The sequence below is a fragment of the Triticum urartu genome, chromosome 3, assembly GCF_003073215.2.
Source record: "Triticum urartu cultivar G1812 chromosome 3, Tu2.1, whole genome shotgun sequence".
Lineage (NCBI taxonomy): Eukaryota > Viridiplantae > Streptophyta > Magnoliopsida > Poales > Poaceae > Triticum > Triticum urartu.
Window position 1 is genome coordinate 452,058,947 of NC_053024.1, and position 72,089 is coordinate 452,131,035.

General features: G+C 42.8%; 1 protein-coding gene across 1 annotated transcript; it reads right to left on the minus strand.

The window, feature by feature from the left end:
• Window positions 1–25,283: 25,283 nt before the first annotated feature.
• On the minus strand, window positions 25,284–55,398 carry LOC125546863. The gene is made up of 9 exons (XM_048710972.1): window positions 55,282–55,398; window positions 55,171–55,189; window positions 54,912–55,036; window positions 28,049–28,375; window positions 27,881–27,923; window positions 27,250–27,335; window positions 27,047–27,170; window positions 26,378–26,446; window positions 25,284–25,671 (listed from the first exon to the last, which is right to left on the minus strand). Exons 1-9 carry the CDS (start codon window positions 55,396–55,398, stop codon window positions 25,574–25,576), a joined length of 1,008 nt encoding a protein of 335 aa, XP_048566929.1. The 3' UTR covers window positions 25,284–25,573.
• Window positions 55,399–72,089: the final 16,691 nt, after the last annotated feature.

A 72,089-nucleotide genomic window follows, 5' to 3' on the forward strand; every position in this document is an offset into this window, starting at 1 on the left:
GTTGAAAATCATCGTAACAAGAAAATAAAGTTTCTACGATCTGATCGTGGAGGAGAATATTTGAGTTACGAGTTTGGTGTACATTTGCAAAATTGTGGAATAGTTTCGCAACTCACGCCACCCGGAACACCACAACGTAATGGTGTGTCCGAACGTCGTAATCGTACTTTACTAGATATGGTGCGATCTATGATGTCTCTTACTGATTTACCGCTATCGTTTTGGGGATATGCTCTAGAGACGGCTGCATTCACGTTAAATAGGGCACCATCAAAATCCGTTGAGACGACGCCTTATGAACTATGGTTTGGCAAGAAACCAAAGTTGTCGTTTCTGAAAGTTTGGGGCTGCGATGCTTATGTGAAAAAGCTTCAACCTGATAAGCTCGAACCCAAATTGGAGAAATGGGTCTTCATAGGATATCCAAAGGAGACTATTGGATACACCTTCTATCACAGATCCAAAGGCAAGACTTTTGTTGCTAAATTCGAAAACTTTCTGGAGAAGGAGTTTCTCTCGAAAGAAGTGAGTGGGAGGAAAGTAGAACTTGACGGGGTAACTGTACCTGCTCCCTTATTGGAAAGTAGCACATCATAGAAAACTGTTTCTGTGACACCTACATCGGTTAGTGAGGAAGCTAATGATGATGATCATGAAACTTCAGAACAAGATACTACTGAACCTCGTAGATCAACCAGAGTAAGATCCGCACCACGGTGGTATGGTAATCCCGTTCTGGAAGTCATGCTACTAGATCATGATGAACCTACGAACTATGAAGAAGCGATGGTGAGCCCAGATTCCGCAAAGTGGCTTGAAGCCATGAAATCTGAGATGGGATCCATGTATGAGAACAAAGTATGGACTTTGGTTGACTTGCCCGATGATCGGCAAGCAATTGAGAATAAATGGATCTTCAAGAAGAAGACTGACGCTGACGGTAATATTACTGTCTACAAAGCTCGACTTGTCGCAAAAGGTTTTCGGCAAGTTCAAGGGATTGACTACGATGAGACCTTCTCACCCGTAGCGATGCTTAAGTCTGTCCGAATCATGTTAGCAATTGCCGCATTTTATGATTATGAAATTTGGCAGATGGATGTCAAAACTGCATTCCTGAATGGATTTCTGGAAGAAGAGTTGTATATGATGCAACCAGAAGGTTTTGTCGATCCAAAGGGAGCTAACAAAGTGTGCAAGCTCCAGCGATCCATTTATGGACTGGTGCAAGCCTCTCGGAGTTGGAATAAACGTTTTGATAGTGTGATCAAAGCATTTGGTTTTATACAGACTTTTGGAGAAGCCTGTATTTACAAGAAAGTGAGTGGGAGCTCTGTAGCATTTCTGATATTATATGTGGATGACATATTACTAATTGGAAATAATGTAGAATTTCTGGATAGCATAAAGGGATACTTGAATAAGAGTTTTTCAATGAAAGACCTCGGTGAAGCTGCTTACATATTAGGCATTAAGATCTATAGAGATAGATCAAGACGCTTAATTGGACTTTCACAAACCACATACCTTGACAAAGTTTTGAAGAAGTTCAAAATGGATCAAGCAAAGAAAGGGTTCTTGCCTGTGTTACAAGGTGTGAAGTTGAGTAAGACTCAATGCCCGACCACTGCAGAAGATAGAGAGAATATGAAAGATGTTCCCTATGCATCAGCCATAGGATCTATCATGTATGCAATGCTGTGTACTAGACCTGATGTGTGCCTTGCTATAAGTCTAGCAGGGAGGTACCAAAGTAATCCAGGAGTGGATCACTGGACAGCGGTCAAGAACATCCTGAAATACCTGAAAAGTACTAAGGATATGCTTCTCATATATGGAGGTGACAAAGAGCTCATCATAAAAGGTTACGTTGATGCAAGCTTTGACACTGATCCGGACGATTCTAAATCGCAAACCGGATACGTGTTTACATTAAACGGCGGAGCTGTCAGTTGGTGCAGTTCTAAACAAAGCGTTGTAGCGGGATCTACATGTGAAGCGGAGTACATAGCTGCTTCAGAAGCGGCAAATGAAGGAGTCTGGATGAAGGAGTTCATATCCGATCTAGGTGTCATACCTAGTGCATCGGGTCCAATGAAAATCTTTTGTGACAATACTTGTGCAATTGCCTTGGCAAAGGAATCCAGATTTCACAAGAGAACCAAGCACATCAAGAGATGCTTCAATTCCATCCGGGATCTAGTCCAGGTGGGAGACATAGAGATTTGCAAGATACATACGGATCTGAATGTTGCAGACCCGTTGACTAAGCCTCTTCCACGAGCAAAACATGATCAGCACCAAGGCTCCATGGGTGTTAGAATCATTACTGTGTAATTATTGACTCTTGTGCAAGTGGGAGACTGAAGAAAATATGCCCTAGAGGCAATAATAAAGTTATTATTTATTTCCTTAAATGTTTATTATTCATGCTAGAATTGTATTAACCGGAAACATAATACATGTGTGAATACATAGACAAACAAAGTGTCACTAGTATGCCTCTACTTGACTAGCTCGTTAATCAAAGATGGTTATGTTTCCTAACCATGAACAAGTAGTTGTTATTTGATTAACGGGATCACATCATTAAGTGAATGATCTGATTGACATGACCCATTCCACTAGCTTAGCACCCGATCGTTTAGTATGTTGCTATTGCTTTCTTCATGACTTATACATGTTCCTATGACTATGAGATTATGCAACTCCCGTTTACCAGAGGAACACTTTGTGTGCTACCAAACGTCACAACGTAACTGGGTGATTATAAAGGAGCTCTACAGGTGTCTCCAAAGGTACATGTTGGGTTGGCGTATTTCGAGATTAGGATTTGTCACTCCGATTGTCGGAGAGGTATCTCTGGGCCCTCTCGGTAATGCACATCACTTAAGCCTTGCAAGCATTGCAACTAATGAGTTAGTTGTGGGATGATGTATTACAGAACGAGTAAAGAGACTTGCCGGTAACGAGATTGAACTAGGTATTTGGAATACCGACGATCGAATCTCGGGCAAGTAACATACCGATGACAAAGGGAACAACGTATGTTGTTATGCGGTCTGACCGATAAAGATCTTCGTAGAATATGTAGGAGCCAATATGAGCATCCAGGTTCCGCTATTGGTTATTGACCGGAGACATGTCTCGGTCATGTCTACATTGTTCTCGAACCCGTAGGGTCCGCACGCTTAAGGTTACGATGACAGTTATATTATGAGTTTATGCATTTTGATGTACCGAAGTTTGTTCGGAGTCCCGAATGTGATCACGGACATGACGAGGAGTCTCGAAATGGTCGAGACATAAAGATTGATATATTGGAAGCCTATGTTTGGATATCGGAAGTGTTCCGAATGAAATCGGGATTTTACCGGAGTACCGGGAGGTTACCGGAACCCCCCGGGAGCTATATGGGCCATGATGGGCCTTAGTAGAAAAGAGAAGAGGCAGCCCTACATGGGCCGCGCGCCCCTCCCCTCCCTTGGTCCGAATAGGACAAGGAGAGGGGGCCGGCCCCTCTCTCTCTTTTCCCCCCTCCGCGAATCCTATTCCAACTAGGATTGGGGGGGGGGGATCCTACTCCCAGAGGGAGTAGGACTCTCCTGGCGCGCCCTCCTTGGCCGGCCGCAACCCCCCCCCCCCTTAGTCCTTTATATACGGAGGCAGGGGCACCCCAGAGAAACACAAGTTGATCCACGTGATCTTTTCCTTAGCCGTGTGCGGCGCCCCCAGCCACCATAGTCCTCGATAATATTGTAGCGGTGCTTAGGCGAAGCCCTGCAGCAGTATTACATCAAGATCATCACCACGCCGTCGTGCTGACGGAACTCTTCCCCGACACTTTGCTGGATCGGAGTCCGGGGATCGTCATCGAGCTGAACGTGTGCTAAAACTCGGAGGTGCCGTAGTTTCGGTGCTTGATCGGTCGGGCCGTGAAGACGTACGACTACATCAACCAAATGCTTCCGTTGTCGATCTACAAAGATTACGTAGATCACACTCTCCCCTCATTGCTATGCATCACCATGATCTTGCGTGTGCGTAGGGAAATTTTTGAAATTATTACATTCCCCAACACTAGACACCACCTCAAATGTTGGATTCAGACTATGCACGAATCGCCTAAACCTATCATATTCCACTATGGAGAATGGCAATTCATGAATGACAATCATCCTCATCAACTCCCAATGTGCTCTGTCGGGGTCATATTTCCATTTTTCTACACTGTTTGGATCAGGTTGTGGCATGGCTGATTTAATCGAGTCGAGAAACTCATTGACCTTCGCTCTTTCCTCACAAACTAACAAATGCCTGATGCATTGACTAGTACCAGCTATTCTTGTACAAATAAAAACTCTCTTGCAATATTTACAGTGTGCTTCCTTGATTTTGTTTCCATCATACACAGGATCATAATCATTCCAGATTTCAGATTTAAGTTTCCTTCTTTTTCTTTTATGTGAAAGACCTAAGGAATTTGAGATGAACAAATAACTTATGCCAAGACATTTGCGATATGCGCACAATTGACATTAAAACTTAACGTGTGTGCAGAATAGACATTAAAACTTACGAGGAATCTGAGGCAGTGTTGGCGATGATCGTTTCACACCTAATCTTGGAGATGCCTGAGATAACACGACATTAACCCCTGGGGATCCCACTATGGGCACCAGTAACGGTGACCTCAGCCTCTTCTTTGCGAGTCTTTGCTTTTCTCCTGAGTAACCTGTTTTCAATCATACAAATAATGCATAAGTAAGAGCACAATTTTCAATTAATTTGTATCTGGTTGCAAACAATACTGGGCCCAATTGCAAATAATATATAAGTTAACATTTGCATTTCCAATCTCTACATCTAGTAGTTCTTGAGCTCTCATGTATGTAAACATATGAACTATTCGAAAGAACTATCTCAGTTCACCCTCTCTCTGTCCAAGCTACTAATACAAACAGAGAGTAGATGACCCATCAAGATTAAAAGGCAAGGGAGCTACATGTACCTTGGTGAGGATCTTGGGTCATTGGGACAAGGGAACAAAGTGTTGCAGCTGCATCGACTTCATCAGTTGACACATGCCCTTTGTTCTTGGATTCATGCCCTTTGTTCTTGGAGGATGGGAAAGGGCGCGGCAAGGTTGCAGGAGCCCTTGCTGAAGCGGAAGGTGACGAAACAGCAGCTCCAATCAAGGAGGGAAGCGATGGAGAAACCACAGCTTCAGCATGTGAGGGAGGCAGTGGAGGGACAACATCTCCATCGAGGATTTCAGTAGGGCAGTCCCAATGTGGAGATGGCGCCGTCGACACCACCATGATTGCTCAATAAACAAGGAGTTCTTCTGACCGTATATCACAGGAACGCAAGGAACCTACACCCAGGCAAAACATACATGAGCACTGCATCATATACATCAACTTAATGAGAATACCAAAGATGATAACACTTTATATGGCTTGAAATTCTGTCAAGAAAGGGACAGCAGCCTACAAATCGACCGCTCCAAGATTCTCGCACATCTACGCCCACAAGCACAGCCTACCAGGCTAACAACACGAATAGCAGATCCGTGACATCAGGAAACCGCAGCAACGATGAATCCCCCGTAACTAATCAACCAGTGGACCAGTCGTTGGGCGAGGACGCAACCTTGAACCAGAGCAAGAAAGGGGAAGGGGAAGGGGGAGAAGCCCGTACCCGGCGAGGACGTCGAAGTTTCGCAGCAGGCCGTCGGGGCGTGCGCACAAATTGGGAGGGGACTTGGAGGTGGCGCCGGAGGCGAGGGTGGCCGGGAGGTGGAGGGCGTCAGCAGCGAGGAGCAGGCCGTCGTCGAGGAGGTGGCGAAGGAAAAGCGTCAGGTGGGCGAAGCAGCAGCCGCCGCCGCCATCGTGGGTAGGCACTAGGTTTTTTGTTTGAAGCTAGGTTAGGACTTATGCGGGATATGCGGGATTGCGACAAGCCCGCTGGACTCAGCAGCGTGACCGCTTGGGCCCGTTACACACGAGGCGGTCAGCCCAACGGCATTTTGTGGGCTATTTTTGTGGGGCGGCGTGGCGGCCGAGCGGGATGTCCCGCGCCGCTTGCACCCTGAGTTAACGTTAATTGCTATGTTCACATGGATGCCATTGTATTTTCTGATCCCTTTTGGCTCATGGTCAGTAAGGGACTTTTGTTGTATGCTTTGAGTAGCTTCATGCCATGCCTTACTTTGCCATGATATGTTCCTGTAGCATGTTGTTATCTTGCTCTAAACATTGCTTCCTGATATTAATTTCCTGACTTGTTAATTTCACTAAGTCTGAAACCTGATATCTTTTGCACTTTTGCCATGCTTGTTTGAACCTGCTATTGAGTGAATTAGCCATAGCTCAGTGTTCATCTTTTGTCAAGCATCTTGAGTGGATCCCTGCCATGTATTTTTTTGCTATGTTAGAGTGTTGTAGCATGTTGTTCTTGATGCATTTAGATGGCCTCGTGATGTTAATCACAGACCGGTGCCATATTTGTTTTGCTTGCCATTTCCAATCCGTGTATCCGATTCCGGTGATCTTTATATCGATTTTGACCAAAATCAACTCCCCTTTCCAGTGGCACTCTTGGATTTCCAAGTTGAGTTCAGGTTCAATCTTTCCCTTCCAAATCATGCATATGCATCGCATATCACACCCCGCATATCATGACATGTTTTGCATCATGTTGTTTGTGCATTGCACGTGGTTGATTGTGTCTTCCTTTGCTTGTTGTTCTTGCTTGGGTAGAGCCGGGAGACGAGTACGTGATCGAGGAGCCCGTTGAGTACGTTTACGAGGATCAGGCTAATGTCAACTCGGAGAACTTTGCAGGCAAGATGACCATACCCTCGAAATCACTTATATCTTTGCTTGCTAGATGCTCGCTCTATTGCTATGCCTATGCTACGATACCTACCACTTGTTTATCATGCCTCCTATATTGCCATGTCAAACCTCTAACCCACCTTGTCCTAGCAAACCGTTGTTTGGCTATGTTACCGCTTTGCCCAGCCCCTCTTATAGCGTTGCTAGTTGCAGGTGAAGATTGGAGTTTGTTCCTTGTTGGAACATGTTCATTGTTGGGATATCATTATTATATCTTCTTTTATATTTTAATGCACCTATATACTTGGTAAAGGGTGGAAGGCTCGGCCTTATGCCTGGTGTTTTGTTCCACTCTTGCCGCCCTAGTTTCCGTCATACCGGTGTTATGTTCCTTGATTTTGCGTTCCTTACATGGTTGGGTTATAATGGGAACCCCTTGACAGTTCGCCTTGAATAAAACTCCTCCAGCAAGGCCCAACCTTGGTTTTACCATTCACCACCTAGCCTCTTTTTCCCTTGGGTTTCCGGGGCCCGAGGGTCATCTTTATTTAAACCCCCCGGGCCAGTGCTCCTCTGAGTGTTGGTCCAAACTAGAGCCCTTTGCAGTGCCCCCCCGGGGAAACTCGAGGTTTGGTTTTAGTTGTACGGAGCGCTCATCTGAGTGTGCCCTGAGAACAAGATATGTGCAGCTCCTATCGGGATTTGTCGGCACATTCGGGCGGCTTTGCTGGACTTGTTTTACCATTGTCGAGATGTCTTGTAACCGGGATTCTGAGTCTGATCGGATTGTCTTGGGAGAAGGAATATCCTTCGTTGACCGTGAGAGCTTGTGATGGGCTAAGTTGGGACACCCCTGCAGGGATTTGAACTTTAGAAAGTCGTGCCCGCGGTTATGGGCAGATGGGAATTTGTTAATGTCCGGTTATAGATAACCTTAAACTTAACTTAATTAAAATGAATCAACTGAGTGTGTGACCGTGATGGTCTCTTTTCGGTGGAGTCCGGGAAGAGAACACGGTCTCGAGTTATGCTTGAACGTAGGTTGTTCTAGGATCACTTCTTGATCATAGTTCATCGACCGTGCCTTTGCCTTCTCTTCTCGCTCTCTTTTGCGTATGTTAGCCACCATATATGCTAGTCGCTTGCTGCAGCTCCACCTCATACTTTTACCCTTCCTATAAGCTTAAATAGTCTTGATCGCGAGGGTGTGAGATTGCTGAGTCCCCGTGACTCACAAATTACTTCCAAAACCAGATGCAGGGACCGATGATATCGCTCCAGGAGATTCAGCTGAGCTCAAGTGGGAGTTCGATGAGGACTCAGGACGATACTACGTTTCTTTTCCAGACGATCAGTAGTGGTGCCCAGTTGGGGCAATCGGGGACTTTGTCGCAGTTGGGGTTGTTCTTTATTTTGGTTCCGTAGTTGGACCTTGCGTGTAACTGGATGAATGTAATGATATTTATGCTATTGTGTGACGTGGCGATTGTAAGCCAACTATGTATCTTTTCCCTTAATCATTACATGGGTTGTTGTGAAGATTACCTCACTTGCGACATTTCTTACAATGCGGTTATGCTTCTAAGTCATGCTTCGACACGCGGGAGCTATAGCCGCATCGTGGGCATTACAATATTTCACCATGATGTTGGAGGGGACAACTCGAATTTGGTTAAAGAGCTTACCAGCTAACTCTGTCGGGTCATGGGCTGAGTTAAAACACCGGTTTATCCAGAATTTCAAATATACATGTAAGCAGCCTATGTCAATTGTGGACCTAGCTGCTTGTGTTCAAGAGGAGGGGGAGTCTACGACGCGTTGGGTAAAGTGAGTCTCAGCTATTTTGCATTCATCAGACCGCATCAATGTGGATACAACAGTTTTGACGTTGGAGGGCAACTGCCGGTTTACACCATTAAAATTGAAGCTAGGGAGGCTCAAACGTCACTGCAATGACATGTCAACCCTTATGGCTGCTCTGGTGAAATACGCTGATTCAGATAGTACCAAAGACCCTGAGTTTGAGGATGACAAACCGGGGAAAGGGAAAAAGAATGGCAATACCAAGGGGCAGCAGCACAATCCGGCAGGTCATGGGAATAACGGTAAGTGCAAGGCAGACAATAGTTTGGACTTCATGGCTAACACCAATGCGCTGGACAATGGTCAACATCGTAAGGGTAAACAGCCCCAGAGGGGCGGAGGGTCAGGCCCCAATCTGGAGTGCCTGTTAAATCAACCTTGTCCAAAGCACGGATCAAAAGAAAGACCCGCTTCACATCTTTGGAAGGATTGTTTCATTATGTGGGAGTTTAAGAATTCCAATATGTTTCAATATGACAATGGCCCGCCCGGCGGTTCAGGAGGCAGTTTTCATGGGACGAGTTACGGAGGTGGCAGCTCCGGTTCAGGATTCCAAGGTAATCAAACCGGACATGGCCATCAAGGGAACCAGGGCAATCAAGGAGGTTATAACCATCAGGGGAATCAGCAGCAGCAGCAGTCGGGTTATCAGAGAAATCCGAAGCAATTGAATAGTGGGCAGTATCATGTCTTTACCACTAGCTTGTGTAAATGCAATCAGAAGCTTCACAAGAGGGCAGTAAACTCTGTTGAACCGGCGGTGCCTCAGTATCTGTGCTGGTCCGAGCAGCCCATTTTATGGAGTAGAGAGGATCACCCACCTCGGGATGATAATCCGGGTCATGTGGCCTTAGTGGTGGCACCTCAGGTTGGGGGGTATAAGTTCACCAAGGTGCTTATGGATGGGGGAAGCAGTATAAATATTCTTTATTATGATACCTTCCGCCATATGGGGTTGACAGATAAGAATCTGAAACCGTCGAACACCGTTTTTCATGGTGTGGTGCCCGGTAAGTCTGCGTATCCAGTGGGCAAGATAGCCCTAGAGGTGGCATTTGGAGATGATCATGATTCAAGGTCAGAAAGATTGACTTTTGAGGTGGTGAAAATCAAGAGTCTGTATCATGCCCTGTTTGGGCGACCGGCTTATGCCAAGTTCATGGCGAGGCCGTGTTATGTTTATCTGCAGCTTAAGATGTCAGGTCATAAGGGGATCATCACAGTACATGGGAGCAGGAAGATTGCTTTGGAATGTGAGGAAGGTGATGCGGCTTACGCTGAGTCGGTTTGTGCCACAGAAGAGCTGAAGTTTTATAAAGACAAGGTTGATCTGGCAGACATGACTTATTTGAAAAAGCCAACTACGGAGCATGACCCGGCGTTGAAGTTTAAATCGGCCACAGACACTAAGATGGTTGATTTTGTTCCTAGCGATTCATCCAAGCAGTTTAGCATCAGCGCTAACCTGGATCCCAAATAGGAAAGTGCGCTCATCGAGTTCGTCCATGAGAATCGGGACATCTTTGCATGGAAGCCTTCTGACATGCCAGGTGTACCGAGGGAACTCGCTAAGCACACACTTAATATAGATCCTAAGTTTAAACCGGTCAGACAGTTTCTCCGCCGCTTCAACGAAGAAAGGTGTAAGGCTATCGGTGAGGAGGTAGCTCGGCTATTGGCCGCAGGATTTATCGTGGAGGTCTTTCACCCGGAGTGGTTGGCTAATCCGGTGCTGGTTCTTAAGAAAAACGACACTTGGCGTATGTGTGTGGACTATACAGGTTTGAACAAGGCTTGCCCAGCAGATCCCTTTGCCCTCCCTCGTATTGATCAGATTATTGACACTACGGCGGGTTGTGACCGTTTGTGTTTTTTGGATGCTTACTCTGGTTATCATTAGATCAAAATGGCAGTTAAGGACCAGGAGAAGACATCTTTTATAACTCCCTTTGGAGCCTTCTGCTATGTCTCCATGCCCTTTGGGCTCAAGAGCGCCCAGGCGACTTATCAGCGCTGTGTTCAGAATTGTCTTCATAAGCAGATTGGGCGCAATGTTCACGCATATGTGGATGATATTGTAGTAAAGTCTAGGAAGGAGGAAACATTGATAGATGACTTGAGAGAAACCTTTGACAATCTCCGGGTTTATAAGATGATGCTTAATCCGGACAAATGTGTCTTTGGTGTTCCGGCAGGCAAGCTCTTGGGTTTTATGGTGTCTAACAGGGGCATTGAGGCTAATCCGGAGAAGATCACGGCTATCACCTCTCTGGCTAAACTGGCATGTATCAATGAGGTTCAGTGTCTGGCGGGTCGGATTGCGGCTTTGAGCCGGTTTATCAGTCGTCTTGGGGAGAAGGCTATCCCTTTATATCAGATGCTAAAGAAAACGGATGACTTTGTCTGGAGCGATGCGGCTGATAAAGCGTTTGAGGATCCGAAGAGGCAGTTAGCTAAACCGCCTATGCTTGCGGCTCCGATCGATAAAGAGCCTTTACTGCTATATGTGGCTACTAATGCACGGGTTGTTAGTGTGGCTATAGTTGTGGAGCGCAAGGAGGCTGGAAAAGAGTATCCGGTTCAACGGCCGGTTTATTATATCAGTGAGGTGCTTATCGAATCAAAGCAGAGGTATCCGCATTGGCAGAAGCTGGTGTATGGAGTTTTTATGGCAAGCCGGAAGCTCAAACACTATTTTTAGGGTCATCCTATCACAGTGGTTAGTTAAGCCCCTTTGGGAGATATCATACAAAACAGAGAGGTGACTGCCGGATTGCCAAGTGGGCTATTGAGCTTGGACCTCACGAACTCAAGTATACACCTCGCACAGCGATTAAATCTCAAGCACTCGTGGACTTCATCAATGATTGGACAGAGTTGCAGGCACCAGAGGAAAAGCCAGACAACACTTATTGGACTATTCACTTTGATGGATCCAGGCAATTGGAGGGCTCGGGGGCTGGAGTCATATTAACTTCCCCACGAGGTGACAAGTTTTGTTATGTTCTTCGCTTAATGTTCCCTTGCACTAACAATGCAGCTGAGTGTGAGGCCTTACTCCATGGTCTTCAGATGGCTAAAGAGATGAACTTAAGCAGGGTTAAGTGCTTCGGTGACTCGGACCTGGTGGCTCAACAGGTATCTGGCACTTGGGATTCTAAGGACCCACTCATGGCTGCATATCGATGAGAGGTGGACATAGTGGCTGGTCATTCAAGGGTTATCAAGTTGACCATATAGACCGGCGAAAGAATGAAGCAGCGGACGCTTTAAGTCGTCTGGGCTCTCAGCGTAAACCGGTGCCACCTAATGTCTTCCTCGACGTACTGCATAATCCGTCGGTCAAGATACCCACAGAAGAGGAGTTGGCTATTCCTGACCCGGAGGCCCAGTTGGTGGCGGCTTTGCATGTTATACCGGATTGGACAGTCCCGTACTTGGCATACATGAACCGGGGCGAGTTACCGGAGGATGAAAACTTGGCCCGGCAGATAATCCGGCGATCCAAGTCAATGACCATTATCAATGGGGAGTTACATCGTTACAGCGTCGCAGGAGTAATTCAGCGTTGTGTGTCTCCTCAAGAGGGTTGTGAGATTTTGCGAGAAATCCACGAAGGAGATTGTGGTCACCACGCCGGTTCAAAATCCTTGGTGGCTAAGGCTTTTCGTCACGGCTTCTATTGGTTGACGGCTCATGCTGATGCTGAGGATTTAGTCAAAAGGTGTGACGGTTGTCAGAAATTTGCACGCGCGCTCATGTTCCGGCTCAGGAGTTGAGAATGATTCCAATCACTTGGCCGTTTGCAACTTGGGGGCTCGATATGGTTGGACCCTTTAAGAGATCCAAGGACAAAAGACCCACCTGTTGGTGGCGGTTGACAAGTTTACCAAGTGGGTAGATGCAGAGCTAGTCAATAAGTGTGATGTAGCCATGGCAGTTCAATTCATCAAGAAGGTGATCTTCCGGTTTGGCTTTCCACACAGCATTATCACGGATAACGGTACTAATCTATCTAAGGGTGAGATGGAGGAATTTTGTCAACGTGAGCACATCTGGCTTGATATAGCGTCAGTGGCTCACCCCCAGTCTAATGGTCAAGCTGAGAGGGCAAATCAAGAAATTTTGAGAGGTATCAAACCCCGGCTTATGGTTCCTTTAAAGCGGACACCGGGTTGTTGGGTGGAGGAGTTACCTTCTGTGTTATGGAGTATCAACACCACGCCAAACAGATCAACGGGTTATACACCTTTCTTCATGGTTTATGGAGCAGAGGCGGTTCTTCCTAGTGAAATCCGTCATGACTCGCCCCGTGTGGCGGCTTATGTTGAAGCTGACAATGAGAAGGCACGTCAGGACTCACTGGACCTGTTAGATGAGGAGCGTGATCTCGTAGCGGCACGTTCGGCGATTTATCAACAAGATCTCCGGCGTTATCACAGCCGCCGGGTTAAAACCAGAACTTGTCAAGAGGGTGATCTGGTGCTCCGGCTCATCCAGGATCAAACTGATGTGCACAAGTTATCCCCACCTTGGGAAGGACCTTTTGTGGTCAGCAAAAACCTACACAATGGGTCATACTACCTTATTGATATTCGAGAGCACAAAGACTCACGTAAATCGGAGGAGGAGACAAAGCGGTCATGGAATATAGCCCTTCTTCGGCCTTACTATACTTGAGCCACAGGCTCTTCTTATGTACATAGTTATGACAATGTATATATTATATAATAACCCAGAGCCTCGGCTAAAGCGGGGTCTCGATTCCTTTTTTACATCATGTGTGGTTTCACAGGGGTTTCTACTGACAAAGCGGAGTTTTATTAACCCGGCCCATAAGGCCACACAGATATAAAGTCACTAGGGGGCTTGGTCGTATTCGAACCATAGCTACACCTCTTGATCGGTTTAAAACCAAAAAGGGATATCACTAGGGGGCTTGGTTGTCTTCACACCATAGCTACACCTCTTGATAGGCTTAAAGCCAAAAGGAAATTATGTGGAACCAAAGAGAGTCTGTTGCACCAAGCACAACTCAAACATAGGTAACCACTGAGCACAACTCAAATATTACCTGGGGGCTCCTTGCTTCTCAAAGAACAACGAGCTTGCACCCTTGTAATAGGCTATCAAGCCAGGCTTGGAAGCCAGGTGTATTCACCTAAAACCCCAGGTTATCCCGCCTCTTTAAGTAAGCCACTCCGTCCAGGTAAACCTGGTATGACCCATCGAATGTTTGACAAGTCAATCTCATGGACCCTGAACTTGTCAAAGTTAAAACGGTGATTGGTTAAAGATTGAGGTCCATCTTAAAAGGCTTTGCAAAATGGTTTAACTCAGCGGCCTGGCAGCCCATGAAAAGCCTCGATTTAGGGCCTGGCAGCCCATGAAAAGCCTTGTATATTTCTTTTTTATTTGTTGTTTTTAATATCTTTTGATAAGGGACTTACGAATATTTCTGATAAACCGGTGTTTATTACAACCCGGCATGGCTTTCAACGCCCAGTTGTCAGTACATGATCAATTCTAAACCGGCAACAAATTGCTCCGGTCTGGTTTTGGCTACAAGTCACCGGCATTATATGAACAAACCGGTGTGGTCTTACATGAACCGGCAAGAGGGAAAGGAGTCATCAACCCTACACATGGGTATTTTCATTCCTATTATACCAACAGTTGGTCAACCAACGAAGGTATATCACAGGTATCATTTATTTTATATCTAGTTAATACAAATCTTGGTTATCCATCCAAGTTATGTATATATTTTGGGCATCATGACCCGTCCAGTGGTAAACCACTAGGACACTTTCAAGTTCTTATATGCAGGAACATAAATCATAATGGACTATGCATAAATAGATCCCACAGGCAGGACAAGTTTTCAGTATTAAGCAACACAAACATGCTCGATGGCATGGCAGATAAGGTGTTCATACTATCCTATTACAAGGTGCTTTCAATACCCCAAATTGAATAAGTGTTTTCAAGAGCGGAAGACTGCAACTGGTAAACCGGCCACCGGTTTAGGATTCCTCATCTGGACGGCTTGACGATTGAGGGTCATCTTGAGTGGGCGTGTTCTCTTCATCCCTCCCCAGTCGCTGGAAATTAGGCGTTGACCAGTCGATTCCAATTAAGGCTTGAAAAATAGCTTCTTCATGAATAAGGTTGGAAGGGTCAATATCAGGAGCGTAAGTATGCTTACGGATTGGTGGAACAAGCTCTTCTACACTATGAATCAGTGCGGGCTATCTTTTCCCTTCAGCATTGTAAACCAGTTGAAAATGTGACAGATCTGTGTCCTCCACCAGTTTGCTTGCTATAGGCCGCATCTCCTTTGTCAGCCTTCGGAGATCGTCATTATTGAAGTCTGAACCGTCTTCTTTTACACCAGGATACCCTTTGATGATATCTGCCGGTTCAAGATCCGGAATCCACGCCTTGGCCCGGATTAGTGCGGTCAGTGCACCTGACCTTGCGGCTGATTTCTTCAGTTCGTTGATCCGGGTGGGTAGCATGGCCAGCTTTTCGATAGTCTCTTTTATCAGCGATGGCGGGGGCTTGTTATAAGCTACAGTGCAAATGGCTCGCTGGGATCCAGAAAACAGTTGTTCTATCAAAGTGTAGGCCGCTTTAAGTTTCATCCGCATGTCGGAGCCTAGATGAGTAATGCGGATCCCTATCATGGTTAAACATCAGTGAACCAGTCATTGATAAGATATTACGAATTACAAAAACTTCATGAGAGAGTACTTACCAAACACAGCAGAAGTCATGGCATTAATTTGCCGCTTTAAACCGGTCAATTCTTCAACCACCGGCCTCAGGGCTGCCTCTGCGTCCTCGGCCTTCTTTGTTAAACCGGCCTTTTCCGTTTCCCAGTCTGCACGCTCTTTGTTAAAGGTCTCTTTCAGCCTTTCCATGGCTGCTAAGGCATTTGTCAACTCCTCCTTGGCCTTGGAAGCGTCTGCTTGCTGAGATTTGACGTTCTCCTGAAGGTCAGCGGTTTGAGCATCCCTTTTACTCAGCTCGGCCTGCAAAGGCAAGATATATCAACAATGAGATGTGTATTTTTGAAGTACCAAGCGTATAACAAGTTATGTACTTTGTACTTGGGGGGTAATGCCTATTTGTTCTATCATCAAACTTTTATTTGCAAGTCTCAAGTACAATGCAAGCATTATCCTTGACACTTGGGGGCTAATGTACACCTGTTCAAATGGATGCACAGATTAAAGACCCGGTTCACCTTGGAAAGATAAACCGGCCCTTGGGGACTACACAGGCAAAAACTACAGGAATACAATGATCACGTCTGGTTTACTTCAAAAGATCAGTTGGTATATGGAGGACAAGTTTGCAAGAGTGAAGGTATTATACAGTCCCGGTTTATGATTGACATCATAAACCGGCCCTTGGGGGCTACTTGGGTTGATGCTTGTACTTTGGATTCAAGAAAGGAAAGTGATGAAAATACCTCATAGCGCTCTTTCACCAGGTTCACCAAACCGGCTTCATAATCATGGTTTGAGTGCAGACGGTTTAGAAAACCAGAGTGGAGTTCTTCAGCGCTGAGATGGACATAGCTTGACAAGTCGGTGCTCCATTTGCCTTTTTCCATGGCAGCACGCTCTTCCTTGGCACTATGTTTGGCCAAGATTACAGGATGGCCAGGAGAGGTGTGACCAATGCCAGTAATGATAACCTTGCCTTCTTTGTCTCCAGCAGCCTTTTCTGGAGTTGATGGAGTGTTAGTAGCTCTCACCGGACTAGAAGACCTATCATCCGCCCGGATTGGATCTGCCGGTTCATCATCAGGCACAGCAGTGTCAACTTCTGGTTGTTCATCAATATTGTGATCTTGAGGGGGTGGTTCATCAAAAGTAGCTTCAGGATTTGGACCCTCCGGTTCAACCGTTTGCTCCGGTTCAAGAACCACCTGGTCTTCGGGCGGATTGTTCACCCGAGCCTTTTTGCTGGGTCTGGCTTTGGCTCTACAACAGAGAAAGATGCGAAAGTTAAGCATAGTATATAAAGTATGAAACATCAAAATAAAGGGTTGAAGTACTTACCCAGCTACAGTTTTGAGAGGAGGGAGTTGGGTCGTTGTTGACTCGCCAGAGGATGAAGGAGGTGTCACCTGATAATTCGAATCAGACGGATTAAGAGGTTGTCGGAAATAGTCCGCCTTGGGATAAGAAGTGTCAGAAGCGGGTGAGACCTCAGATCAGCGTTTCTGAACCGGAGTGTCGGTAAACCGGTCAAGTAACCTTTTGGCCGCTATGCCGGGTTGTGCGGCGATCCTCGTGCTGCTGCTTCTTCAAAATAAATGTTGGATCCAAATGAGCAAGAGGATGTGAAAAGCTTACTTTCCGGACCGCTTGACGGATTTTTTGTGTTGGCAGAGAGTCTGAACCGGAGGAAAGGATAATTACCTCTACATCGTCAGCTTGGCTGCCCTCGACGTCCTCCTGATAATTATGATTGTCAATGAGATGCATGAAAAGGGAACCAAGTTAATCAAGTTCTACCTCAACTTCTGGTTCATCCGGGTCGTCGTCCAAATCCATACTGATGCGTTCAGATGCCTTCCGCTTTGTGGTTTTCTTGATGGCTTTGGTTTTAGGGAGGGAAGGTTTTGCCGCTTTCTCTTGAGGTTTCTTCTTCCAAAACGGATCATCATCCTGTTTAAAGGTAAAAAGATGGATATTCAAGGATTGTACAGTGTAAGGATATTAAGTGTAAAGCGAAGGAACAATACTCACAGCAGGCGGTTTGTTTTGCGTATAAAAAGGGGCTAGTCTGGTTTGGCGACAGACAGCTTCCGATTCATTCAAAATCTTCTTGACGACCTCAGTGACCTCTTCATCTGTTAGCTGAATATTGATGTGACGTTGGGAGTCTTCTAATTCACCGGTATACTCACACATTAAGCGGGAGCGGCGATTTAGTGGCAAGATACTCCAGGATATCCAGTAACGGACAAAGTCTACACCTGTTGAACCGTTGGCCAAGAAGGCTCTTAGCTTGGCGAGTTGAGGTGCATATGAGGCCCGTTCCTAAGCACTTAGCCGCTGTGGAAGTGGGTGAGTGTTGGCAAGCCGGTGGGCACGGTAACCCGACAGAGGGTTCTCATCTTCAGGGGAGGTGTCTTTACAGTAGAACCAAGTTTGATTCCACTCTTTGGGGTGACTGTGCAGCTTGGCATGAGGAAATTCAACCTCTTTTCTTTTTTGAATGGAGATGCCACCAAGTTCAGTGCTGGGTCCGTCTACAAATTCAGTGTGCCGATTCAGATGGAAGAAATCTCGGAACAGCTCAACTGTTGGTTCTTCTTGTAAGTACACTTCACAGAAGACTTGGAAGTTGCATATATTGGATACCGAGTTGGGTCCAATATCTTGAGGGTGGAGCTGAAAACTGGCAAGCACATCTCGAAAAAACTGCGATCCGGGCGGTTTGAAGCCATGACCTATGTGGTCAACAAACACCACTGCTTCACCTTGCTTGGGAGTAGGAGGGTTCTCCGATCCAGGAACTCGCCACCGGATCTCATTCTTTTTTGGTAAAGTACCAATTTTGACCATTCCATTAAGTTGCTCCTCGGTAACCCGGGAGGGAGCCTAGTTGCAGGAATAAAACTGCTTGGCCATTGCAAGTGAAAAGCTGAAAAGAAATACCGGTTTACAATTTATTCATAGTGGTGCATAAGGTGCAACAAGGTAAATAAATCCAAGTATGTAAATTTCGTAAACTGGAGGCTGATACAATGATGAATGACAAAGCGATAAACGGAAGAAAGGTATATGCATACTATTAAACCGGAGTATGACAACAGAGATAAAGGGATTGCCGGTTTACAAGGGGACTAATGGTATGTGATAGATTGCTTTCTACAAAGGTAAACCGCCTATGTGATAAAGAAGATACAGATCTAAGGCAAGAACGGCTAAATAAGGTAAAAACAGGTTTCACAAGATTGCATGGAAATTTTGGATCTACCGTGAGACAGGAAAAGCAAAAGGATTTAGACCTAAAAAGGTTGGCCCCGAAGCGGTTCACAAAGGTCCAGATCGGTTTTTATGCGCATAAGGGTTTGTTGTGATAAGGAATGCTATAGCTATTACACGGAATATATCAAGCTTGAGGTTTTTATCCATGGACTAAGGAGGAACAGGGAAGAACAGTGCCGGAGCTTCGATGAACTTCGATGAACAATGAAACCCTAGGAAGATCTACAAAGGAGGAAGGGGAAGGACTTACAACGGCTGTTGAAGCAGCGGAGGTACGCCGCGGCTCTCTGGTGCAACCAGGTCGATGCAGCGGCCAACGGAGAGGCGGAAGCGAAGCTCGGCGACGGCGGCGGCGCTCGAGTGCAGAGGCGTTGTGAGGAGGAAGAAGAAGCGAAGAGACGGAGGGGGGAAAAGGAAATGACCCTTGGCCCTATTTATAAGGTAAAGGGGGAGGTGACAGGCGCGAGAATCGAGGAGTCGGAATATTGGATACCTAACAGGAGCGGTCGCCTCGATTGTCGGAGGCTCATTAACCGAAGGTGAGATATATCATTTTTTAAGTAACAAAGTGACGTCATGACGGTTTATCATGACCCTGGAGTATGACGTCACGGCGGTTTACAAGATCAAGGTGAAGATGCAAAGGAGGAATTTTTCTAAGTGTTGAAGATTGACATGAACAAGTTCAAACCAATCTGGGGCCTAATGTTGGGGATATTACTACTGGACGTAAACCGGCCAGGAGTAGCCGGATTAACTTTATGAAGATTAGAAGCCCATGAGGACCTAAGAATGATGACGCTTTACAAAGGCCCAAGGCCCAAAGGCGAGTTAAGGCCTGTAGATGTAAATCGACCTTATTATGTAACTTGCATTGTAAGATAGGAAGGATAGAGACCGAGCCAGACACGATTATGATCCGGCCTCGGGACTCTGTAAACCGGCAGGCGTCAACCTATGTATATAAAGGGACGACCCGGCAGCGGTTTAGGGACAAGACACAACAACTCGAGAGCCAGGCAAAGCGGATTCGCTCCCTGGTCATCGAAACCCTAGCAATACCAACACAACTAGACGTAGGCTTTTATCTTCATCGAAGGGGCCGGACTAGTATAAAAATCCCCGTGTCCCTTGTCCGGTTTAACCCTTTTAAGATAACCCGTAGCGATGGCTCCACGACTAAGTCCTTTCACGAGGACATCTGCCGTGACAACCCCACGACATCTGGCGAATAAAAAATATAGCTCCAAGTAAAGTTACCGATGGACGAAGACGAAAGAGGGATGCCTTCCGGGGCATCCCCAAGCTTAGGATTTTGGTTGTCCTTGGATTTTACCTTGGTGTGCCTTGATCATCCCCAATCTTAGACTCTTGCCACTCCTTGTTCCATAATCCATCAAATCTTTACCCAAAACTTGAAAATTTCACAACACAAAACTTAAAAGAAAAGCTCGTGAGCTCCGTTAGTAAAAGAAAATAAACCACCACTTAAAGGTATTGTAATGAACTTATTATTTATTTATAGTATTGAACCTACTGTATTCCAACTTTTCTATGGTTCATAAACTCTATTACTAGCCATAGATTCATCAAAATAAGCAAACAACACACGAAAAACAGAATCTGTCAAAAACAGAACAGTCTGTAGTGATCTGTAGGTTTTGAATCCTTATGGAACCCCAAAATTTTAAAATAAATTTCTGGACGTGAGGAATTTATCTATTAATCATCTGCAAAAAGAATTAACTAAATAGCACTCTCCAATAAAAAATGGCAGCAAATCTCGTAAGCGCTAAAGTTTCTGTTTTTTACAGCAAGATCGCAAAGACTTTCGTCAAGTCTTCCCAAAGGTTCTACTTGGCACAAACACTAATTAAAAGCATAAAACCACGTATAAACCTAGGCTATATGAATTATTTATTATTAAACAGAATCAAAAAATCAAGAAACAAAAATAAAATTGGGTTGCCTCCCAACAAGCGCTATCGTTTAACACCCCTAGCTAGGTATAAAAGCAAGGATAGATCTAGGTATTATCATCTTTGGTATGTAATTCATAAGTGGCTCTCATAATATATTAATAAGGTAATTTAATTTTCTTTCTAGGAAAGTTTTCCACACTCTTCCTTAACGGAGATTGGAATCTAATATTCCCTTCCTTCATATCAATAACTGCACCAATCGTTCTAAGGAAAAGTCTACCAAGAATAATAGGACATGTAGGATTGCAATATATATCAAGGAAAATGAAATCTACGGGCACATAATTCCTATTTGCAACAATAAGAACATCATTAATTCTTCCCATAGGTTTCTTAATGGTGGAATCCGCAAGATGCAAGTTTAAAGAACAATCATCAAATTCACGGAAACCTAGCCAACTCATCAATCTTAGACAAATTTTCTTCAATCAAAGCATTGAAACTCTTTTGTGAACTAATAAATTCTTTAATATTAGATTCAAAATCAGAGGGCATCTTATTATAATTTCCATAAGATTGTTGTAGGAATTACCATAATTATTAGAGGAATTACTAGGAAACGGCCTAGGATTAAAATTACCTCTATATGCGTTATTACCAAAATTGTTCCTACCAACAAAATTCAGATCCATAGATTCATTATTATTCTTAATCAAAGTAGACAAAGGTATATCATTAGGATCAGAAGAAACACTCTTATTAGCAAAGAATTCCATAAGTCCATCCATCTTTCCACTCAAAACATTGATTTCTTCTATAGCATGCACCTTTTTATTAGTAGATCTTTCAGTATGCCATTGAGAATAATTAACCATAATATTATCTAGGAGTTTAGTAGTTTCTCCTAAAGTGATTTCCATAAAAGTGCCTCCCGCGGCCGAATCTAAAAGATTTCTAGAAGAAAAGTTCAATCCGGCATAAAAAATTTGTATAATCATCCAAAGATTCAAACCATGTGTAGGGCAATTACGTATCATTAATTTTATCCTCTCCCAAGCTTGTGCAACATGTTCATGATCAAGTTATTTAAAATTCATAATATCATTTCTAAGAGTGATGATCTTAGCAGAAGGAAAATACTTAGAGATAAAAGCATCTTTGCACTTATTCCATAAATCGATACTATTTTGAGGCAAAGACGAAAACCGAGTTTTAGCACGATCTCTAAGGGAAAACGGGAATAGCTTCAGTTTAACAATATCATTATCCATATCTTTTTTTGCATATCACATAAATCAACAAAGTTGTTTAGATGGATAGCGGCATCTTCACTAGGAAGGCCGGAAAACGGATCTTTCATGACAAGATTCAGCAAGGCAGCATTAATTTCACAAGATTCAGCATCGGTAAGAGGAGCAATCGGAGTGCTAATAAAATCATTATTGTTGGTATTGGAAAAGTCACACAGTTTAGTATTATCTTGAGCCATCGTGACGAGCAAGCAATCCAACACACAAGCAAACAAGAAACAAGTAAAAAGAGGCAAACTGGAAAAGAGAAGGGGAATGGAAAAAAGGGGCGAATAAAACGGTAAGGGTGAAGTGGAGGAGAGGAAAACGAGAGGCAAATGGCAAATAATGTAATGTGAGGGATAAGAGTTTGTGATGGGTACTTGTTATGTCTTGACTTGTGCGTAGACTCCCCGGCAACGGCGCCAGAAATCCTTCTTGCTACCTCTTGAGCACTGCGTTGGTTTTCCCTTGAAGAGGAAAGGGTGATGTAGCAAAGTAGCGTAAGTATTTCCCTCAGTTTTTGAGAACCAATGTATCAATCCAGTAGGAGGCCACACGCAAGTCCCTCGTACCTACACAAACAAATAAGAACCTCGCAACCAATGCGATAAAGGGGTTGTCAATCCCTTCACGGTCACTTACGAGAGTGAGATCTGATAGAGATAATAATGATAAGATAAATATTTTTGGTATTTTTATGAAATAGATTGAAAGTAAAGATTGCAAAATAAAATAGATTGAAAACTTATATGATGGAAAATAGACCCGGGGGCCATATGTTTCACTAGTGGTTTCTCTTAAGATAGCATAAGTATTACGGCGGGTGGACGAATTACTGTCGAACAATTGATAGAAAAGCGAATAATTATGAGAATATCTAGGCATGATCATGTATATAGGCATCACGTCCGTGAAAAGTAGACCGACTCCTGCCTGCATCTACTACTATTACTCCACACATCAACCGCTATCCAGCATGCATCTAGAGTATTAAGTTCATAAGAACAGAGTAACGCCTTAGGTAAGATGACATGATGTAGAGGGATAAACTCAAGCAATATGATATAAACCTCATCTTTTTATCCTCGATGGCAACAATACAATACGTGTCGTTTCCCTTTCTGTCACTGGGATCGAGCGCCGCAAGATTGAACCCAAAGCTAAGCACTTCTCCCATTGCAAGAAAGATCAATCTAGCAGGCCAAACCAAACTGATAATTCAAAGAGACTTGCAAAGATAACCAATCATGCATAAAAGATTTCAGAGAAGAATCAAATATTGTTCATAGATAGACTTGATCATAAACCCACATTTCATCGGATCTCGACAAACACACCGCAAAAGAGTTACATCGAATAGATCTCCAAGAAGATCGAGGAGAACTTTGTATTGAGATCCAAAGAGAGAGAAGAAGCCATCTAGCTAATAACTATGGACCCGAAGGTCTGAAGTAAACTACTCACACATCATCGGAGGGGCCATGGAGTTGATGTAGAGGCCCTCCGTGATCAATGCCCCTCTGGTGGAGCTCCGAAAAAGGCCCTAAGATGGGATCTCTTGGGTACAGAAGGTTGTGGTAGTGGAAATAGGGTTTCTTGGTGCTCCTGGATGTTTTTGGGGGATGTGAACATATATAGGAGGAAGAAGTAGGTCGGTTGAGCCATGAGGGGCCCACGAGGGGGCAGGGCGCGCCCCCTGCCTCGTGGACTCCTCGTCCGTTTCTTGACGTCCACTCCAAGTCCGCTAGATCACGTTTGTTCCAAAAATCACGCTCCCGAAGGTTTCATTCCGTTTGGACTCCGTTTGATATTCCTTTTCTGCAAAACACTGAAATAGGCAAAAAAAACAACAATTTGCACTAGGCCTTGGGTTAATAGGTTAGTCCCAAAAATAATATAAAAGTGTAAAATAAAGTCTATTAACATCCAAAACAGATAATATAATAGCATGGAACAATCAAAAATTATAGATACGTTTGAGACGTATCACACCACGTGTCGCTGTGGCCCCGCCCACCGCTCCTATCGCTCCACCTTACTTCTCCCACAAAGCATATCCTCCACCCGATTCTTTTCCCTTTCCTTCTCTCGTTCGTCAAGCTGCGGAGGAAAAGCAAGCAGCAGCACAGAAGCGGAGGAGGTAACGTCGTCGGCCGTTGCCTGATTCATCCTCGCACCGCCGTGGATGCATTAAAACGCCACCGTAGCTGCATCGCATCATCCTCGTGCTACATGGCAGCTTCAGTCGTCGTCGTCATGCTTTTTGTCGCAGCTTTCGCCATGGCCGTCGCGTGCTGCGTCGCTGCATCAGCCGTCATCACCGGCGCTGCAATGGAGGGATGTTGGCGCTCCGCCGCGACTGCAATAGAGCACCGTCGGGGTGTTGGAGCTTTGTCCCGGTTGCAATGGAGCTTCGCCGCGACTGCAATGGAGCACCGTCGGGGACGTTGGAGCTGCGCCGCGGTTGCAATGGAGCTTTGCCGCGGCTGCAATGGAGTACCATCGGGGACGTTGGAGCTTTGCCGCGGCTGCAATGAAGCTCCCCTAGAGCTGCAATGGAGCGTCACTCGGATGCAATGGAGCAACCGGGCGTCGATGGTGCTTCCATGGAGTTGCAGTGGAGCTTCGCCGGGGTGTCATCGGTGCTGCGTTGAAGCTTTATTTGCAGTCCTCGGTGCTACCATGGTGCAGGACCCTGGTGAGTCTCGACACTGCAAGTCTGCGATATAGCGCGTCGGCGGCGGCTCTTTTTGGAGCGATGATGCAGCATCTCCGGCTGCTCTAGGGCTGCGAGGTCGCCGGCGCAGGTGCCATCCTTTGGTTTTTGTTGCACCATGGCTGTGTTCAGAGGAGCGCGTGGTGTGGATTAACGACGGGCTGATGCACCTTCACTGCAGAGCGGGACGCGGTGTGGATCGAAGGGCTGCTGGATCGAACATCCGGCTGATTCGTAGCAACCGCCATAGAATAATCATCTTGAAAACTTATTTCTCGACAAAGAAATTTGTGATTGTAGCTTTTTTTTTTCACAGGCAGGAGCATCTCCAACAGCAGCCCTACAATAGGACATAACCGCTTTCTAGGGCTTTTAGACACAAAAAAAACATCTCCAACAGCAACCCTAATTGCAAAAAAAGGGGCATCCCTTTCATAGTTTCATTGGTAATAGGATGGGTCAACGATGGCCTAGCTTACTTATGAAATTTAGTTAATTAGGAGGATCTTTACTAGCTTTAGTGATATTTTTGGGTTACACCACAAAAGAATGTGCTTCCACCTAACTTATGAAAGGTACCACATTGCAAAACAGAGCCTAGGAAGGCTCAAATATTTTGGCGACACCATAGATGATCATATATTTATGCCATTGCATCTTTATCTTAAAAAAAATCTATGCCATTGCATACATGGCACCTTCTACTGTATATATTCAGAAGATACAGACAAGTATTAGGGTGACCCAGATTCGTATCATCAGAGAAACGCATCGCCCAGAACAGATAGATCTCACCAAAGGTTAAGTGGAATTCACATCGGAAGTACTCATTTTGGAACGGCATGTACAATCATCGCAGACAATATAAAAGGGCATTTCTTGGCATCTACACATTAAAAGTTATCTGCTTGATCTCCCAAAGCTACTCCTGGGAAGTAGCCTTTTTCTTGCTCAAAAGGCCTTCTAGCTTGAGTTCATTGATCTTTGCAGCAAGGATGAAGTCATTATCTGTTAAACCTCCTGATACCACGATAAACAGATAATTATAAACAAACATCTTGGCGAGTCCTTTATTGTGCTTGTGTTTTTTAGCACTGTTTCACGATGAATGAACCAGTTTTTTATGGCTCGTTCTCTTCATTTTAAGTTGATCAAATTTCCCTATAAGAAATACGCAATTTTTTATCATGACAACGCCTAACTGCCAATAGGCAGCAAGCACCTAAGTATCTATGATTTTTGCATGCTCAAAAGACTTTGAACCCGATATCATCAATACATTCATAACATCTAAAGTACTTTATCATGATATTAATAAAATTAACAACCATGGGAATAATCTTTGAAGCATGAGCGGCAAATGTTTTGAACATGATCATTTGGCTTTCTGCTTAAAAATTAGGTCATACATCATACCAGTCAACCTACCAGTGTTCCTAAAAAAGCAAATGAATAGCTAGTAAACCGTTCCTGTTCAGAATAAAAATCCTACAGCACAAAATTTGGTTTACTAGGTCCCAGGGATTTAATAATCTACTATAACAATGCTGTTATGTTTTTCTCAGAAATCAACATAGGTAGTTATTGATAAGATTCATTGTGAAAAGTAGTGAGGCGAAGTACTCACATTTTTAAAGAGAGATTTGACTAAAAGACAGTCCGTGAAATCCTAGAGTAAATGTGAAGTCAAAATAAATTAGCCAAAATAACCATATGAAACACTTACTGACTGAATGAGTCCAGACATCGATTTTCACATTGTTCCAACTGACGAGATGAAGATCTGGGTGGTGACCTGGGAAAACATACCCATTTAAACATACTTTGCTCAGATTGTTACTGAAACGAACAAACAAGACATGGCAAGAAAATTGTTGGATTCTGAGTGAACTAAAAAAAATCATGACCAATTTCAGTAGCATTTTCCTTTAGAAATGTAAAATAAAATCTCTAATCATGCTAAATGGAACGGCAGCATGTAACTTGAACAAATGCAACACATACGTAGCACAGTTTGAACGAAAGTAGTTTGATTATCACAACCATGGATAAATGAGGGGAAATATATCTTCTGAAACCAGGTTTAGGAGGTCCCAGGTTTGGCGAGGGCTGTGTAGATATGATGTATATTTATGTGGAATTCAGTTAAGAACGCAAACAATTAATATCACTGTGAAGAACTGAAAATACTGGGGTACTGAGCATATAATTATTAGCAATACATCGACTTGCTGCGCTATGTATGTGCCAATGATATTCTTAAATTCCATTACAATGAGGATTGAGGTCTGTAGGACAGGAAGTCAGTTGGACATTAGAAACTTTCCAGCATTTTTTTAATTGAATTTGACAAATGGGACAATGTGAATACGTAGAACAGAGGAAAAGAAGAGACCTTCTTCCTCAGCAACAGCAGCAACAAGCTGAAAGAACTCAAGACCTTTTACAAAATTCTTCACCTTCCATGCTCTGTGTAATTTCAAAATGTCACCTTCATTTTTCAGTTCCCAACCAGTCACCTGTTTTTAAGGGGTCAATCAATGGAATAGCACTGGTCTTAATGAAGTTCTTCACTATAACAAAGTATGAGAAAGAAACCTGTTCAAGTGACTTTTTAGCAGAATCTTCTGACATGGCATGCAGATCCTTTGAATTGCATGGGATACAACTCTTCTTTGATAATTCTGAAACAATACAAATGCATACTTAATTTTTTACAGGACTGTGGAATTATTAGCGTCACATGCAGTCACAGCAGTATAGATTAACTAGACAAGCATTAATCAAGGGCAGGAAAAGGTAATCCTGACAGCTGATACAGATAGTTTTCCTACTGAGAATCACAAAGTAAGGTGTTAGGACCCCAAGTTAGTACAGCTTGATTGGGTTTTTTTTTTGCAAAAAGATAAGTTTTCGTTTGTAAAATTAAATAATTGAGCCTCTAATGAATACATGAAAATACGGGATTGTTTCCGGTTTGCCCTCAATGCACTCTACTGTGGTTCATCTGCTTACATAATTCGTCTGAGTTCATGTTGTTCTAAGTTGTGGAGTTCTGTCCTTCTGAATGCACACCTGGCCTCAAACTCAGAAGCGTGCATCAGGAGATGGCATAATATGGCAAAAAAGATATAAATAAGCAGAGATGTAAATTTAGGTTAATGCACACAATCAAGAGCCAGGAGATCTAGGTCGAAAGAGATTTAAAATGAACGGGGCTGCAGCTCACCAACTTCAGCAGCGGCCTGCTCCCCCCTCACCTCCAGGTGCGCCTGCAATCATGGGCCACGGTGAGGCATACAAAAACTTGGTTTTCTCCCCTCAGTTAGGGACGCCTCGAGATGGACGAAGCAAAGTGGAGGATAAATGGGGGCGAGTCTAGAGTTAGGTCTCGTACGACGGTGCGGGGCGACGAGGGACACGAGGCGTAGAAGGGCGCGGCTCCACCGGCGGCGCTCATCGGCGCCCGGGGCTGGATCCGGATGAATCTACGCAGCAGCAGACCTGCCATGTTGAGGCCTTTGAGGGTCAGTGGGGCTCGCGGTGAAGTGGCCGGAACTGACGGGAGCGGAGGAGGTGACAGGTCCGGCTCTTCACCGGCGCTGCGCTGCTTGCGGCGTCCAGTCGGCTGCGGCTGCGACCGCGGCGTCGGGAGTCGGGACTGGGAGAGTATTGCCAAAAACCACCGTAATTGTGCACGATGGATAAAGAAAAAACCACTTCCCTAAAAAAAAACCCACCGTTTTATCAATTTGCAAAAACCATCGATTTTTGTTTGACAAAAGCACTAAAAACTTGATTGACTGCGGGTCTTTTTTCGGATGAAAGGAAAATTTTATTTTATCAATCAGGACATAAGTCATTCTTACAAATATCAGGGACGTCTCCTGGTTCCGAATCCAACCACACCATAGTGCGACTTTATGTCTGTCCAAAGAAGGCCAGATAATGGCTTGCAGCGTTGTGTTCCCTATGAACATGAGATAGCTTGAACATCCTCCCTTACCTCAAAAGCCTTTCAATTTGATCAACCAACATGGTATAGCAAGACCGGTCCTTGTCCGGGCCATTAATCATGTTAAGAGTGACAAGGCAGTTCGTCTCTACTTTTATCGGCATCTCCGTCCATTGCAGGGTGAGGTTGATGCCCTCCATGCAAGCCGAGAGCTCAGCCTCCAATGGTTCTGCACATGTGCGCAACTCTCTACAGGATGAGAAAATGATGTCACTGGTGGAGCCACGCAGAATCATGCCCGCCCCTGCAGTTCCCGATGTGGCGCAGAACAATCCGTCAACGTTCAATTTTGCCCATCCTTGAGCCGGAGGAGACCACCTGGGTGGGGCACCATTGATGGGTTGAGCATGCGGTAATGGCTTGCTGGGAGTCACCACATCCACAACTTGCTTTTCTTTAACTCGATCAGCACCTGGGTTGTTCTGCACACCAATTAGTGAGTCCACATAGCTTAGAAGATACCTCTTGGATGCTTCGACTGGGGGCGGCTTCTTATGGTGTGTTATCCCATTGCGAACGTGCCAGCAACGCCATAGTGTCATCATGAGCTCCAATCGCTCTGTGTCCGGCAGGTCGCAAAGTGTTTGGGCAAGCTACTCAGAGCCCATTCGCTGAAACGACGCCGGCAGGGGAATCTGCCACTGTTCTGCCATCGCTTGCCAAAGTGCCACCGCTCTAGGACTTCTGCAAAATGTATGAAACGTGTCCTCCAGCGCCATCGCGCAGAGGGGGCAGTCGTCAAAGACTTCTTTTGACGCAATATCTGATAGCATGGGTCCATTGCCAGTGCTAACGTGCCAAGGAAAATTCATACCCGTTTGATTGAACTATTACACTATATACGAAGGGACGGCTCGTCATTGTATCATTCCTCTCACTCCTCCATCGTAGACCAACCTGTAAAGCAGGCGGGAGGCCGATGCCATGTCAGAGTGCCTCCCCACGCGCCCGGCATTGGAGGTGAGAGCCATGACGCGAGGCGGTGCTCTAGGCGAGGTGAGTTGGCTCCGACGTGTATGGGAGGTCGTAGCTCCTAGCCACATGGTCCACCTCATTGGAGTTGTGACTCGGCCCGCGAATCATGACCGCCTCCAGCTATGCGGATCTGGGGTGTGACGTTGGGCCGAACCTCTGGGGTCGTAGGTGGCGGTGGGGAGGGAGGTGGAAGGTGGGGTGACACGTCTCCAACATATCTATAATTTTTGATTGTTCCATGCTATTATATTATCAACTTTGGATATTTATGGGCTTTATTATACACTTTTATATTATTTTTGGGACTAACCTATTAACCCAGAGCCCAGTGCCAGTTTCTGTTTTTCCTTGTTTTAGAGTATCACAGAAAAGGAAAATCAAACGGAGTCCAATTGACCTGAAACTTCACGGAACTTATTTTTGGAATGGAAGCAATCCAGAAGACTTGGGGTCTACGTAAGGGAAGCAACGAGGAAGCCACGAGGCAGGGGGCGCGCCTACCCCCCCCCCCCCCCCCCCCCCCCCCCCCCCCCCCCCCCCCCCCCCCCCCCCCCCCCCCCCCCCCCCCCCCCGGCGCGCCCTCCACCCTCGTGGGCCCCTCGTGGCTCCCCCGACGTACTTCTTCCTCCTATATATATATCCATATACCCTAAAACGACCAGAGGAACACAATAGATCGGGAGTTCCGCCGCCAGAAGCCTCCGTAGCCACCGAAAACCAATCTAGACCCGTTTCGACACCCTGCCGGAGGGGGCAATCCTTCTCCGGTGGCCATCTTCATCATCCCGGTGCTCTCCATGACGAGGAGGGAGTAGTTCTCCCTCGGGTCTGAGGGTATGTACCAGTAGCTATGTGTTTGATCTCTCTCTCTCTCTCTCTCTCTCGTGTTCTTGAGGTGGTACGATCTTGATGTATCGCGAGCTTTGCTATTATAGTTGGATCTTATGATGTTTCTCCCCCTCTACTCTCTTGTAATGAATTGAGTTTTCCCTTTGAAGTTATCTTATCAGATTGAGTCTTTAAGGATTTGAGAACATTTGATGTATGTCTTGTCGTGCTTATCTGTGGTGACAATGGGATATCACGTGATTCACTTGATGTATGTTTTGGTGATCAACTTGCGGGTTCCGCCCATGAACCTATGCATAGGGGTTGGCACACGTTTTCGTCTTGACTCTCTGGTAGGAACTTTGGGGCACTCTTTGAGGTCCTATGTGTTGGTTGAATAGATGAATCTGAGATTGTGTGATGCATATTGTATAATCATACCCACGGATATTTGAGGTGACATTGGAGTATCTAGGTGACATTAGGGTTTTGGTTGATTTGTGTCTTAAGGTGTTATTCTAGTACGAACTCTAGGGTTGTTTGTGACACTTATAGGAATAGCCCAACAGATTGATTGGAAATAATAACTTTGAGGTGTTTCGTACCCTACCATAATCTCTTCGTTTGTTCTCCGCTATTAGTGACTTTGGAGTGACTCTTTATTGCATGTTGAGGGATAGTTATGTGATCCAATTATGTTATTATTGTTGAGAGGACTTGCACTGGTGAAAGTATGAACCCTAGGCCTTATTTCCTAGCATTGCAATACCCTTTGTGCTCACTTTTATCATTAGTTACCTTGCTGTTTTTATATTTTCAGATTACAAAAACCTTTATCTACCATCCATATTGCACTTGTATCACCATCTCTTCGTCGAACTAGTGCACATATACAATTTACCATTGTACTGGGTGTGTTGGGGACACAAGAGACTCTTTGTTATTTGGTTGCAGGGTTGCTTGAGAGAGACCATCTTCATCCTACGCCTCCTACGGATTGATAAACCTTAGGTCATCCACTTGAGGGAAATTTGCTACTGTCCTACAAACCTCTGCACTTGGAGGCCCAACAACGTCTACAAGAAGAAGGTTGTGTAGTAGACATCAAGCTCTTTTCTGGCGCCGTTGCCGGGGAGGTTAGCGCTTGAAGGTATATCTTTAGATCTTGCAATTGAATCTTTTTAGTTTCTTATTCTATCACTAGTTTAGTTTATAAAAGAAAACTATAAAAAATGGAATTAAGTTTACCTCATACGCTTCATCTTTTTAATATCTTTCGTGAGTACGATGGGAAGGAAAATTGTGCCAAAGTGTTAGAAGAAGAATGCATTAAAATGTTTGGCACTAAATCTTTGAATGATGAGCATGATTGCAATGTTGTTAGTATGAACTTCTTGAATATCCATAGTACTAATGATGATTGCACTAGTTACGATGAAAATGTCTCCTATAAACATGTCAATTTTTGTGGAGTGCATTGGGTTTGCAAGTACACACCAAATAGGGAAGATAGATATTGCAAGAGGCATAAGTACTTAGAAACTAAATTGTTGCAAGAAAGGCTAGATGATTGTGCTGAAAACTTAAATTTTCTTGGTCGTACTTGTGGACTTTGCAATGAACAGGGTCATTTAGCTATCCGATGCAAATTGTTTCATGATCTAATTGTGTCCAAAAATTGTGATGAGTTGATTTCCCTTGCACATTATAATGAACTTAGCTTGCTTATGGGTTGCGAAGAAATGAAACATATAACTGGGAATCTTCCAGAATTTGCCCGTTATAAACTTCTTGGCTTTGATTTAGAGGAAATTTACATGTAGTGTGTGGTGAATTGTATTGAAAATCCTTATATTGCCAACTACATAAAGAAAAGAAAACAAATAGAAGATGAAGAGAATACTAATGAAAGAGATGAGCCTTCCCAATACCCTCATATTATTTCTTATGATGAATCAGGTACGAGGAGGAGCCTCCTATTCAACCAATCTCATTACTAAGGAGCTCCAAAAAGAGGATTGAGCCCACACATGATGTGGTGAAGAAGAAGAAAAGAAAAAGGAAGAGAGGTAAAAAGATATCTCTCCCAAATAATGCTGCTCCTATTACTATTGTGCCTCATGAAAATATAATTGTGGAAGATAATGATACTTCTTATGATCTTGAAAATCTTTTTGGCACTTGCTTGGAAGAATATGATAATTTCTATACTATTGGTGCTATCCATACTATTGATGATGAGAGTGATTATGCTTATGATATGAAAAGGCCCAAGCTTGGGGATGCTATGTTTGAAGAAGATGATGTTTTTGAGAATATATTTGCTGCAATTAATGTTTGCCCCAAGCTTGGGGATGCTACGTTTAATGAAGATGATATTTTTAGTCTCCCAAGTTTTGATATGCAAATTTATAATGATGATAGCATGCCTCCTACTTATGATAATTATTGTGATGATACATATGCTATAAAAAGTAGTGATGATTATATTTATAAAACTTGTCATGATTATGATTACCCTTTTTCTGAACATTACTCTTTTAATGTGGAAACAATTTATAGTATTAGAGTCTCTTATGATACTCCCACTATTCCGATTGAGAAGAATTTTGCTTATGTAGAGAGTAGTAAATTTTCTATGCTTGTAGATCATGAAAAGAATGCTTTAGGTGCTGGTTATATTTTTGAATTCATTAATGATGCTACTGAAAATTATTATGAGGGAGGAATATATGCTTGTAGGAATTGCAATAATATCAAGTTTCCTCTCTATGTGCTTAAAGTTTTAAAGATATGCTTGTTTTGCCTTCCTATGCTAGTTGATTATTGTTCCCATAAGTTGTTTTCTCACAAAATCCCTATGCATAGGAAGTGGGTTAAACTTAAATGTGTTAGTAATATTCTTCATGATGCTCTCTTTATGTTTCAATCCTTATCTTTTATGTGAGCATCATTGAAATCATCATGCCTAGCTAGGGGTGTTAAACGATAGCGCTTGTTGGGAGACAACCCAACTTTATTTTTGTTCCTTGACTTTTGCTCCTGTTTAGTAATAAATAATTCATCTATCCTCTGTTTATATGTGGTTTTATGCTTTTAATTAGTGTTTGTGCCGAGTAGAACCTTTGGGAAAACTTGGGGAAAGTCTTTTTGATCTTGCTGTAAAAAATAGAAACTTTAGCGCTCACGAGAATTGCTGCCATTGTTTATTGGATAGTGCTATTTAGTTAATTATTTTTTGCAGATGATTAATAGATAAATTCCGCACGTCCAGAAATTTATTTGAGAATTTTATGAGTTCCATAAGTATACGTTTGATCCAGATTACTACAGACTGTTCTGTTTTTAACAGATTTTGTTTTTCGTGTGTTGTTTGCTTATTTTGATGAATCCATGGCTAGTAAAAGAGTTTATAAACCATAGAGAAGTTGGAATACAGTAGGTTTAACACCAATATAAATAAAGAATGAGTTCATTACAGTACCTTGAAGTGGTGTTTTGTTTTCTTTCGCTAACGGAGCTTACGAGTTTTCTGTTAAGTTTTGTGTTGTGAAGTTCTCAAGTTTTGGGTAAAGATTAGATGGACTATGGAATAAGGAGTGGCAAGAGACTAAGCTTGGGGATGCCCAAGGCACCCCCAAGGCAATATTCAAGGACAACCAAGAGCCTAAGCTTGGGGATGCCCCAGAAGGCATCCTCTCTTTCGTCTTTGTTCATTGGTAACTTTACTTGGAGCTATATTTTTATTTACCACATGATATGTGTTTTTCTTGGAGCGTCATTTTATTTTCTTTTGTTTTGCTTGCTGTTTGAATAAAATACCAAGATCTCAAATTATTAAATGTTAGAGAGTCTTCATATAGTTGCATAATTATTCGACTACTCATTGATCTTCACTTATACCTTTCGGAGTAGTTTGTCATTTTCTCTAGTGCTTCACTTATATCTTCTTAGAGCACGGTGGTGGTTTTATTTTATAGAAATAGATGAACTCTCATGCTTCACTTATATTGTTTTGAGAGTCCTTTAGAGCAGCATGGTAATTTGCTTTGGTTATGAAATTGGTCCTAATATGATGGGCATCCAAGAGGGATATAATGAAAACTTTCATATAAGTGCATTGAATACTAAGATAAGTTTGATACTTGATGATTGTTTTGAGATATGGAGATAGTGATATCAAAGTTGTGCTAGTTGGGTAGTTGTGAATTCGAGGAATACTTGTGTTGAAGTTTGCAAGTCCCGTAGCATGCACGTATGGTAAACGTTGTGTAACAAATTTGAAACATGAGGTGTTATTTGATTGTCTTCCTTATGAGTGGCGGTCGGGGACGAGCGATGGTCTTTTCCTACCAATCTACCCCCCTAGGAGCATGCGCGTAATGCTTGGTTTTTGATGTCTTGTAGATTTTTGCAATAAGTATGTGTGTTCTTTATGACTAATGTTGAGTCCATGGATTATACGCACTCTTACCCTTCCATCATTGCTAGCCTCTTCGGTACCGTGCATTGCCCTTTCTCACATTGAGAGTTGGTGCAAACTTCGCCGGTGCATCCAAACCCCGTGATACGATACGCTCTGTCACACATAAACCTCATTATATCTTCCTCAAAACAGCCACCATACCTACCTATTATGGCATTTCTGTAGCCATTCTGAGATATATTGCCATGCAACTTTCCACCGTTCCGTTTATTACGACACGCATCATCATTGTCATATTTCTTTGCATCATCATGTAGTTGACATCGTATTTGTGGCAAAGCCACCATGCATAATTTATCATACATGTCACTCTTGATTCATTGCAATCCCGGTACACCGTCGGAGGCATTCATATAGAGTCATACTTTGTTCTAGTATCGAGTTGTAATCTTTGAGTTGTAAATAAATAGAAGTGTGATGATTGTCATTAATAGAGCATTGTCCCAAAAAAGGCCAAAAAAAGGAAAGGCCAAATAAAAAAAATAAAAAAGGGACAATGCTACTATCCTTTTTTCCACACTCTTGTGCTTCAAAGTAGCACCATGATCTTCATGATAGAGAGTCTCTTGTTTTGTCACTTTCATATACTAGTGGGAAATTTTCATTATAGAACTTGGCTTGTATATTCCAACAATGGGCCTCCTCAAGTGCCCTAGGTCTTCGTGAGCAAGCAAGTTGGATGCACACCCACTTAGTTTCTTTTGTTAAGCTTTCATACATTTATAGCTCTAGTGCATCCGTTGCATGGCAATCCCTACCCCTTGCATTAACATCAATCGATGGGCATCTCCATAGCTCATTGATTAGCCTCGTTGATGTGAGACTTTCTCCTTTTTGTCTTCTCCACATAACCCCCTCATTATATTCTATTCCACCCATAGTGCTATATCCATGGCTCACGCTCATGTATTGCGTGAAATTTGAAAAAAGTTTGAGATTACTAAAGTATGAAACAATTGCTTGGCTTGTCATCGGGGTTGTGCATGATGAGAGCATTCTTGTGTGACGAAAATGGAGCATGACCAAACTATATGATTTCATAGGGATGAACTTTCTTTGGCCATGTTATTTTGAGAAGACATGATTGCTTAGTTAGTATGCTTGAAGTATTATTTTTTTATGTCAATATTAAACTTTTGTCTTGAATCTTATGGATCTGAATATTCTTGCTACAATAAAGAGAAATACATGATGAATATATTAGGTAGCATTCCACATCAAAAATTTTGTTTTTATCATTTACCTACTCGAGGACGAGCAGGAATTAAGCTTGGGGATGCTGATACGTCTCCAACGTATCTATAATTTTTGATTGTTCCATGCTATTATATTATCAACTTTGGATGTTTATGGGCTTTATTATACACTTTTATATTATTTTTGGCACTAACCTATTAACCCAGAGCCCAGTGTCAATTTCTGTTTTTTTCCTTGTTTTAGAATATTGCAGAAAAGGAAAATCAAACGGAGTCCAAATGACCTGAAACTTCACAGAACTTATTTTTGGAACGGAAGCAATCCAGAAGACTTGGGGTGTACGTAAGGGAAGCAACGAGGAAGCCACGAGACAGGGGGCGCGCCTACCCCCTGGGCGCGCCCTCCACCCTCGTGGGCCCCTCGTCGCTCCCCCGACGTACTTCTTCCTCCTATATATATCCATATACCCTAAAACGATCGGGGAACACAATAGATCGGGAGTTCTGCCGCCAGAAGCCTCCGTAGCCACCGAAAACCAATCTAGACCCGTTCCGGCACCCTGCCGGAGGGGGCAATCCTTCTCCGGTGGCCATCTTCATCATCCCGGTGCTCTCCATGACGAGGAGGGAGTAGTTCTCCCTCGGGGCTAAGGGTATGTACCAGTAGCTATGTGTTTGATCTCTCTCTCTCTCTCTCGTGTTCTTGAGGTGGTACGATCTTGATGTATTGCGAGCTTTGCTATTATAGTTGGATCTTATGATGTTTCTCCCCCTCTACTCTCTTGTAATGAATTGAGTTTTCCCTTTGAAGTTATCTTATCGGATTGAGTCTTTAAGGATTTGAGAACACTTGATGTATGTCTTGCCGTGCTTATCTGTGGTGACAATGGGATATCATGTGATTCACTTGATGTATGTTTTGGTGATCAACTTGCGGGTTCCGCCCATGAACCTATGCATAGGGGTTGGCACACGTTTTCGTCTTGACTCTCCAGTAGGAACTTTGGGGCACTCTTTGAGGTCCTATGTGTTGGTTGAATAGATGAATCTGGGATTGTGTGATGCATATCGTATAATCATACCCACGGATACTTGAGGTGACATTGGAGTATCTAGGTGACATTAGGGTTTTGGTTGATTTGTATCTTAAGGTGTTATTCTAGTATGAACTCTAGGGCTGTTTGTGACACTTATAGGAATAGCCCAACAGATTGGTTGGAAAGAATAACTTTGAGGTGTTTCATACCCTACCATAATCTCTTCGTTTGTTCTCCGCTATTAGTGACTTTGGAGTGACTCTTTGTTGCATGTTGAGGTATAGTTATGTGATCCAATTATGTTATTATTGTTGAGAGGACTTGCACTAGTGAAAGTATGAACCCTAGGCCTTATTTCCTAGCATTGCAATACCATTTGTGCTCACTTTTATCATTAGTTACCTTGCTGTTTTTATATTTTCAGATTACAAAAACCTTTATCTACCATCCATATTGCACTTGTATCACCATCTCTTCGCCGAACTAGTGCACCTATACAATTTACCATTGTATTGGGTGTGTTGGGGACACAAGAGACTCTTTGTTATTTGGTTGCAGGGTTGCTTGAGAGAGACCATCTTCATCCTACGCCTCCTACGGATTGATAAACCTTAGGTCATCCACTTGAGGGAAATTTGCTACTGTCCTACAAACCTCTGCACTTGGAGGCCCAACAACGTCTACAAGAAGAAGGTTGTGTAGTAGATATCATGGGGGTAGGTGGCCTGGTTGGTGGATGGGTCGATGTGGTGGTGGGAGAGGCTTCGAGGGAGAAGGTGGGAGGAGGAGGTGTTCTCGGGGCAAGGTGGAGGAAGAAGACCCCCAATTCCTTTGGAAGGGGAGCTCATCTTGGCATGGTGGAATTTCCGCAGATGGTTCGCGAACGATTCATAAACGTTGGCCTTGTTGTAGCAACCTTGCCGCCTACTTGTGTAGCCACGACAGCTGGAACACGGACCAGGTCAAGTTGCCGTGGGTGAAGAGGGGCCATCGTCTGGGAGCTGGCAGATAAGGGTTCCTCGAATGGAGGTGGGAGTGATACGTCTCCAACATATCTATATCTTTTTATTGTTCCATGTTGTTATATTATCATTCTTGGATGTTTTACAATCATTTTATAGCAACATTATATCATTTTTTGGGACTAACCTATTGATATAGTATCCAGTGCTAGTTGCTGTTTTTTTGCTTGTTTTTTTACTTCGCAGAATATCAGTACCAAACGGAGTCCAAATGCACCGAAACTTTTTGGAGATTTTTTCTGAACCAGAAGACACCCAGTGGGCCAAGGAAGTACCAGAGGGGAGGCCCGTGGGGAGCACAACCGACCAGGGCGCGCCTAGGGGGGTTGTGCCCCCCACGGAGCCCCCTGCACCGCCTATTCGCCCTATAAATTTCCAAATATTCCAGAAACTCTAGGAGAGTCGACAAAACACAATTCCAGCCACCACAAGTTCCAGAACCACGAGATGCAATCTAACACCATCACGGAGGGGTTCATCATCCTCATTGGTGCCTCTCCGATGATGCGTGAGTAGTCCACCATAGACCTACGGGTCCGTAGGTAGTAGTTAGATGGCTTCCTCTCTCTCTTTTTGATTCTCAATACAATGGTCTCTCGGAGATCTATTTGATGTAACACTTTTTGCGGTGTGTCTGTTGGGATCCGATGAACTTTGAGTTATGACCAGATCTATATCCATGAATATTATTTGACTCTTCTTTGATCTCTTATATGCATGATTATTTATAGCCCCGTATTTGTTCTTCGAATCTTTGGTTTAGTTAGGCCAACTATATCGATTTTGCTTGCCATGGGAAGAGGTGCTTTGTGATGGGTTCGATCTTGCGGTGTTCTTTCCCACTGACAGAAGGGGCAGCAAGACACGCATGTATCATTGCTATTAAGGATAACAAGATGGGGGTTATTCCTACATGAATAGATCTTGTCTACATCATGTCACCATTCTTATTGCATTACTCCGTTTCTCCATGAACTTAATACATTAGATGCATGCTAGCGGTCGATGTGTGGAGTAATAGTAGTAGATGTAGGCAGGAGTCGGTCTACTAATCTTGGACGTGATGCCTATATATTGATCATTGCCTTGGATATCTTCATAATTATTCGATCTTCTATCACTTGCCCAACAGTAATTTATTTACCCACTGTGTGCTATTTCTTGAGAGAAGCCACTAGTGAAATCTACGCCCCCCCCGGGTCTATTCTTTATCATATTTGCTTTGAGATATGTTTTTATTCGCTTTTATTTTCAGATCTATTATTCCAAAAACATAAAAATACATTGCTGCATTTTTTATTGCTTATTTTATTTTGTGTTTTATTGAGAGCTATTTATCCAATCTATCACAAATATTCTCCCGTCAACTTGCCAATTTATAGCACCATTACCTAGGAGAGATTGACAACCCCTCTTACGCGTTGGGTTGCAAGTATTTGTTCTTTATGTGCAGGTACCGTTTACATAGTGTTTCTTGGTTCTCCTACTGGATTGATACCTTGGTTTCATTACCGATGGAAATACCTACCGTAGCTGTACTGCGTCATCCCTTCTGCTTTGGGGAAATACCGACACAGTTTCAAGCAACATCAAAAGGAATTTCTGGCGCCATTGCCGGGGAGACATCATCATCATCATCTACCAGGTTCCTAATAACAAATCTCATCTCCTTGCAATTTACATTATTTGCCATTTGCCTCTCATTTTCATCTCCCCCACTTCATAAAAATTTGCCGTTTTATTCGCCTTTTTCTCGTTAGATCTATCTTTTTGTTTGCAATCTTGCTTCTTTGTCATTATGGCTATTTCTTCCTCTGTTACATGTACCCTAAAAAACGTGGTTCTTAATTTTAAACAAAGGGGAGGGGAGAATCTAAAAGATGCTTGGTATAGGATTTGCAATGCTCATAATAGTTCTATCTGTAAGCAATCTACCGTTATTCTTCTTTGTAGTTTTTATGTGGGCATCATCACTTGGTATAGATTCGTCCTTGATACAATTACTGGTGGGAATTTCTTGATGTGTCCATCTTTGGATGCTTTTAATGCCATGAGAGATCTAGTGGGTGCACCACCTATCATTATTAATGAAACAATCTTAACTCTTGAGCATGTTATGCAAAGATTAGATGTTATTGAAAATAAGATGGTCACCTTAGAGCAAATTGAAAATTTGGATAAAAAGATGCAGAATCTTGCTAATAAATTTGGGTCAAAAGCGGGTGATGTTTTTAAATTACTAATGGAAAAAGAAACTATAATTAACGAAAGAATTGGAGAGAGTCCTTCTTGGATTGATAAGTTGGAAGAATTTTTTAGTAATTTAAGCTCGGCTTTTGCTTCTGCTAAAACTATTGAAAAAACTCCCGTAGAAATTGGTAAGACTACTCAAGTCACTAAGAACAAGGGTGCAACTTCTAATGATAACAAAGATGATCTTAAGATGATAAGTATTCACCCCGACTTTGTTGAAGTTGTAAAAGACTCTACTTGCAAAAATGAATTCTTCAATCTTATTCCTAGAAGTATTATTATCGAAAATATGCATGCTAAATCTTTGAAGAATATTGGTTGTGTGATCGAGGAATTAGAAACCAAAGATGACAATACTTGAATCTATGCATTATGCCTAGCTAGGGGCATAAAACGATAGCGCTTGTTGGGAAGCAGCCCAATGAATAAATTTTATTTTTGCCTTTTTCTTTCTGTTCTTGAGTGTTTGCACAATATGCTACTATTGTGATTGTATTTTTATGTTCTAATTAATGTTTATGCCAAGTAAAGCCTTTGGGATCACACTACTATAGGATGCTGCTAACACAACACTACGATCAGAGACCCTTCGAGAAACTGTGTGCGACGCAATAATCGCAAATGGTGCTGTATGAAAACCGTCAGAAATGTATAAGACGTTTGCGATGATGGATGCATAAAACACGGTTCAGGTTTTAGTTGCGTGTGCGATGAAGGGCATACGGTTCAGTTCAATTAACTATTTGCGATGAGGAGGAACAAAAGAAACGGGCAGCCAGATGAAGGCGTGTGCGATATACAACATACAGTTCACTGGTATGAACTGTGTGTGATTAGGCAACACAAAGAAATGGCCAGCCCGATCAAGGTGTGTGCGATGTACAGCATACGGTTCACTCGGATGAACTGTTTGTGATTAGGCAAGAGAACCGAAACGGTTCAATATAACAAGATGTGTGTGATACGCGGCAAACAGGTCTGTAATCAGAAATGTGTGCGAAGACCGATAATAACGCAGAGGCTTGCTTCTAATAAGATGTATGTGATATGCTTTATCTACACAACATCTATTGGGCATTGTGGGACGGGCGGTCATCCGGATACGCCATAAGGATGTGAAGAGGCATTCCTATCAGCAAGGACTAGCTGTTCCACCAGTAGCTCATGTAAGAAAACTATCAAGTTAAGTGTGCTCAGGCTGGAGCAGCCATCGGATGGGTGACTGGATGGGAAGTTGTGCCGATGTTAAATTAGGTGATGGGATGGGTCATTTCGGTCAAATGACCGAAATGCCCCATTCCCTCAGCTAATTTAACCTCGAGGTCCTTGTTTTTTATTTTATTTTTATTTTTTAACACATGTTAAAGAAGGTCTACCGCATTACTTTTTGATAATGTGCGATACGTGGCATACAGTTGATCCATCCGACCTATTTGTGATGGAATATGTCGTGTGTGTTGTGGGCAAACGCTTGCTAGTATTCAACCGTTTGGGATTGATGAATTCATCACCGATGGGTTCCCTAGTGTGGTCCGTGTTCATCTGATCATCATCTACTTCTTGTGCTAGCTCGATGCTAAGTTTCCATTAATTGATGGCGTTTTATGAACACGCCACCGTTTCCCGCCATCGCATCCTAGAGCTGGTGATCTCCGATGAAATAGCCAACTTGGAGCTCGAGATCGCGCTCCAGATGTACCGCGAGTGTGTTGACCGCTTGGACGAATGCCTGCACGAGTTCAGGCAGAGCCAAGAGCTACCCTAGGCAAGGGCTATTGGTCATGGTCTCATGGACGCGTTTTATTTTGAAAAGTTGTTTCGACGTGGATAGGTATGTATTCACATCAATCATATTATTGCTTTGTTTATTGCTCTATTTCAATGTGTGTATTCTGTTTTCCATTCTTATATGTTCTGTTTCAATGTGTGTGTATATACGCTTTCTATTCTGTATACGTGGATGATAACAGCTAGATTCAAATTAGTATACAAAAACAGATAAAAAATGGAATTCATAATATATATATATATATTAATTGTTCATTAGATCATCACAGAATATATATATATAATATCATCACATATACTGATGATACTTAACTACTAGGTACAATGCATAAAATTGAAAACTATTAATAGTAAAACTAATAATCCCTCCTGGGGCCAGTATTCTAGCAGCCCCTCGCCAGCAGCTTCCTGGTGTGCGGCGTCTTCCCAGTGCGGAGGCAGTACTCCGACTCCTCCACCTCGCAGTGCTTGACGTACCGATCTGCCTTGGCGGATGCGCACGGCCGATCTTGCCATTTCGTTGGGCGCCCACCGGAGCTCCTTGTCGGTGGCACGCTGGAGCTTATCGGCCCACCTCCACGCAGCGACGAGGTTCCCATTGCCTATGACCTTCCTCGTGAAGTATCCGTCTTCATACACCTTCTCGGCACGACGATGTGCCCGCCCCCAAAGCTCCACCACCTCCTTTTTCCAGGCGGCATCACGGGCTTCACCAGCCGCCTGGTACCTGGCTTCCTCCTCCGCCATCTCCTTCTTGAACGCCACTTGCCTGGCTTTCTCAGCCGGCGGCAGCGGCTTCCACAGACAAATATTGTACTGACCCCAAAACCAATCCAAAGTTGGGGGGTCCGGCGCAACCTCGTCAGGTGGCGCGTAGGGGTCCTCGTTGCTGCTAATCGAGTGAGCGTCCTCGGGGGGCGGCGACTCCTCGTTGGTGCGTGGGCAGACCGGCGGCGCCATGGCAGAGATTTGAGAGAGAGAGAGAGGGCGAGCGAGGGGAGGATGTAGATGAGAATGCAGGTGGGACAACGTGAGCAAGGTAGTATTTATTGGCGGCCGGAATATAGATCAACGGGGACAGTACAAACGCCGGTCGCCGGAATTTGTGAGTACTGTAGTTTGAATTACACACGATTCCCGCAGCAAAATTCGTGTGTGAACATAATAGCCAAAATCCATGTGTGAACATAATAGCTGACACTTTCCAATGCAGAACCATGTCTGATTAATGATCCCCGCCATTCACCTACCAAACCTCGAGCCGCGAGATGGACTGCCAATCGTGTGGGGGCCGGTTGTCTTGCCAGATCTTTACATTTTCTTTTTTGAACACTAGATATTTATATCGTCTGATGATTTTTCAACTCGCACACAAGTACACAAAAATATGATTTTTCAAACCATTTTGGTTAGGTGTTGCATGTAGATGTAGTTCAAATTTGAAGTACGGTCATTAAATGGTTAGAAAATCACTTAAATGTCTTTAAAAGGTCAAATGACCCCTGAAAATTTCCAAATTTTCACATGGCAGTTGCATTAGTGCACGTTAAACATAGGAAAAAAAATTTGAAGGCCGTAAGAGGAAGCTATCTCCCGTCCATCAGCAAACATGCATTGTTCCCTCTCGGAACCACGAACCTTAGTGAGTTGCTTCGGTTTGTGAGGGGTGTGTGTCCAAACTTTCGTCAAACAGGCCAATTTTTTTACCACATCATCTTGGTGGCATGACATTAAATCAAGCAAGGTTTCATGTTTTTCTGATCATTTTTTAATTTTTTGGAATTAAAATGCCATGGCATGCACTCCATGCATGTGCCCATGCCTTGACACCAATATGTTTGAAATTTCCTTATAATTTACTGCACATGGAATTAATTCGCACACAAGTACATAAAAATATGATTTTTCAAACCGTTTTGGTTAGGCGTTGCATGTAGATGTAGTTTAAATTTGAATTATGGTCATTAAATGGTTAGAAAATCACTTAAATATCTTTAGAATGTCAAATGACCCCTGAATTTTACCAAATTTTCACATGACAGTTGCACGTTAAACGTAGGAAAAAATTTGAAGGCCGTAAGAGGAAGCTATCTCCCGTTTGTCATCAAACATGCATTGTTCCCTCTCGGAACCACGAACCTTCTAGAGAGTTGCTCCGGTTTGTGAGGGGCATGTGTCCAAACGTTCGTCAAACATGCCAATTTCTTTACCACATCATCTTGGTGGCATGACATTACATCAACCAAGGTTTCATGTGTTTCTGATCATTTTTCAATTTTTTGAATTAAAATGCCATGCCACTCCATGCATATGTATGCATGTGTTCAAGTCGTGATACCAATATGTTTGAAAATTCCTTCTAATTTAGTGCATATGGAATTAACTCGCACACAAGTACACACATATGATTTTTCAAACAGTTTTGGTTAGGCGTTGCATGTAGGTGTAGTTCAAATTTGAATTACGGTCATTAAATGGTTAGAAAATCACTTAAATGTCTTTAAAAGGTCAAATGACCCCTAGAATTTTCCAAATTTCACATTACAGTTATAGTAGTGCACGTTAGACGTAGAAAAAATTTGAAGGTCGTAAGAGGAAGCTATCTCCCATTCGTCATCAAACATGCATTGTTCCCTCTCAGAACCACGAACCTTCTAGCGAGTTGCTCCGGTTTGTGAGGGGTGTGTGTCCAAACTTTCGTCAAACATGTCAATTTATTTACCACATCATCTTGGTGGCATGACATTACATCAATCAAGGTTTCATGTGTTTCTGATTTTTTTGGAATTAAAATGCCATGCCACTCCATGCATACGTATTCATGCATATGTGTCCATGTCGTGATACAAATATGTTTGAAAATTCCTTCTAGTTTACTGCATATGGAATGAACTCGCACACAAGTACACAAATATGATTTTTTTCAAACCATTTTGGTTAGGCGTTGCATGTAGATCTAGTTCAAATTTGAATTACGGTCATTAAATGGCTAGAAAATCACTTAAATGTCTTTAAAAGGTCAAATGACCCCTAGAATTTTCAAAAATTTCACATTACAGTTGTAGTAGTGCACGTTAGACATAGAAAAAAATTTGAAGGCCGTAAGAAGAAGCTATCTCCCGTTCGTCATCAAATATGCATTGTTCCCTCTCGGAACCATGAGCCTTCTAGTGAGTTGCTCCGGTTTGTGAGGGGTGTGTGTCCAAACTTTGGTCAAACATGCCAATTTTTTATCACATCATCTTGGTGGCATGACATTACATCAACCAAAGTTTCATGTGTTTCTAATTTTTATATTTTTTGGAATTAAAAATGTGATGTCACTCCATGCTTAATTGTGTCATAGCCGTTAGACCAATATGTTTGAAAATTCCTTCCAATTTACTATACATGGAATTAAATCACACACAAGTACACGAAATATGAGTTTTCAAACTGTTATGGTCAGGTGTTGCATGTACATGCAGTTCAAATTTCAATTACGATCATTAAATGGCTAGAAAATCACTTAAATGTCTTAAAAGGTCAAATGACCCCTGAAATTTTCCAAAATTTGACATGACAGTTGTATTAGTACTACAAAATTTCTCGTTCATTAAAAATACCATCTGTTGGCACTTTATTCCAAATTCGTCTTTCACAGCTAATAAAAAATATCTACAACATCACACACAATTGTTTTCTAGGAACCGTTTGCGATGAAAATATCTGGGTATATTTAAGTCTCACTCCTTAAGCTTCGCCGGCTCGTCTGCTCTAGTGCCGGCAACCCCCGAATCCACGAATCCCGATCCCCATTCCCGCACCCCCTTCTTGCAAAGATGACGCCGTGGAAACGCTTCGTGAAGGCCCGTACGATGGCCGCGCCCCCCCCCCCGAGCGCCGCCGCCTGCGCCGAGAGCGCGTCCGCCTACACCGAGAGTGCTGCCGCATCCGCATTGAGCGCGGTTGCTTCCACCGATAGGGCGTCTGCGGCAGCCGATAGGGCAGTAACAGCAGCCGAGATGGCTGTAGCTGCTGCTGCGATGACGGCTGCAAATGCTGAGAGCGCTTGAGCTACCGTCCATGCCGCTGATGTCACCCTGGCCCGAGTTGAGGCCATCCACGGCAAGATCGAGGATGCACACGCCAGGATATTCTAGGCCACCTTGGACTCCAGCATGCAACCCACGTCTGAAAAGGCAGCGGTGGCCATGGAGCACCTGCTTCCTCATGAGGTCGCCGAGCGGGAGCTGGAGATGCAGGAGGCGGCGGAGATCGAGGAGCACCGGGAGGAGGAGTTGCGCGTGGCCGAGGTCGAGGTAGAGAAGAGTCTGTCCGTCGAGGAATGGCGGTGGAGTACCAACATGAGCTCTGGCGCAACCGCTACTACGAGTACTACAACCTTGAGGGCGGCGTCGAGGACGAGGACGAGGACGAGGACGAGGGCGAGGTCGACTTTAGCAGGGGGACGCGGAGTCCACCAACGGCGGCATGTAACTAGGACAAGTCATCGACGTCTCATCTCACACCGGCGATGAATAGACCGGTGTGGCGGCGGATTTTTAATTATGCATACTTAGGATTTGTTTTTAATGCTGGTCTTTTGTTAGAGCAATGTTTAAATCAACTAGCTCTGTGTAATTCCTAAAATTGCTCGATTTAGTAAGTGTGGTCTGTCTGCTGTACGCTCTTTTGTGTGCCTAAATTAGCAAGCGATGTTAAATTATGCAATGACGTACCCGGGGAAATTTCCACCAAAATTTGAATTAACATACTCATCCCATGCGCGCAAAGCAGAAGAATCGTTTGCGATGCACATAATCGTTCAAAGTGAATGGTCCGGCGGCACCGCGCGCGTTCAAAGTGAATGTGTCCATGCCTTGAGACCAAAATTTGAATTATCAAACTCATCCCATCCACGTAAAGCAGAAGAATTGTTTGCGACGCACACAATCGTTCAAAGTGAATGGTCCGGCGGTACCGCGCGCAAAGTTTCCCTCCACATTTCCAAAATTTTGGCCTACCGCCAAAATATCTACCCCCGCCCCCTCCCCCCCTCCCCCCCCCCCTTTTCCCCCCCCCCACAAGTCACATTTCCCCTGTTTTCTCCTTCCTTACTTTCTTGCTAAGCTATAACCGCTTCCTCGCTCTTGCCGTCTCGCATCCTACCGCCGGGATCGCCATGGTCTTCTTCAAAGACATCTCCAGCAGTTCCTCCTCCGGCGACTACTCCTTCACCACCCGGGTATGCCTGTCTTCTCTCTCTCGGGCTATGACTTGGAATGAAGGATTTTTACCCGGAGGTCGATTTGAGTCGTTTCTTCCTCTTGTAGCTCCCTAAGACCATCAGTGGCAACAAATGGAGCGGGGTGGCTGAAGATCTATCTGCTCGTTGTCACCATCAATCTCCATGCGTGAAGCTAGTTGCATTTGATTCTGTGGAAAGTGGGAGGAAGTTTCTGGCATGTGCATAGAAGGCTAGACCCTCTTTCGTTGTTACAAATCATTTGTTAGATGTGATTCAGACATTGTCACGGTTCCAACCCATTCATACCACACCTTCAACCAAATGCATCCTAAGACAGTGTCACAGTTTGTACCTAGTATCTTAAATTGTTGTCATCTCATCAGCGGTGCCATTAGAAAATTATTTGGCACCGCTTCAGTAGTTTGTGCAGCCAACTTTGGTCCACACATCCGAGCAGCCAAGTAGCAAAATACTAAATCTTTATGGCACGAAGGAACTGGGCATCGGAGCAACTACGTGCTCCGGAGTCCGGGTCCCTGATTTTTCTCTGCCGCATCGGCTCGCCAGTGCAGGGCACCGGTGCGAGATGTAGGAATAGTTGCCTTTACTCCAGTTTTGGCATATATAGTGGACGACCTTAGTGCTATTAGTTCTATATTACTAAATTTGTGCATGTACACACCTGTTAGTATCAATTTGCTATCATCCAAACACTATCGCTATGCTGTTGCAGTTATATTTACCTTCCTCATAAAATGTTCAATTTGTTATTTATTGTACATGAGCAAGAACTTGTAGCGTCGTTGTAGTTAATTATAGCTTTTGATGTTCCAGAATTTGGTTGTTGTCTCAGTACCAATTATTTCATTTGCACATTGATCTTTTTGAGAAGATATGTCATAATTAACATGTTTCTTCAGTTTTTCAAAATAAGCATTGGTGATTTTCTATGTTGCTATAAACCCATTTCCCCTACAATTGTTACTGATCTAGTTTTAAATATTATAGGATGAATGGAAGTGTTCTTACTTGGAGTGGGTTGATCAAGAGTGGCCACAGTCTTTGAAGATGTGCCTAACGAAGCTCTGGAGCATGTATGAGGAAGAGAACACACATAGGCTTAGAGAAAGTCTTGTCAACGCTGAAGCATATTTCAAGATGCGGGATAAAAAGTTGAAGGTGGAGAATGAGCTCAGATTTTTTAAATCAGACTTTGCTAAGATGGTGTTGGCGAAGGAGGAGGCACTTTCCCAGTTGGCCCGTGCAAAACGGGTTCTTACTGAACTGAAAGCAGAGGTGGATAAGACGAGCCTGGATGATCTCGATTAGGGAAATGAATATATTGTTCTTATGAAGTTGAACTAGCTATATGTTGTACTGTGCTGTTTTCATGTAGCTACCGTACTGTGATGTTATAATATATTTATGTGCCTGATATGAAATTGGCAAACAGCTATTCGATGTGAAATGTGAATTTGCGTAATACTGGAATTATTAATTGTAAACTAATAAACCTGCTAAATGTGTCATGGATCTTTACAAACGGTTCTAGCAATAAAAGCGCTTGCGATGGATAGCCCAATGCCACACAGTTTTCTTCATCAAATCGTGTGTGATGTAGTTGATAAAAGCAAACTTTTAACCAAGGAAGACCGTGAGTGATAGTTACACCTTTCAGACACGAGCCTACACATAAAACTGTGTGGGATGTACATCCGAACGGAAACATTTTCCCTAGATTGACTGTGTGGGATGTGCATAAGAACGAAAACATATTCCTTGGATTGACTGTGTGTGATATAAATACGAACGAAAATGTTTTTTCGGGATTCACCGTGTGGGATGTACATACCTACGGAAATGATTTTCTCGGATTACTATGTGGGATGTACATACGTATGGAAATGATTTTCTCGGATTACCGTGTGGGATGTACATACCTACGGAAATGATTTTCTCAGATTACCGTGTGGGATGTACATACCTACAGAAATGATTTTCTCTGATTACTGTGTGGGATGTACATACCTACGAAAATGAATGGGTTTTGATGCCTCGCCCGATCGCACACGGCCCCAACCTGGGTCCCAGGAGGGCCTATCCCCGACGATTTATGGGTCGTGTGGGATGGACACCCTATCGCATACACTCACTTGGCGACGGTTCCAAATGCCGTTGCGGAAAGGGGTTAAAAATCATTTGTTTAGGACCGACGCGCACCAGTGTCATGTTGGGTGATAGTTGATTTGATCTTGTTGAAAAACAGAAACTTTTGCGCCCAGTAGCAGAATTGTTTAAAATCACATAAGCGTGATAAAATTCTGAAGTTTTTACACAAGATTTATATACAAATTTCCTATGTTGTCCCATTTTTTTAGAATTTTAGAGTTACAGAAGTATGGATAACGTCCATATTACTACAGACTGTTCTGTTTTTGACAGATTTTGTTTTCTTTATGTTGTCTATTTATTTTGATGAATCTATGGATTGTATCGGGGGGTATAAGCCATGGTAAAGTTAGAATACAATAGGTATAATACAAAAATAAAATATGAATGGGTTTGCAGCAGTACTTAGAGTGGTGATTTGCTTTGTTATACTAACAGAACTCACGAAGGTTTTGTTAAGTTTTGTGTGATTGAAGTTTTCAAGTTTTGGGTGAGATCACAATAGATGAAGGAATAAGGAGTGAAAAGAGCCTAAGCTTGGGGATTCCCATGGCACCCCAAGTTATTATTCAAGGAGAATCAAGCAACTAAGCTTGGGGATGCCCCGGAAGGCATCCCCTCTTTCTTCTAACAAGCGTCGGAATTTTACCTGGAGCTATATTTTTATTTGTCACATATCATGAGTTTTGCTTGGAGTGTATTGTATTATATGAGTCTTTGCTTGTTTTGCCTTTTAGTTTGTGTCATCTATCCTTGCTACACACACTTATTTGAGAGAGCCAAAATTATTCTATCATTTGATAGAATTGCTCTATGTGCTTCACTTAATTTTTTTGAGCTATGGAATTGCTCTAGTGCTTCACTTATATCTTTTTGAGCACAACGTGAATTAATATTTTTGAAGAAATTCTCTCATGCTTCATTTAGAATTATTTGAGAGTTAGTAAATTTTTGAAGAAATTCTCTCATGCTTCACTTATATTATTTTGAGAGAAGAAAATTTTTATGCTCATGTTCTTCACTCAAATTTATTTGAGCTTATCAAAAGCAACGTATGAAACTAGTCCCAAAGTGATAGATTTTCAAGAAGGATATAATAAAATCTTTCATGAAGATCATTGGACAAATTAAACTTGATTCTTTGTAATAGTTTTGAGATATGATGATAAGTGATATTTGAGTCATGTTGGTGAGTAATTATGATTTAGTAAGAATATTGGTGTTAAGGTTTGTGATTCCCTATGCAAGCACGAAAGTCAATAGTTATGCAATGAAATTGCATCCTACTTATGGTGCATTATTCGGCGTTAGTTATGCTTAATGCTCACTTATGTGATTTTTTGCTTCTTGGTTGGTTGCTTCTCAATCTTTTTGCTAGCCTCCATTTTTACTAAGTAGAAATACTACTTGTGCATCCAAAATCTTTAAACCCAGTTTTTCCATATGAGTCCACCATACCTATGTATTTCCGTGCCGTTCTAAGGAAATTTGCACGTGCCATCTATAATTTTTGAAATGAATTTCCTTTTTGTGTGCTCGTACCGCTCATGAAGCGGTAGGGGGTGGCCAATATTTTCCATGCTAGATGTGTTATTCTCAAGATGAGTGTTTTATTCACTTGTCATTGCATGAGAGTACAGCGGTAATAGGGATGCCCAATCCCGGAATGAAAAAGGAATTTACTTTATGTTGTCAAATAATAAATTCCTTGGAAAGTGTTGGTATGGAAGGCACCCATGGATATGGCTAGCCATGGATTGTGAAATAATGGTGGAAAAAGGAATAAACTTTATTTTATGTTTGGGAACCGCCTATGATATATCTAGCATGGAAAGTGTTGGGAATTACTCGGTCGTTTTCATTGACGGGAAAAGTATGCCTCTCAAAAAAAAATTATCTCTCAATTTAAGCTTTGAGCTATGGCACCTCTACAAATCCCTACTTCCCTCTGCAAAGGGCATATCTATTTACCTTATGCAATTTTTATTTTTATTTGAGTCTCCATCTTCTCTTATAAAGCACCAACCAGGGAGCACTATGATCATACTTGAGCATTGGATGTAGCTAATATGCGAGTGTGTTTCATGAATGGATCAATGATCGAGCATGATGGGCTAGGGATAACTTTCTTTAGTGTTGATATTTTGAAAGACATGGTTTCTTGTTGATATGCTTGAGTATTGAAATCTTCATGTCAAAACTAAACTATTCCTTTCAACCATATAAAAGTCCAAATGTCCATGCTACAAAAGAAAATAATATGTGATGAACATGTTAGGCAGCATTCCACATCAAAAATTCTATTTTTATCATTTACCTACTCGAGGACGAGCATAAATTAAGCTTGGGGATGCTGATATGTCTCCAATGTATCTATAAATTTTGATTGTTCCATGTTGTTATATTATCATTCTTGGATGTTTTGCAATCATTTTATATCAACTTTATATCATTTTTTGGGACTAACCTATTGACATAGTGCCCAGTGCCAGTTGCTATTTTTTGCTTGGCTTTTTACTTTGCAGAATATCAGTACCAAATGGAGTCCAAAAGCAGCGAAACTTTTTGGAGATTTTTGTGGACCAGAAGACACTTGGTGGGCCAAAGAAGTACCAAAGGGGAGGCCCGTGGGGAGCACAATCCACCAGGGCGCACCTAGGAGCCCAGGCGCGCCTAGGGGGGTTGTGCCCCCCACGGAGCCCCCTGCACCGCCTCTTCGCCCTATAAATTTCTAAATATTCCAAAAACCCTAAGAGAGTCAACAAAAGACAATTCCGGCCACCGCAAGTTCTAGAACCATGAGATCCAATCTAACACCATCACAGAGGGGTTCATCATCCTCATTGGTGCCTCTCCGATGATGCGTGAGTAGTCCACCATAGACCTACGGGTTCGTAGGTAGTAGTTAGATGGCTTCCTATCTCTCTTTTTGATTCTAAATATGATGGTCTCTCGGAGATCTATTTGATGTAACTCTTTTTGTGGTGTGTCTGTTGGGATTTGATGAACTTTGAGTTTATGATCAGATATATATCCATGAATATTATTTGACTCTTCTTTGATCTCTTATATGCATGATTATTTATAGCCTCATATTTCTTATTCGAATCTTTGGTTTAGTTAGGCCAACTAGATCGATTTTTCTTGCCATGGGAAGAGGTGCTTTGTGATGGGTTCGATCTTGCAATGTTCTTTCCCAGTGACGGAAGGGGCAGCAAGACATGCATGTATCGTTGGTATTAAGGATAACAGGATGGGGGCTATTCCTACATTAATATATCTCGTCTACATCATGTCACCATTCTTATTGCATTACTCCGTTTCTCCATGAACTTAATTCACTAGATGCATGCTGGATAGTGGTCGATGTGTGGAATAATAGTAGTAGATGCAGGCAGGAGTCGGTCTACTAATCTTGGACACGATGCCTATATATTGATCATTGCCTTGGATATTGTCATAATTATTCGATCTTCTATCAATTGCCCAACAGTAATTTGTTTACCCACCGTGTGCTATTTCTCGAGAGAAGCCACTAGTGAAATCTACGACCCCCGGGTCTATTCTTTATCATATTTGCTTTGAGATCTATTTTTATTCGCTTTTATTTTCAGATCTATTATTCCAAAAACCCAAAAATACCTTGCTACATTTTTTTATTTCTTATTTTATTTTGTGTTTTATCGAGAGCTATTTATCCAATCTATCACAAATATTCTCCCGTCAACTTGCCAATTTCTGGCGCCGTTACCTAGGAGGGATTGACAACCCCTCTTATGCGTTTGGTTGCAAGTATTTGTTTTTGTGTGTAGGTACTGTTTACATAGTGTTGCTTGGTTATCCTACTGGATTGCTTGGTTTCATAACCGAGGAAAATACCTACCGTAGCTGTAATGCATCATCCCTTCCTCTTTGGGGAAATACTGACACCGTTTTAAGCGACATCACGAAGCAAGTTGACGGTGTGGTATGATGGTGGGTGTGTGGCAGCCGACATAGTTGAGGCCTTCATGAGGTAGACGAGAGCTGCACCAGCACCACTATGCCACCAACAAGCAACAATATCTGTTGTAGCACTTGTACCACTCACTATAGGAATCAGACACTTTGCCGTCTGCATGGCTGACGGCAAAGGCCTTTGTCGTCCGTCTGGCATGCCTTTGCCGTCAGCCAGCAGACGGCAACAGGTCCAATTGAATAAGCTACGGCAAAGGCCTCTTTGCTGTCAGCTGGCGAACGACAAAGATGAAATGGTCTTTGCCGTCCGCTAGCAAACGGCAAAGAGTCTGGACGACACATGTGGCATGTTAGGTCAATTAGGGGGTTAACGACATGCTTTGCCATCTGCTGGCAGACGACAAAGTGCCCATATAGGCCAGCCCAGGTTGCTACCATGTGGCATGCTATGCTGTCAGCTGGCTGACCACGAAGATGCAAAGGTCTTTGCCGTCGGCCAGCAGACGGCAAAGAAACCATATAGGCCAGCCCAATGCTTCTAGGTTGCACAGGTAGCTGCCACGTGGTAGCTTTGCCGTCTGCTGATTGATGGAAAATCTCTTTGCCGTCTGCTGGCAGACGACAAAGAGCCTGTATAGCCCCTGTTTTTTTTTTCTGTTTTTTCTTAAATTCATTCAATTTTACAGAATTTCTCAGATATATACACACACATTTGAAGATATATATACACAAGCATACCAACACATATCCAACAACATATCCAACACATCCAACAACAAGTTTGCAACAACACATATCCAACAACAAGTTTGCAACAAGTTTCCAAGAACAGAAAAGAAGCACAAGGAGAAGACTAGACTCCATGAACGCAAGCTACTCATCTAAAGCAAATCTGCAAATTAGGAAAGATGAAAGTTAGGAGAAGAAGAAGACTAGCTAGAAGAAAAATAAGAAAAAGAAGAAGAAAACGAAGAAGAAAAAGAAGAAGAATTTATCTTCTCTTTCTTAGTCTCCTCTCCTCTTCTTTATCTTCTTCTAAGCTAATTATGCCATTTTTTACATATGTAAGCTAAGTGTATGTCATTATTGAGCAAACCTAGCTAACTAAGCATAGTAGAGATAACTTAGGTCATTTCGGAGGAAACAAAGCTAAGTATAGATCATTTTGGAGCTAAGTAAGCTAATTATGTCATTTTGGAGGAAGATTAGCTAAGTATAGGTCATTATGGTAAGCATTTTGGAGGAAATAAAGCTAAGTCTAGGTCTTTATGCATTTGGTAAGCAAAACACGAGAGAAAACTTACCGTCATCACAGAGGTGAAGGACCGGTCGGGTTTGCGCCAGTGCCAGACGGAGAATGACCGGTCAGGGTCGGGGTTGCTCCAGTGCGAGACGGAGAAGGATCGGTCGATGCTTGTCGGGAGGCATGCTGCACCAAAGATCATTTCCAATGTCTTGTTAGCATGATGCAATTGATATGTGAATACTAGTAACTAATGACCATTCAAATGAAATTCATCGTGTCCGCTATAGCAATCTGGGGCATCGGCGGAGGGGTCTGACCGTTTTTCTCGCACACAGACTGCACATTATGTTTTCACGAGTCAGTCATATTACTTAGTAATTAAACAAACATTATGTGCATCATTTGGCTAATATGCAGGAGAAACTTACCACGAGGAGCTCGTATAGGGCCCGGTGAGACGCGTCATTCCGGTTCTTCTCCGCTTCCAACAGACTAGCTGTCCTCTCCTCCAGCTTGATCTCCCTCTCCTTAGCTGATACGCCCATTTTGCATCATGTTTCTTACTGTTATTTATAATGTTTTTATCCATAATAATACTTTTTGGAGTAATTCTAATGCCTTTTCTCTCATAATATGCAAGGTATACACAAAGAGGGAGAATTCCGGTAGCTGGAAATCTGGACCTGGAAAAGCTACATCAGGATACCTATTCTGCACAACTCCAAACAAGATGAAACTTCACGGAGATTTTTTATGAATTATTTAAGAATTATTGGAGCAAATAAGTACCTGAGGGGGCCCACCGGGTGGGCACAACCCACCTGGGTGCACCAGGGAGCTCAGGCGCGCCCTGGTGGGTTGTGCTCACCCAAGCCCACCTCCGGTGCCCATCTTTTGGTATATAAGTCATTTTAACCTAAAAAAAAATAAGGAGAGGACTTTCGGGACGAAGCGCCGCCGCCTTGAGGCAGAACTTGGGCAGGAACACTTTTGCCCTCCGGCGGAGTGATTCCGCCGAGGGAACTTCCCTCTCGGGGGGGGGGGGAATCATCATCATCATCATCACCAAAAACTCTCCCATCTTGGGGAGGGCAATCTCCATCAACATCTTTAACAACACCATCTCCTCTCGAACCCTAGTTCATCTCTTGTGTTCAATCTTGTTACTGGAACTATAGATTGGTGCTTCTGAGTGACTAGTAGTGTTGATTACATCTTGTAGTTGATTACTATATGATTTATTTGGTGGAAGATTATGTGTTCAGATCCAATATGCTATTTAATACCCCTCTGATCATGAGCATGTTTATCATTTATGAGTAGTTACCTTTGTTCTTGAGGTCACGGGAGAAATCATGTTGCAAGTAATCATGTGAATTTGATATGTGTTTGATATTTTGATAGTATGTACGTTGTGATTCCCTTAGTGGTGTCATGTGAACGTTGACTACATGAAACTTCGCCACATTTGGGCCTAAGGGAGTGCATTATGGAGTAGCAATTAGATGATGGGCTGCGAGAGTGACAAAAGCTTAAACCCGAGTGTATGCGCTATTCCGTAAGGGACCAATTGGGTCCAAAAGTTTAATGCTATGGTTAGAATTTATTCTTAATACTTTTCTCGTAGTTGCGGATGCTTGCGGGAGGGTTAATCATAAGTAGTAGGTTTGTTCAAGTAAGAACATCACCTAAGCACCGGTCCACCCACATATCAAATTATCAAAGTACCGAACACGAATTAAACCAACATGATGAAATTGACTAGATAAAATTCCCACCCTCAAGAACACTTTGCTTATCATAAGAAACCGTTTTAGCCTGTCCTTTGCCTCAAAAGGATTGGGCTACCTTGCTGCACTTTTGTTACTACTATCGTTACTTTCTCATTACAAGTTATCTTGCTATCACACTACTTTGATACTTACAATTTCAGCACTTGCAAACATTACCTTACTGAAAACTACTTGTCATTTCCTTCTGCTCCTCGTTGGGTTTGACACTCTTATCGAAAAGAGCTACAATTGATCCCCTATACTTGTGGGTCATCAAGGCTATTTTCTGGCACCGTTGCCGGGGAGTGAAGCGCCTTTGGTAAGTGGAATTTGGTAAGGAAACATTTATATAGTGTGCTGAAATTTATTGTCACTTGTTAGTATGGAAAACAATCATTTGAGGGGTTTGTTCGGGGTATCTTCACCTTGTCCGGAACCACAATTAGCTATCCCTCAACCTACCGCACCTACTGAAAATATTGATATGAAATTCCTTCGGGTATGATAGAACAACTGCTAGCTTATCCTTATGCAGGAGATGGAACCGAACATCCTGATATGCACTTGATATATGTGGAAGAAATTTGTGGATTGTTTAAGCTTGCAGGTTTACCCGAAGATAAAGTTATGAAAAAGTTTTTCCCTTTAGCTTTGAAGGGAAAATCATTAGCATGGTATAGGCTATGCAATGATATTGGATCTTGGAATTGGAATCGTTTGAAATTGGAGTTCCACCAAATTTTTTATCCTATGCATCTAGTTCATCGTGATCAGAATTATATATATAATTTTTGGCCTCGTGAAGGATAAAGTATCGCTCTAGCTTGGGGGAGGCTTAAGTCAATGTTATATTCATGCCCCAATCATGAGTTCTCAAGAGAAATCATTATCCAGAATTTTTATGCTCGGCTTTCTCGTAATGATCAAACCATGCTTGATACTTCTTGTGCTAGTTCTTTTATGAAGATGACTATTGATTTTTGGTGGAATCTTTTGGAAAGAATTAAACACAACTCTAAGGATTAGGAACTCGACAAAGGTAAAGAGTTAGGTATTAAACTTAAGTATGATTGTGTTAAATCTTTTATGGATACTGATGATTTTCAAAAGTTTAGCACTAAATATGGACTTGACTCTGACATAGTAGCCTCCTTTTGTGAATCATTTGCTACTCATGTTGAACTCCCTAAAGAGAAGTGGTTTAAATATCACCCACCTATTAAAGAAGAAACTAAAGAACCTGTACCGGTTAAAGAAGAAACTATACTAATGTTGATCCAGTTGTTCCTTCTTCTTATATAGAGAAACCACCTTTCCCTGTTAGGATAAAGGAACATGCTAAAGTTTCAACTGTGGTTAACAAAAGCTATATTAGAACACCTAAACCTAATGAACAAATTAAAGTAGAACCTAGTATTGCTACGGTTAAAGATCTCTTGGAAGAAGATATGGATGGGCATGTTATTTACTTCTGTGAAGAAGCTGCTAGAATTGCCAAACCTGATAAAAAAGATAAGCATAGACTTGTTGTTGGCATGCCCGTCATCTCAGTTAAAATAGTTGATCATTGTTATCATGGTTTATGTGACATAGGTGCTAGTGTGAGTGCTATTCCTTATACCTTATATCAAGAAATTATGAATGACATAGCACCGACAGAGATAGAAGAAATAGATGCTACTATTAAACTTGCTAATAGAGACACTATATCACCAATTGGGATTGTTAGAGATGTTGAAGTCTTATGTGGGAAAATAATATACCCTACTGATTTTCTTGTTCTTGGTTCCCCACAAGATGACTTTTGTCCCATTATCTTTGGTAGACCTTTCTTGAACACCGTTAATGCTAAGATAGATTCTAAGAAACAAATTGTCGGTGTTAGTTTTGGCGACGAGTCTCATGAGTTTATTTTTTCCAAGTTTAGTAGAAAGCTTCGTGAAAAAGAATTGCCTAGTAAGGATGAATTAATTGGTCTTGATTCTATTGCTGTACCACCTACAGATCCTTTAGAACAATATTTGCTAGACCATGAAAATTATTTACATATGCATGAAAGAAATGAAATAGATAAAATTTTCTTTGAATAACGTCCTCTACTTGAAGACAATTTGCCTATTGAAACTCTAGGAGGTCCTCCTCCACCTAAAGGTGATCCTGTGTTTGAATTTAAACAATTGCCAGACACTTTGAAATATGCTTATCTTGATGAAAAGAGGATATATCGTGTTATTATTAGTGCTAACCTTTCAGAAGATGAAGAAGAAAGATTATTGAAAGTTCTAAGGAAGCACCGAGCTGGTATTGGATATACTATTGATGATTTAAAGGGCATTAGTCCCACTCTATGTCAGCACAAAATTAATATGGAACCTGATGCTAAACCCGTTGTTGATCACCAACGTCGGTTAAATCCGAAGATGAAAGAAGCGGTAAGAACAGAAATATTAAAGCTTCTAGAAGCAGGTATAATCTATCCTATAACTGATAGTAGATGGGTAAGTCCTGTTCATTGTGTTCCTAAGAAAGGAGGTATAACTATTGTTCCTAATGATAAGAATGAACTTATTCCGCAAAGAATTGTTTCAGGCTATAGAATGGTAATAGATTTTAGAAAATTAAACAAACCAACTAGAAAAGATCATTACCCTTTGACTTTTATTGATCAAATGCTTGAAATATTATCTAAGAACACACACTTTTGCTTCCTTGATGGATATTCTGGCTTTTCACTAACACCTATTTCTCAACCTGATCAAGAAAATACCACTTTTACTTGTCCCTTTGGAACTTATGCTTATAGACGTATGCCTTTTGGTTTATGTAATGCACCTGCTACCTTTCAAAGATGTATGACTGCTATATTCTCTAACTTTTATGAAAAGATTGTTGAGGTTTTCATGGATGACTTTTCTGTTTATGGGAAGTCTTTTGATGATTGTTTAAGCAATCTTGATCGAGTTTTGCAGAGATGTGAACAAACAAATCTTGTCTTGAATTGGGAGAAGTGCAATTTTATGGTTAATGAAGGCATTGTCTTGGGTCATACAATTTCTGAAAGAGGTATTGAAGTGGACAAAGCTAAGGTTGATGCAATTGAGAAAATGCCATGTCCTAAAGATATAAAAGGTATTCGTAGTTTCTTAGGTCATGCTGGTTTCTATAGGAGATTTATCAAAGACTTTTCAAAAATTTCTAGGCCTCTTACGAATCTTTTGCAAAAGTATATTCCTTTTGTTTTTGATGATGATTGTTTATAAGCCATTGAAACACTTAATAAAGCTTTAATTTCTGCACCTATTGTTCAACCACCTGATTGGAACTTGCCCTTTGAAATTATGTGTGATTCTAGTGATTATGCTGTTGGTGCTATTCTAGGACAGAGAGTTGATAAAAAACTTAATGTAATTCATTATGCTAGTAATACTCTAGACAGTTCTCAAAGAAATTATGCTACTACTGAAAAAGAATTCTTAGCACTGGTGTTTGCTTGTGATAAGTTTAGACCTTATATTGTTGATTCCAAAGTAACTGTTCACATAGACCATGCTGCTATTAAATATCTTATGTAAAAGAAAGATGCTAAACCTAGACTTATTTGATGGGTTCTCTTGTTACAAGAATTTGATTTACATATGATTGATAGAAAAGGAGATGTGAACCGAGTAGCTGATAATTTATCTAGGCTTGAAAATGTGCTTGACGACCCACTACCTATTGATGATAGTTTTCCTAATGAGCAGTTAGCTGCAATAAATGTTTCTCATAGTACTCCTTGGTATGCTGATTATGCTAATTACATTGTTGCTAACTATTTACCACCTAGCTTTACATACCAACAAAACAAAAAAAATATTCTATGATTTAAGACATTACTTTTGGGATGACCCACATATTTATAAAGAAGGAGTAGATGGTATTATTAGATGTTGTGTAACATCCCAAAATTCTAAATTTTGGAATGTTATATTAAATAAATTATTATGATTTTTTGTTTGATTGTTGTGTGATTGATTGTGTGAAATTGAGTGAAAATTTAAGACTTTTTGAAAGTTGAATGAGAGGGAATAAAAGGACTTTCCCAAAACTTTCATCTTGCATTTTGATCTTGAAGAATTCAAATTCATTTCATCACAAGATCCTAGAGTGAAGATAATATGACTTCTTCCATTTAAAGAAATGAAAAGGGGTTTGAAAATGATTTGAATTCCATTTGAAATATTTCAAACTTAGAAACTTTAAGCAACTCAATGAGTTCATGAGGGAAGATAAAATGACTTCTTCAAAATTTAAGAAAGAGAGTTGGGAGTTTCAAATAAATAAATTGGAAGTCACTTTGAAGTTATTTGAAACACTTTTTTCCATTTGAAGTTGTTTGAAATTCCAAATTCAAATCCAATTGGGAGTTATTTGAGTTTCTATTCAAAATATTTTTCTCCTAAAAATAAATAAATAGAAATAAGTGTAAAATGATTCCCTTCAATATAAAATTAGGAGAAAATAAATTTTAAATCATTTTGCTATTTTAAAAATTATTTTATTGATTTTAAATGCAACAGTAGCACTGTTTGACTTTTATGAATTTTTTTGGAATTTATTTGAACTTGGAAAATAGTTCATCTTATTCTTGGTATTTTTCTGAGCATTTTGATATATAATATGCCTATGTTAATTTTTTATTTTTATTTTATTCTGCTACAGTTTCCTTTGTGTTTAAAACACACACACACACACACACCACGTGGACCATGGCCAGCTCGGCCCAGGAGCACCCCGCGGCCCAGCCAGCCGCTAGCCGCTGGCCAATCCAGCCCAGCCCCAGCGCCCGAAGGCCACCGCACGCTCGCCCGCCTCTTCTCTCGCTCACTCTCTCCCACCGCCGCTGCCAGTGGGGCCCACTTCCCAGGTCACCCCAAACCTCCCGCTCCTCCCGCTGGATGAGCACGCACTCACGCTCCCGCAACCACCGGCGCCATTGCCCCGGGATAAGGCCTATCCGCCGTGACCCCGAGCCCCTCTTCGCGCCTATAAAAAACCCGTGACCCCCCTCTCTCCATTCTGCCACTTTGCTCGCTCCCTCGCTCCTCACAGACGCTGCCCCGTCCATTTGGATCTCGCCGGAGCTAAAGCTCTCCGTCATTGATCCCGTCGTCGGTGGAACCCCAAGCCCTCTCCTCTTTGTCAAAAATTTGTTCCCTTGCCGCCCCGCACCCGTTTGACATCTTTTTTGCCGCCTAGGTCTCCCGGAGACGCCACCCTGACGAAACGCGCCCTCGCCGGAGCACCGAACGCCGCCTTCTCCCTCTGATCGACACCGGCCACCCCGCCGCCCTCCGACCCCACCATCCGGTCGCCTGCGCCACGCCGCACCCCTCCGTCTACTTCGCTGCCGCCGGAACCCACCAGAGGCTGCTGTAGCCGTCGCCCCGTCGCTGCCCAACGCCGCGCCGCCGCCCCCTGCACGTCACCGACGCCTACGCTGCCGCTCGCTGTGAGCTGCCTCCCCCGTTCTGTTTGGTTTTTTTGTTTAAAACAGTTAACCAAGGTTTTATTAAACTGTGAGGTTTTAGTTAAAAACCGGTCTCCGGTTTTCATTTTTCGCCACGGTAGCTGTTTTGCTTAGGTCGCGGCCGTTCGCCAAATAGCTTCCGCAGCGAATGCTGCTCGGCCAGTAGGAATCTGCCACATGGTCGAGGACCTGCTCGTAGTTTAGTTTATTTTCTGTTTCACCATCTAGTCCCTGGAATTTGCAGATTAGTCCCTGATTTTAGTTTAGCCACAACTTTTTAACCATAACTCCAAATTCGACGAAATCAGCGGCACAATGTTCGTCTCGAATAGCTTTATCCAGAAAACCAACTTTGAAAGCTTTTGGCCAAATTCAAATTTGAACTTTATTCATATTTGAATTCAAATTTCAATTGGCCATATCTCCTAAACCGTAGCTCCGATTGATGTGATTCTTTTTGCACCGTGTCACCGTTGCCAAACCCTATCACTTGGACCTATCTCACGATATTTTTTTCACACATTAGGATCTGTCCATAGTAGTTTTACTCGTATGCCTAGTAGGCACTGTGGTCCACGTCACAATTTTTGGCACCCATGCCCTATGTTGTTTTGCACTTCGTATTTACTTTCGATAGTTAAGTATGTTGTGTGTTCATTCGGATTTTCCGAGTCTTTTCATGTTGCATGTTATTTGGTTCTCCAAAATGATTGCTTATGTGAACGCAATGTTTGACTTTATAGATTTTCATCGGAGAGTGATGAATAGTTCTATTAAGTAAATTTTTGAGAGCGATATCGTCTTCATCAACTATTACCAGGCAAGTTCACATTTGACCATTCTTCCATTTACCTATGTTTTTATTATGCACTTAGTCCTTTGAGGTAGGATTGCATGGTAGGATTTATTGTTGCTAGATGGCTATGCTGTTACCTAGTAGTTCATTTGAGGTAGGTCTGACCTATACAGCCTTGTCACCCACGTGTAAGTTTATTTTTGCCTCGCCAAATGTAGACGTGGTTTGGGAAGCGAACATGGTGAGATATGAGTGACAAAGTAGTAAGTAGAACCAAGATAACTTAATGAACTACCTGGGCGGAGGTTTGGTTTGAATGGTGGCGAAGTACAGTGGGAGCATGCATGGGAAATCCATGGTGGTGCACCACTAGTGGTCCGTCCGCCCAGGCTCAAAGAGATCAATCGTATTCTCATGTCTAGAGGCTTACGTGTGCAGCCACAAGCCAATATGGGCTCTGGCTTAGTTGAGTAGTTAGTGTGACCCCTTCCAGGTGAAGGAAATATGCCCTAGAGGCAATAATAATGTTATTATTTTATTTCCTTATATCATGATAAATGTTTATTATTCATGCTAGAATTGTGTTATCCGGAAACATAATACTTGTGTGAATACATAGACAAACCAAACGTCACTAGTATGCCTCTACTTAACTAGCTCATTAATCAAAGATGGTTATGTTTCCTAACCATAGACATGTGTTGTCATTTGATTAATGGGATCACATTATTAGGAGAATGATGTGATTGACATGACCCATTCCACTAGCTTTGCACCCGATCGTTTAGTATGTTGCTATTGCTTTCTTCATGACTTATACATGTTCCTATGACTATGAGATTATGCAACTCCCGTTTGCCGGAGGAACACTTTGTGTGCTACCAAACGTCACAACGTAACTGGGTGATTATAAAGGAGCTATACAGGTGTCTCCAAAGGTAAATGTTGGGTTGCGTATTTCGAGATTAGGATTTGTCACTCCGATTGTCGGAGAGGTATCTCTGGGCCCTCTCGGTAATGCACGTCACATAAGCCTTGCAAGCATTGCAACTAATGAGTTAGTTGCGAGATGATGTATTACGGAACGAGTAAAGAGACTTGCCGGTAACGGAGATTGAACTAGGTATTGAGATACCGACGATCGAATCTCGGGCAAGTAACATACCGATGACAAAGGGAACAACGTGTGTTGTTATGCGGTCTGGCCGATAAAGATCTTCATAGAATATGTAGGAGCCAATATGAGCATCCAGGTTCCGCTATTGGTTATTGACCGGAGACATGTCTCGGTCATGTCTACATTGTTCTCGAACCCGTAGGGTCCGCACGCTTAAGGTTTCGATGACAGTTATATTATGAGTTTATGAGTTTTGATGTACCAAAGTTAGTTCGGAGTCCCGGATGTGATCACGGACATGACAAGGAGTCTCGAAATGGTCGAGACATAAAGATTGATATATTGGACGACTATATTCGGACACCGGAAGTGTTCCGGGTGATTTCGGAGAAAACCAGAGTACCGGATGGTTACCAGAACCCCCCCGGGAGAAGTAATGGGCCATATGGGCCTTAGTGGAGAGAGAGAAGGGCAGCCAGGGTGGGCCGCGCGCCTCCTCCCCCCTGGTCCGAATTGGAATAGGAGAGGGGGGCGACGCCCCCCTTTCCTTCTTCCTCCCCACTTCCTTCCCCCTCCTAGTAGGAGTCCTACTCCTACTAGGAGGAGGACTCCTCCTTGGCGCGCCTATAGGGCCGGCCGGCCTCCTCCCCTTGCTCCTTTATATACGGGGCAGGGGGCACCCCTAGACACACAAGTTGATCCACGTGATCGTTTTCTTAGCCGTGTGCGGTGCCCCCTTCCACCATAATCCTCGATAATATTGTAGCGGTGCTTAGGCGAAGCCCTGCGACGGTAGAACATCAAGATCGTCACCACGCCGTCGTGCTGACGGAACTCTTCCCCGACACTTTGCTGGATCAGAGTCCGGGGATCGTCATCGAGCTGAACGTGTGCTAAAACTCGGAGGTGCCGTAGTTTCGGTGCTTGATCGGTCGGGCCGTGAAGACGTACGACTACATCAACCGCGTTGTGCTAACGCTTCCGCTGTCGGTCTACAAGGGTACGTAGATTACACTCTCCCCTCTCGTTGCTATGCATCACCATGATCTTGCGTGTGCATAGTAATTTTTTTGAAATTACTACGTTCCCCAACAGTGGTATCCGAGCCTAGGTTTTATGTGTTGATGTTATATGCATGAGTAGAACACAAGTGAGTTGTGGGCGATATAAGTCATACTGCTTACCAGCATGTCATACTTTGGTTCGGCGGTATTGTTGGACGAAGCGGCCCGGACCGACATTATGCGTACGCTTACATGAGACCGGTTCTCCCGACGTGCTTTGCACAAAGGTGGCTAGAGGGTGTCAGTTTCTCCAACTTTAGTTGAACCGAGGGTGGCTACGCCCGGTTCTTGCGAAGGTTAAAACATCACCAACTTGACAAACTATCGTTGTGGTTTTGATGCGTAGGTAAGATTGGTTCTTGCTTAAAGCCCGTAGCAGCCACGTAAAACTTGCAACAACAAAGTAGAGGACGTCTAACTTGTTTTTGCAGGGCATGTTGTGATGTGATATGGTCAAGACATGATGCTAAATTTTATTGTATGAGATGATCATGTTTTGTAACCAAGTTATCGGCAACTGGCAGGAGCCATATGGTTGTCGCTTTATTGTATGCAATGCAATCGCGCTGTAATGCTTTACTTTATCACTAAGCGGTAGCGATAGTCGTGGAAGCATAAGATTGGCAAGACGATAACGATGCTAGATGGTGATCAAGGTGTCGCGCCGGTGATGATGGTGATCACGACGGTGCTTCGAAGATGGAGATTACAAGCACAAGATGATGATGGCCATATCATATCACTTATATTGATTGCATGTGATGTTTATCTTTTATGCATCTTATCTTGCTTTGATTGACGGTAGCATTTTAAGATGATCTCTCACTAATTATCAAGAAGTGTTCTCCCTGAGTATGCACCGTTGCGAAAGTTCTTCGTGCTGAGACACCACATGATGATCGGGTGTGATAGGCTCTACGTTCAAATACAACGGGTGCAAAACAGTTGCACACGCGGAATACTCAGGTTATACTTGACGAGCCAAGCATATACAGATATGGTCTCGGAACACGGAGACCGAAAGGTCGAGCGTGAATCATATAGTAGATATGATCAACATAGTGATGTTCACCAATGAAACTACTCCATCTCATGTGATGATCGGACATGGTTTAGTTGATTTGGATCACGTAATCACTTAGAGGATTAGAGGGATGTCTATCTAAGTGGGAGTTCTTTAGTAATATGATTAATTGAACCTAAATTTATCATGAACTTAGCACTTGATAGTATCTTGCTTGTTTATGTTTGATTGCAGATAGATGGCCCGTGCTGTTGTTCCGTTGACTTTTAATGCGTTCCTTGAGAAAGCAAAGTTGAAAGATGATGGTAGCAATTACACGGACTGGGTCCGTAACTTGAGGATTATCCTCATTGCTGCACAGAAGAATTACGTCCTGGAAGCACCGCTGGGTGCCAGGCCTGCTGCTGGAGCAACACCAAATGTTATGAACGTCTGGCAGAGCAAAGCTGATGACTACTCGATAGTTCAGTGTGCCATGCTTTACGGCTTAGAATCGGGACTTCAACGGCGTTTTGAACATCATGGAGCATATGAGATGTTCCAGGAGTTGAAGTTAATATTTCAAGCAAATGCCCGGATTGAGAGATATGAAGTCTCCAATAAGTTCTACAGCTGCAAGATGGAGGAGAACAGTTTTGTCAGTGAACATATACTCAAAATGTTTGGGTATAATAATCACTTGATTCAATTGGGAGTTAATCTTCCAGATGATTGCGTCATTGATAGAATTCTCCAATCACTGCCACCAAGCTACAAGAGCTTCGTGATGAACTATAATATGCAAGGGATGAATAAGACTGTTCCCGAGCTCTTCGCAATGCTGAAAGCTGCGGAGGTAGAAATCAAGAAGGAGCATCAAGTGTTGATGGTCAACAAGATCACTATTTTCAAGAAAAAGGGCAAAGGAAAGAAGAAGGGGAACTTCAAAAAGAACAGCAAGCAAGTTGCTACTCAAGAGAAGAAACCCAAACCTGGACCTAAGCCTGAAACTGAGTGCTTCTACTGCAAGCAGACTGGTCACTGGAAGCGGAACTGCCCCAAGTATTTGGCGAATAAGAAGGATGGCAAGGTGAACAAAGATATATGTGATATACATGTTATTGATGTGTACCTTACTAATGCTCGCAGTAGCACCTGGGTATTTGATACTGGTTCTGTTGCTAACATTTGCAACTCGAAACAGGGACTACGGATTAAGCGAATATTGGCTAAGGGCGAGGTAACGATGCGCGTGGGAAATGGTTCCAAAGTCGATGTGATCGCGGTCGGCACGCTACCTCTATATCTACCTTCGAGATTAGTATTAGACCTAAATAATTGTTATTTGGTGCCAGCGTTAAGCATGAACATTATATCTGGATCTTGTTTGATGCGAGGCGGTTATTCATTTAAATCAGAGAATAATGGTTGTTCCATTTATATGAGTAATATCTTTTATGGTCATGCACCCTTAAAGAGTGGTCTATTCTTATTAAATCTCGATAGTAGTGACACACATATTCATAATGTTGAAGCCAAAAGATGCAGAGTTGATAATGATAGTGCAACTTATTTGTGGCACTGCCGTTTGGGTCATATCGGTGTAAAGCGCATGAAGAAACTCCATACTGATGAAATTTTGGAACCACTTGATTATGAATCACTTGGTACTTGCGAACCGTGCCTTATGGGTAAGATGAACAAAAACACCATTCTCCGGTACTATGGAGAGAGCAACAGATTTGTTGAAATCATACATACAGATGTATGTGGTCCGATGAATGTTGAGGCTCGTGGCGGATATCGTTATTTTCTCACCTTCACAGATGACTTAAGCAGATATGGGTATATCTACTTAATGAAACATAAGTCTGAAACGTTTGAAAAGTTCAAAGAATTTCAGAGTGAAGTTGAAAATCATCGTAACAAGAAAATAAAATTCCTACGATCTGATCGTGGAGGAGAATATTTGAGTTACAAGTTTGGTGTACATTTAAAACAATGCGGAATAGTTTCGCAACTCATGCCACCCGGAACACCACAACGTAATGGTGTGTCCGAACGTTGTAATCGTACTTTACTAGATATGGTGCCATCTCTGATGTCTCTTACTAATTTACCGCTATCATTTTGGGGATATGCTCTAGAGATGGCCGCATTCACGTTAAATAGGGCACCATCAAAATCCGTTGAGACGACACCTTATGAACTGTGGTTTGGCAAGAAACCAAAATTGTCATTTCTGAAAGTTTGGGGCTGCGATGCTTATGTGAAAAAGCTTCAACCTGATAAGCTCGAATCCAAATCGGAGAAATGTGTATTCATAGGATATCCAAAGGAAACTATTGGATACACCTTCTATCACAGATCCGAAGGCAAGACTTTTGTTGCTAAATTCGGAAACTTTCTAGAGAAGGAGTTTCTCTCGAAAGAAGTGAGTGGGAGGAAAGTAGAACTTGATGAGGTAACTGTACCTGCTCCCTTATTGGAAAGTAGTACATCACAGAAACCAGTTTCTGTGACACCTACACCAATTAGTGAGGAAGCTAATGATGATGGTCATGAAACTTCAGAACAAGATACTACTGAACCTCGTAGATCAACCAGAGTAAGATCCGCACCAGAGTGGTACGGTAATCCTGTTCTGGAAGTCAAGCTACTAGATCATGATGAACCTACGAACTATGAAGAAGCGATGGTGAGCCCAGATTCCGCAAAGTGGCTTGAAGCCATGAAATCTGAGATGGGATCCATGTATGAGAACAAAGTATGGACTTTGCTTGACTTGCCCGATGATCGGCAAGCAATTGAGAATAAATGGATCTTCAAGAAGAAGACTGGTGCTGATGGTAATATTACTGTCTACAAAGCTTGACTTGTCGCAAAAGGTTTTCGGCAAGTTCAAGGGATTGACTACGATGAGACCTTCTCACCCGTAGCGATGCTTAAGTCTGTCCGAATCATGTTAGCAATTGCCGCATTTTATAATTATGAAATTTGGCAGATGGATGTCAAAACTGCATTCCTGAATGGATTTCTGGAAAAAGAGTTGTATATGATGCAACCAGAAGGTTTTGTCGATCCAAAGGGAGCTAACAAAGTATGCAAGCTCCAGCGATCCATTTATGGACTGGTGCAAGCTTCTCGGAGTTGGAATAAACTCTTTGATAGTGTGATCAAAGCATTTGGTTTTGTACAGACTTTTGGAGAAGCCTGTATTTACAAGAAAGTGAGTGGGAGCTCTGTAGCATTTCTGATATTATATGTAGATGACATATTACTAATCGGAAATGATATAGAATTTCTGAATAGCATAAAGGGATACTTGAATAAGAGTTTTTTTTAATGAAAGACCTCGGTGAAGCTGCTTACATATTGGGCATTAAGATATATAGATATAGATCAAAACGCTTAATTGGACTTTCACAAAGCACATACCTTGACAAAATTTTGAAGAAGTTCAAAATGGACCAAGCAAAGAAAGGATTCTTGCTTGTGTTACAAGGTGTGAAATTGAGTAAGACTCAATGCCCGACCAATGCAGAAGATAGAGAGAAAATGAAAGATGTTCCCTATGCTTCAGCCATAGGCTCTATCATGTATGAAATGCTGTGTACCAGACCTGATGTGTGTCTTGCTATAAGTCTAGCAGGGAGGTATCAAAGTAATCCAGGAGTGGATCACTGGACAACGGTCAAGAACATCCTGAAATACCTGAAAAGGACTAAGGATATGTTTCCCATATATGGAGGTGACAAAGAGCTCATAGTAAATGGTTATATTGATGCAAGCTTTGACACTGATCCGGACGATTCTAAATCGCAAACTGGATACATGTTTACATTAAACGGTGGAGCTGTCAGTTGGTGCAATTCTAAACAAAGCGTTGTGGCGGGATCTACATGTGAAGCGGAGTACATAGCTGCTTCGGAAGCAGCAAACGAAGGAGTCTGGATGAAGGAGTTCATATCCGATCTAGGTGTCATACCTAGTGCATCGGGTCCAATGAAAATCTTTTGTGACAATACTGGTGCAATTGCCTTGGCAAAGGAATCCAGATTTCACAAGAGAACCAAGCACATCAAGAGACGCTTCAATTCCATCTGGGATCTAGTCCAGGTGGGAGACATAGAGATTTGCAAGATACATACGGATCTGAATGTTGCAGACCCGTTGACTAAGCCTCTTCCACGAGCAAAACATGATCAGCACCAAAGCTCCATGGGTGTTAGAATCATTACTGTGTAATCTAGATTATTGACTCTAGTGCAAGTGGGAGACTGAAGGAAATATGCCCTAGAGGCAATAATAATTTTATTATTTTATTTCCTTATATCATGATAAATGTTTATTATTCATGCTAGAATTGTATTATCCGGAAACATAATACTTATGTGAATACATAGACAAACTAAACGTCACTAGTATGCCTCTACTTGACTAGCTCGTTAATCAAAGATGGTTATGTTTCCTAACCATAGACATGTGTTGTCATTTGATTAACGGGATCACATTATTACGAGAATGATGTGATTGACATGACCCATTCCATTAGCTTAGCACCCGATCGTTTAGTATGTTGCTATTGCTTTCTTCATGACTTATACATGTTCCTATGACTATGAGATTATGCAACTCCCGATTTGCCGGAGGAACACTTTGTGTGCTACCAAACGTCACAACGTAACTGGGTGATTATAAAGGAGCTCTACAGGTGTCTCCAAAGGTAAATGTTGGGTTGGCGTATTTCGAGATTAGGATTTGTCACTCCGATTGTCGGAGAGGTATCTCTGGGCCCTCTCGGTAATGCACATCACATAAGCCTTGCAAGCATTGCAACTAATGAGTTAGTTGCGAGATGATGTATTACGAAACGAGTAAAGAGACTTGCCGGTAACGAGATTGAACTAGGTATTGAGATACCGACGATCGAATCTCGGGCAAGTAACATACCGATGACAAAGGGAACAACGTATGTTGTTATGCGGTCTGACCGATAAAGATCTTCGTAGAATATGTAGGAGCCAATATGAGCATCCAGGTTCCGCTATTGGTTATTGACCGGAGACGTGTCTCGGTCATGTCTACATTGTTCTCGAACCCGTAGGGTCCGCACGCTTAAGGTTTCGATGACAGTTATATTATGAGTTTATGAGTTTTGATGTACCAAAGTTAGTTCGGAGTCCCGGATGTGATCACGGACATGACGAGGAGTCTCGAAATGGTCGAGACATAAAGATTGATATATTGGACGACTATATTCGGACACCGGAAGTGTTCCGGGTGATTTCGGAGAAAACCGGAGTACCGGAGGGTTACCGGAACCCCCCCGGGAGAAGTATGGGCCATATGGGCCTTAGTGGAGAGAGAGAAGGGCAGCCAGGGTGGGCCGCGCGCCTCCTCCCCCCTGGTCCGAATTGGACTAGGAGAGGGGGGCGGCACCCCCCTTTCCTTCTCCCTCCCCACTTCCTTCCCCCTCCTAGTAGGAGTCCTACTCCTACTAGGAGGAGGACTCCTCCTTGGCGCGCCATAGGGCCGGCCGGCCTCCTCCCCTTGCTCCTTTATATACGGGGCAGGGGGCACCCCTAGACACACAAGTTGATCCACGTGATCGTTTTCTTAGCCGTGTGCGGTGCCCCCTTCCACCATAATCCTCGGTAATATTGAAGCGGTGCTTAGGCAAAGCCCTGCGACGGTAGAACATGAAGATCGTCACCGCGCCATCGTGCTGATGGAACTCTTCCCCGACACTTTGCTGGATCGGAGTCCGGGGATCGTCATCGAGCTGAATGTGTGCTAAAACTCGGAGGTGCCGTAGTTTCGGTGCTTGATCGGTCAGGCCATGAAGACGTACGACTACATCAACCGCGTTGATATAACGCTTCCGCTTTCGATCTACAAGGGTACGTAGACAATACTCTCCCCTCTTGTTGCTATGCATCACCATGATCTTGCGTGTGCGTAGGAAATTTTTG

What these genes read in the sequence shown, in the direction of transcription:
- LOC125546863 (XM_048710972.1), bottom strand. Translation starts at nt 55,398, where the DNA reads ATGGGCGTATCAGCTAAGGAGAGGGAGATCAAGCTGGAGGAGAGGACA. An exon ending in CTAAAAAGTCACTTGAACAG is followed by an intron (nt 27,171 to 27,249) that starts GTTTCTTTCTCA and finishes CCTTAAAAACAG; the next exon opens with GTGACTGGTTGGGAACTGAA. An exon ending in TGTCTGGACTCATTCAGTCA is followed by an intron (nt 25,672 to 26,377) that starts GTAAGTGTTTCA and finishes TCGTGGTATCAG; the next exon opens with GAGGTTTAACAGATAATGAC.